We start from the raw sequence: 72089 nt of genomic DNA, 5'->3' as shown, positions 1-72089 counted from the left end.
CAACGGAACGTTCACGGCCGAACCCACTAGGATCGACCTAAATTTGGGTTCCTAGTTGTCAAGGTCTCCTGTTAGCATTCTAGCGTCGGGTATTGGACATCCTACTTTACGCAGAGATATCCAACCCGAAGCAGATCTATGCCACACTTGGTTCAAAGAGAATGGGAAACGAGAGGGATACGTTGCTCAACCTCTCTGCCCATAGGGCATAGTCCCATTCCGGTCCCCTAAAACGGCATGAATCGGGTTCTGACCTATCAATATCTAAAGGTCGAATGACGATAAAAACTTGTGAGAAGCCTCCCAGTTCTCTGGGACCACCCTGCCATAGGACGGACCCGTCGGGGATTCCGCCCACCCGCTTCCCTTAATAGCTTTAGTTTTCTAATTAGGTCCTACCACATTTATGTGTGACACTTAAAATTAGCTTCATTAATTAAGTCTTTTAGGGAACAAGGTTCGTTCGCGTAAATTATAGCACAGACACGAAAACAGAGCAAAGCAATCTATTGACAAACAAGATCAAACAAGTTCCTTAACTTATCTTCAAGTTAATCTTTGTCTCCCGCCCATACAGGAGAAATTATGTTTCCCTTCTGTCCAACAGAAGTATCCCTTCTGCCCTGCAGAAGTAACTGGTCCAATTCACATGGCACCAAAACTCAATCCTTTATCTAGAATAGGATCTCCCAACATGCCCAGATGTTGGGGGCCACGGAGGTCTTCAACTCCATTCTTGACCTAGCAAGGGGTGTCCAGAGCTCCAACTGACCCACAAGCTGTCTAGGAGCGAAACATCATTCCCGTGGTTGGCCTTTTCACCACTCGACCTTCGGCCCATGAATCGAGCAGTGCCCTCTCGGGTTACTACGCAGTGCGACCATGGAGGTGATCCACCCGTACAATATATCCTTCCTTAATTAAATCCTTTAAGAATCAAGCACAAACAAGGAAATCAGCCTAATATCATTTTCCAAGAAAACATTCCTCTAATCCATGGCGACTTGTCATCACAGACCCTTGCCATGCATTTACCATAAATCACAAGCACTTGGAATAATCATCCAAACAATAACTAACAACCAATTGAATGTAAAAACATTTAGGATGTTGTTCGATCAATCAACAAAACCAATTGCATTCTTTTCAAACAATGCAAGAATAGACGATATAACATTTCCATTGTATATTTGCTCTCTCCCTTGGGATCTAAGAGCAATACCATGCAAACATGTTCTTAACACTTCCTTCCTTCGGCTAGGGCATATGTTAAGGGTTCAAACACTATTCATGATGTAAGTTCTATAGGTCACTTACCTTGATTGATAACCCAACCCTGAATTTGGATTGGTAAAAGTCATCCTTATCCAACGGATCTCAAGATATCTTAGTTTTAACCCTTATGATTAATTTCTTGTACTAGCTCTTAGTCAAGTCATGAGGCAAATAGAAATTTATCCTCAAATATCAAACATGTTATAGGCATAACATATAAATACTTGATAAGATAAGTGCGAGATGATCTCAAGTAATTAGACTCCTAGGCTCTTAGGCTAAGTACTTTTGAAGTATCTAAACTTTAAACTAGTACTTCTCTATTCATGATTCTTAACGTCATATTCTTTTAGCAATCAGGCTAGTTATAACCCTTGACTATACTTTAATCTAGCACTTGTATGCCCAATCTTTTAATGTCGTTCTTTTGACGACTATGCCATTCACAACACTTGACTGATTCTTCCTTGTAATTGCTCTACTAGCAAATAAGTCATATGTAACTAGGTGCAATTATCTTCCCTTGATATATGCACTTCACAAACTCCATCTTCCGAGTAGGCGAGATGAAATTTATCCTTTCCCATGACCTATTCTCATGCAATAGTATGGGGCCTAACGTATCTCATATGAGAATCAAAGCAAGCATCTATCAATTTGAAAATACATTACTTACGACCGAAACCGTAGTTGGATTGACAGTGATGCCTTTGCCCGAAGCCTTGTTGCTGGTTGCAGGATTGTCATCCGCACGTGACATTCTTTGCTTGGAGGCCATCGTCCACAGGTAGACTCAAGAGATTAAGAAGGTGGAGTAGATTCAAGATGGGAGAGCGTAAGAGAAGATGGTTAAGTCAAGGATCGAGATAGAGGGAATTGAGCCAATTCTCTTCCTTGCAGCCTCTCGGGGTGACTCTTCTCTTTCTCTCTCTCTCAAGCTCTCTTTCAAGCTCTTCCTCACAATCTCTTGGAGGAGTATCCTCCTCTCTACCTCTCTCTCGCAACCTCTCGGGGTCTCCTTATGCTTCTTATGCCTCTCCCATGCCTCATATTTATAGTGAATTAGAGAAGAGGGCTTGTGGTTGAGAAGTGGAGCGCTTTGTGGAGGGGGATCTTGGAAATATCAGTGATCTGATGCTCAGATCATAAATCTGATGGTTCCATTGGCTCTGAAAGGGGGGTAAAACTCCAAGACACTTGGTTAGAAAGCTCTCAGTTCACTCTTTCTTCTTTTCTCTGTTCGAAGTGCTGTCTACTGCCTGTAAACTGCGATCGCGGCTGCGCGCGATTTCGCCAGTCACTTCTCTTAATTTTTCTTTTTATAAAATCTTCAAACTAACTAAAATATCACTTGTCTTTTCTTTTAAATGACATCCAGTTCAAAAATCTCCATATCTTTTTCTTTTAGGATAATATCTAAAATATCTAAAATACACTAGTTTTGTCCAAATTCTAATGTTTTTGGACCTTCTAAACTATACACATGAACTTAGTGATTAATATAACTCATAAGTCTCGTTCACCTTGTAATTTACGTGAAGGGTAGCTACGGTCTTTGCCAATTCGAGAAAAATATCGAATTTACGACTCTTGATTTTTCTAAATAAAATATTTTAAATTAAATACAAATTATCAATAATTAATGTTAGTTAGTTTTTACCTTAGTTAGTCTTTAGTTAGTAATCTTACTAACTTATTAATTGACTAACTAACTTACGAACCAACCAACTAACTTTTATTGTGCAGAGATATTACAATTTCGGAGACCCCATCATCCACTCAATTCACTCTCGGCCCCCACCACCTCAACTGGTTGATTAGTTTCTTCCCAAGACCAATCCCTACAAAACCACATCATCATCAACTTACACAACCGCTATTGCACGACATGTCACCATCATGCAGCTAAAACAAAGCAGAGGAAGACCAAGGAAGCCCGAGTCAAAAAGTGAATGAAGAAGCTCATTCTGCTCAAGCAAAAAAATGCTTGTCAAGGATGAAGGATTCTCTCTCAAGGATGGAGAAAAGCACCAAATATTCTAGCAAGGCTCTCTCTAGGATGAAGGAGAACCTCTAAGGGCTCTCGCAAGGAAAGTGTGAGGCATAATGTAATTCATTTTATAAGAAGTACCAGGTTTCCTCCTACACAAGTGGTAAAGTCTAAACGGACATAGGTGAAGGGATAATGCAACTTGAAGGGAATAGGAACAAGCCATGCTAAGATCACATTGTAGCAACCTCGGAGGGTGAGAGGAGGAATCCATCCAACACCATTGTCAATTTCAAAGACAAATCCACTCACCCGCCAATGTTCAAGGAGGATTCGTCCAACACCATCTTAAATTTTAAAAGACAGATCTACCCACCCGCCATTCAACAAGAGGGATCCATCCAACACCATTTGGAATTTCAAAGGACCAATCCACCCACCATTAGTGTTAAGGAGGGACCAACCCCAACACCATCTTCAATTTCTAAGGTCAATCCATCCAACACCATCCCCCGCAAGGGCTTGTATACAAACTCAAAAATCCATCTAGCAACACCTATCCCACCTTCCAACTACTACCCATCAGTGCCATGGGACAAGGCACTCAACTAGGAGGGGGGTAATGTTAACCTCAACACAAGAAAAAGTGGAAAAAGTAAAAAAGTGCAAGTCGGGAGAGCTAAAAGAGACAGCCCCCAAAATGAGACACAATGAAAGAAGCAAGAAGGGAAACGACCAAAAGCACAAGGCAAGCCTCAAAATCGAAGTCAAAGGCAAATGTGCATTTTTAAATGCAAGGCGCCCCTGAAACTTTTGTAAAAGAGTGCCAATCCCTCGTGTGCAAATTGTAAGGGTAGACGAGCAGTAGAAAGGAAGCTAAGAAGATAGGAGAACAATGGGAAAGAGGGCCTAGGCTACGACCAGTCATGTAAGAAAGGAGATGACTATCCAAAAGGAATTAGGGTTTTGTATATAAACTCAAAAAGTTAATGAGAAGCTCATTATTTGGTGTATGGAAAAGTGGGCTCATCTTCTTCTCTTCTCCTTCTTTCTTGTGTGTACTTGAGGGACAGAGTATGAGAGTGTGAGGTAGTGAGTGTGTGAGGGTGAGGGATCTTGGAGGTGAAGCTCTCCATCATCTCCTCTCTTCTTCTCTTCTCTTGTCTTGCGCGCGGCTATGGAGGATATAGCTTGGAGGTGGAGGCTTGAGGATGCTTGAGCTTGTATCTCAAATCGTGGAGCTACCGGTGTGCTTGAGGGAGGAGGCAACTCATTTGGGCATCGAGGTAAGCTCATTGCACCCTGGTAGGATCAAAGGTGCATTGGCTATGTGAAAGATACCCATAGGTGTTCGCTTGAAATGCTTGAACAATAAATAGTCCGTGGGTCTTGGCAATTGAGCATGAGCTCACCTCTACAAAGGCAAGGGTGGGCTTTGTTCATCAAGCTATCCCTTAGTGCCATCAAGTTGCTCAAAATTGGGCCCTTCTTCCCTTGGTGGTTCTTCTTGGGCCGTTGTGGTTAGCTGCTCTTGGTGCTCTTACTCTCCAATTCCAAGATGCTTTAACTCTTCCCTCGATAGCCCTACTTGCATTAGAAGTTTCCTTTGTTGTGGGCTATTGTTAGTTCTAGGGGTGTGCTCTTGGAGCCCATACCTTATGGCTCTCCTTGAGATCTCCATCTTCCTCTTTAGTCCTTCCATGGAGTCCTCATCTCTTGTCTGAGTTATATGAAGCATTGTGTTTAGGAAGGTGTGTTGTTGGACTTCTAGCCCTGTCTCCACTGCTTCACCCCTTACTTTCTCTATGATTCTCCCACTTTTTGCTAAGAAAAGGCATTCATCTAAGTCTCTGACCCTTCCAAGATTCTTCTCTTCCTAGGCCTCACCCTTCTCCTCCATATTTCCTTGGCTCTATCTCTCCAGCTCTTATGATAGCATTGTCACCACTTTCTCTTGTTCTCCCTAGATTGCCAACATCTTCACCTTGTCTTGTTTTTGATCATTTAGCTCGTGTTTTAGTCATTCCTACTCTTGGAGGGTCCCAAGGAGTCAATTTTTTCCCACTAGCACCTTTTTGATTGACACCTCATCTTTCTATGCCCTAGCCTCTTGCAATTCCTTTAGCAGTCATTCTTGCCATCTCTCCTTATGAAACTCTACATGGGCCTATGTCTTCACCCTTTTCAACTCCTCTCAATAAGCTCATCTTTGAGGTTCTTTAGTTATTCAAATTGCTCTTGCATGTCCTTTTGGCCCTATATGAGGCTTGAAAAGTCTACTTCCAATCCCATTTCTCTCTTTACCCTTTCCACTTGGAGTTCCTTTGCACTCTATTCTTCCTTCTCCACCTCCATTTTCTTCCTTGCTTTTAGTTCCTTCTTTAGATCATTTACCTACCTCTGATAGATGTTTATCTACTTCGTCTTCTCTAGCTAGTAGGATGCAAATGCATCCTTCTCAACCTCTAGCTCTGTCACATAGTGGATTTTCTATCTTCCTTCATCTTTTCGAGTTGGCTTAGGAGCTCGTACACATATTCATCGTAGTTGGTTGATGCCGGTATGGTTAATGCCATGGACATTGTCGATGCTTTGACCTTGGACTTCTTTGTGTCTTTTCTAGACTTTTTGCCAATAGTACCCTATGTGTCCTAAGAACCATTGAACTCCCTTATAGTTCGTGGGTGGTGATAAATCAACAATGACTCTGAATTTGGAGAAATTGGTGGCAATGCCATTCTTAGATACCACTTTCCCTAGGATACATCTACATTTTACCCAAAACTGGCACTTCAAGGGGTTCAAGGAGAGATTATACAGCCTAACCACTCAAAGATTGCTCAAAGTTTATCCAGGTGTTCCTTCCAACTGGAGTGAATAGATATGCCTCCAATTCTTGCCTAAGCATGTCTTTGAATATGACACACATGCGGCATTGAAAGGTAGCTAGTGCATTTGTCAACCTAAATGGCACAACTATGTAGGCAGACACAACCCATTCCATCACAAATGTTGTATTATACCTATCGTCGGGGTGTACATGTACCTAGTTACAACTTGAGAAGCTGTCTAGGAAACATTAGGTCTCTTTTCCCACTACTCTCTTGAGCATGTGCTCTGTGTATGGTAGTGGATAGTTATCTCTCTTTGTCGCAATATTGACTTTTTAATAGTTTATGCACACTCAAATTCTGCTATTCTTTTTCAAAACAATCACTATGGGCGATACCCAATCCGTGTGCTCAATTTCATAGATGAATCCAACCTTCAAAAACTTATCTATCTCCTCCTTGATGGCATGTGTGTGCTTTGGATTCATTGAGCATGGCTGCTATTTAACTAGTGTTGCACCAAGAGTCATCAAGATGTTATGGGTCATGACCCTCAAATCAAGTCTTTTGAGTTCATCTCAAGTAAATATGTCTATGTACTCTCATAGGAGAGCAATGAGATCAGCCTCCTCTTGCTCACTTAGGTCATCAGCTATGAACACGAATCGAGGCTTTTCCCCTTTCCTTGCCAAGTTGACTTCCTTAACCTTAGTAGGCCCTTCTATTGGTTCATTAGCTTGTCCTTGCCTCTTAGCTCCTAAGAAGATCACTACCCTATTGCCCTTTTTGATCCTCGTGAAGTGCTTAGGTAGGTCTTGGGGCTTCCATTATTCTTTAGCCTCCGACCCCTTTGGCTACTTTCTCTTTTCCTCCTTCAATTGCATGCACCTTTGGTGGATTGGTAGGTCCCCCTTGTTATGTTTGGTCTTAGGTGGTTGAGGTATTTTTGGGTCACTCTTAGAGCTCACTTTCAACTTGGAGTTAAACTCACAATCTTCACTAGAAGAAGGAAATTCCCTTGGTGGTTGCAACTTTGATGTCGATAATGTTCTGGAGTGGTGCGGTACTTGGTTGAACTAATTTAGCTTGCTCGTATTCTATCACTCCTAGGTAGTCTGATTACTCCGATTTGAAAAATCTTCTTTTGATCCTAAAGATATTGGCTTTCCATGGCTTGATTCTACTCATATCTATTCAATCACTTGGTCATCCATGTCATACTCTATTGCCTTGGCCTCTTTTAACTACTCATCATCTGAATCATTACCTTCTTCTAACTACTCATCATCTCCTAGGTTTCTATTCTTAGTGATCTTCTCATTTGTGATTAGTGCCCAATTGTATGCTAGATTTAAGTCGTGCACTTTGGTCCACCACCACTTTGGCTCATTCATGAGATCCTTGAGGGGTTTGAGATGAGCATGTGGGTTATTTGCTTTGGGTTATTTGCTAACTCTCTTGCCCAGTATTCAAGGATCCCCTGGGGCTCAAGTTTATTAGACGGAATGTGGAAAGGAACATGTATTGGTTGTCTACGAGAACTCTTGGCCATCATGCAAAGTGGTACTGATGTGGCAGGGTCTTATCCTTTGACAGATGAGATGTTGTGGCTTTATGGGACTCATTGGCTATCCTTGTAGCCTACTTATAATCATCTTCATCATCTAAGAATGGTAGGTTGATGGTGGATAGCACATGCATCCAATTCCGCTCATCCTTTGAGGCAAGGGATATACTTTATTAGTGGCCCATAAAAATTCCTAACTTGTGAGTCTCCTTTTCGAGATAGCGGAGATGGCATCTAGGTCGATCTGTGTGGTCTTATAGATACCCATCTTGACTCTTAGAGCCTTCAATCTATTGCCTAAGAATATGACACTAATGCCCCAATCTTTTATCACTCGTGTGTTTTGTATCCAAGGTTGACATAGTAGGATGTCATAATCCACTCCCTTCATGACTATGAAGTTCATTGAGAACTGGACTCCCGCTATCTTCAAGGGCTAGTCTTTCAACATCCCAAGTGGCCTAACTTTCATTCCATTGGCCAGCGTGACATTAAACTTTGCAGTCTCCACTAGTGGGTTACCCCAAGCCTATAGGATTGCATGGTTGAATACACTAACTCCTTGTCCTATGGCTATGGCCCCCTTTCTTATGGCATCCCCTAATGCTGTGATAGGTAGGAGTGCATGCATTTCGATGCCTTCCTAGAAAGCATTCACATTTAAGGACTTAGGAATTGAGTTTAGGATCAAGGTAGTTATCTAAATGGTTGCATCATGGTCAGGCAAGTTAGTACCTCCAAGCTCGTTTGGTCTTTCTGCCCACTGCTTCAGCACTTTCCATAAGGTTGGATTTTCCTAAGTAGTTCTCCTAAAGGCAAAGTCACATGGTCTGATAATAACGTCATGAGAAAGTTTCCAATCGCCTACTTTTCATTAGGCTCTACACTCTTTTGCCAATGATCTTGGGTAGTTTGCCTACGTGTGGCGTGTAGGCTCTATCTATGCGATGCTACATGGGGTGTGGATGCATCTCTTGATCTTAATCGAGTAGGCAAGATTGGTGCTAGAGAGCTCATTGATCCTATCTTCAATAATGGGTTTTGCATCCCTTTAGGTGCACTTGGGCTTCTCTCACCCACTCCTTGACCTTATCAACCACTTCTAATTGGTGCCTTGAATTGGAATATTCTCCAATCTTGGCACTTCCCTTTTTTGTTGTCTTAGGAGAAGATGTCTCTGCTTTTGTACCCATGACTTGCTTCCCCTTTGGTAATATGGTGGCACTATTTGTCTTAAGCGTAATATTCACCTCATCCCTCTTTCTCCTTCTTCTATGGCTTTTCTTCCATATTGAAGTTACATCAAAGTTGCTAGGCCTGGGTAATGAAATACCGGCCTACTTTGCCCGTGCTTGGGTCATGATATTCAGCAAAATTGGCATGGCTTCGACATTAAGTGTGTCAACTTTGAATAGCCCTAATGTTACAAATGATAAGACATATAAGTGTGTGTTCCCACACTTAGGGCATCTTAGGTCGGTCTTGTCTTCATTGGCTTTGCTCCCTTTTGAACAATATATTAGAGAATTTGGGAATCTCCCAAGTTCCACTCTCAAATAAGGGGTAAAGATTGGTGGACCATGTGGCTAAATCTTAATTTCTTATTTGAAAGTGGGAATTGGAGGGAAGGCTACCTATGTAGTATTTAGGGTAGACTTCACCTTCAAATAAGGGGACATTATTTGACCATGTGGCTGAATATTAGTCATACTAGGAATTCCCAAACTATATGAAAATCCCCATATTCTCTAGCATAGTGTTTTTGGGGCATTGAGATGAGATATGCCTTGGGTGACCACAAGTCCAGCAAAATGCGATGGGTTCTTGGTTCTGTCCTCCTAGACCTCTATCTCTTTCCCTACTCAACACCATCACCAGTACTGTTTGAAATCCATCAGGTTGGGATTACCCTCTTCATCATACAATATGCAAGGGTTCACATATGCTTCATCCTTGTTCGGCTCCTCTATGTAATGTATCAAAGCATCGCTTGATGGATGGGTCACAATGGGTTCAAGTGGTCTAGGTGTCCCTATGGAGTTGATATCCATCCTAGGGACAGTTTATCTTGAATCATTGGGTGCTAGGAGAGCTAGTGGAGATCTCTTCTTCTTCTTCTTCTTCTTCTTCTTCTTCTTCTTCTTCTTCGTCTCCTTCTTCTTCTCCTCTCACCATCTCTCTCTCTCCTCACCTCTCTCTCTCTCTCCTCCTCCTCCTCCTCCTCCTCCTCCTCTCTCTCTCTCTCTCTCTTCTTCTTCTCTCTCTCTCTCTCTTCTTCTTCCTCCTCTTCTCTCTCCTCTTCCTTTCTCTATGTCCCTCTCTCTCTTGTTCTTCTTCTTCTTCTTCTTCTTCTTCTTCTCTCTCTCTCTCTCTCTCTCTCTCTCTCTCTCTCTCTCTCTCTCTCTCTCTCTCTCTCTCTCTCTCTCTCTCTCTCTCTCTCTCTCTCTCTCTCTCTCTCTCTCTCTCTCTCTCTCTCTCTCTCTCTCTCTCTCTCTCTCTCTCTCTCTCATTTTATGGGTTGGTTAGTTGGGTAGAGAGAGAAAGAGAGAGGGAGAGGGAGAAGTAGGTTAGTTATGTTAGTTAAGTAGGGGAGGAGAGAGAGAGTGGCTTGACTATATTGGTTATGTTACTTACTGAATTAGTTAGTTAGTTAGACATAGAGAAAGAGAGAATGGTTTATATATCTATCAAAGTTAACACCTGCTTTTTATCTAGTATGGAGGCTTCTGTAGAAAGTAAGTAAGAATATGTGCATAGAAAATGTGTACAAAATGTTGTACTCAAGCATATTGGAGGGCATAAGAGTTATAGTGGTTTCTTGAGGATCATTCGTCGCTTGGATAGGATTGACAAGCGAGTGAAGACATTGTCTCGACATCAAAAGACTTCAATTTCTCTTGGTGAGAACATCGATGACCGTCTGTAGAGGATTAAGAGAATATTGGAAGAGAAATATAAAGGAAATATTGTTGATGGAGTAATGATACAAGAGGCGAGTTAGAAGAGATAGGGGTTGACATTTGTGAACACATCCAAAAAAATTGGTGGTTGTGTGCTAGGTCTTTGGATGATCAGGGGGAGAGAAGCTAAAAGACATTATTAACAATGCAGGTCGTATAGAGAGGATGGAGTGTGTGAGTTAATTGCACACAAGAATGAGAGCTCGGCTACATTGGAGAACATTGCTCTTAATGTGCAATTTACTTCTTTGAAAGTTTATTTTAATAGATTTTCGACAATGTTAACGCAAATGAATCACCACGTAGGCTCATTGCCATAGTTTGCTTGGATATATGCAATTTTTGCATGACATATGAAATGAGTTTTTGATGAAATATCCATTTTGAAGCACATTTTCTAACTCTTACGGATTATAATACTATTTTTAAGCCATTTTGATAGTACATTCTTCCCTTTGTCTCACTCTCGATTGCTAATCCTGTGACATGGTCTCAAAGTTCTTTCATGTTACTAATGCCCTATTGTTCCTTTTAACCAATGTACCTTGAAGCTTATGTGGCAGTAAATAGTTTCATTATATCAAACATGGTGGATACAATTGGACTAAAATGCTCCCATTACTTGGTTTAGATACATAAAATAGTTGAACCTTGAAGATGTTGGGACACAAAAATGACTTCATAGCATGTTTTTGTGTGCAAAAGTAAATGTGTTGCTATGTTGCTCATGCTCATTTCTTCTTAAATGAGCAAGTCTCTAGGTGTTCTAAAGGTAGGTAATGATATAGCAATGAGTTTCTGATATTCCCTCTTAGTGCAAGTACTATAAAGGATAGAGTGTGTAGTTGATTGCCCACAAGAATGAGAGCTTAGTTTCACTAAAGAACATTGCTCTTGATGTGTAGCTTACTTCTTTGAAAGTTTATCTTAATAGATTTTTGGCAATGTTAACACAGATGAATCACTATGTAGGCTCATATACAGTCTCTGCACGACATTTGAAATGAGTTTTTGATAAAAATCTTCCTTTTGAAGCACATTGTCTTATGTATTATAATACTATTTTAAGCCATTTTTATAGTGCATCTTCCCATTGTATCGCTCTCGATTGCTGATGTTATTACCTGGCCTCAAAGTTCTTTTTTGTATTGATGCTTTGTTGTTCCTTTTTAACCAATGTACCTTGAAGCTTGTGTGGCAATAAATAGTTTCATTAAATCAAACATGGTGGATACAATTTGATTAAAGTGCTCCCATTACTTGGTTTAGATACATAAAATAGTTGAAGCCTAAGGGTGTTTAGGACACAAAAATGACTTCATAGCATATTTTTTTGTGGAAAAGTGATGTTGCGCTTGAAAAGTGGGGTCAAGATTTGCAATTGAATTTGTTGTTAAGAAGTTGTATGCTTAGGCTCTACCACTACATTCTTCAATAATAATGTATTGCTATATCACTCGTGCTCATTTCTTTTGAAATGAGCAAGTCTCTAGGTGTTTTGGAGGTAGACAACAATACAACCATGGCTTTGTGGTATTCGCGCTTTGAAGTTAATCATGAGCACGTGTCTTTACTGGCTATTATGCCTTCTATTTGTTTTGTTTTGTTACTTGGCTAGGGCTTTTTTGGTAATGATGTTTACTCCTCAAAATGTAGTGTTGTGGGATGTTCTTATTACGGATGTACTCATCAATGATAGGTCACATGAGCCATTGAATTGTTTATCACGTTGTGTTGAATAGTCTTCTTGCAATTTTGAGACTTTGATACCTTCCCATCTATGATATGTTATTTTCCCTCAATAATATATATTTTTATAGGTGCATATGAATGGACATCCATTAGCAAGGCCTTTGGGCAATGCTTGGCTACTGAGCATCATGTGTGCATGGTACTCATGCATGGCCATATATGCATGTATTTATACATTTAAGGTTTGTGGTTATGAGTGTGTCTTATTGAGATGGCAAGCTCAACATGTGTGAAAATTGATGATGGAATACCTTGCTAGATGGATCCGCACGTCTATACTTAGCACATCGATGGTCATTATGATCCTCACATGGCCACTGACTTATCACTTATTATATTAGTTTGTTACATCTACTTATAGTTGGCATAGTTATAGTACCAGTCAATTAGTATAGTCAGTTATGTATTGTTTGAATTAGCAAGCCACTTTCCTTTATGTTATACCTTATCTATACTTTGTGCACATTGTATTATGTGTGAAAAAAGATGAAGAAATCTATAAGAAAACGTTTTGTCCTCCATTTCACTTCTTGTGTTTCTGAGTAAGCTTCCTCTTATGTATATGGTGTGTGTTTGGCGCCCCGGCTCAAGCAAGTCCCTCTACCACGTGATTCTTGATATGATATTAGAGCGGCATCACTGAGAGAGGCTAGTTTTGAAAGTTGAAGTGAAGGAGAAGAAGCAAGGATTCGAGCAAGCAAGCAACAAGTAAGAATCTCTCCCATTCTTCCACTCTCTCTCCCAAAAGTAGGGCAGAGTAAAAATCTCATATTGCTATGAGATTTGGTATGCAAGTAGAGCATTGTATATTCTATAAATGCACGCTTTAGGGCTTTGTCACTACTTTTTTAGGCATCTAAGGCTTTTTCAATCCCTATTTTAAAGCCGCAAGGTTGCATATAATATCAATTTTAGGGTACGCTATGATTTTAGCTATATCGATTGAAAGTGGACGCACAAGTTACAGATTTCAAATTTGTAATTTTTTATGTATTTTCCAAGAAGCAAGCATAAGTTTTATATGTAAACAAGTTGTAGATTACATATACTATTGAGAAATCAATGAAAAAGGTTACTAGGTGTATTATTGTACACTTGTTGTGAAAGGTTGTAAAAGACTTGCTTGCTATTTTGTTTTTTTTAATTTGAGAATGGTAAAAATTTGTGAAAATCCCATCATTGAGAAGCTAGACAAGAAAAAATACTCTTCATGAAAATTCCATATGACGAACTTTCTCATTGGAAAGGGCCTATATAGTTTGTTTCATGTGAAGAAAATGAGCCAAAGTTGAGTATTCATGTGACTGCATATGAATTAAAGGTGTGGAAAGAATGGAATCCAAAAGACAAAAAGGTGATGTACTAGCTATCTATAGTCATTGATAATACTATGCTGGGATATAACAAGAATGGAAAAAAATTGCATGCAGCTTGGATAATTTTTTAGAACATATTTCAGTAAATATAAAGGCACGAAAGATTCAACTCAAGCAAGAGTTGAATACCTTGAAGAAAGGAGAAATGACTGCTGTCAATGAGTATGTCTTGAAGGTGAGGAGCATTGCACATGCTTTTGTAGTGATTGATGCAATGCCTGATGATGATGATTTGGTTTCATCTACTTTGGGCAGCCTTAATAATGAGAAGGCTTGGAAATAATTTGTTACTTCTATATATGTATGAAAGCCATTTCTAGATTTTGATGAATTGGTCTCTCTCATGAATACGGAAGAGATCAATATGTAGGGTGACTCATTTGAAAGAAATAGTGAACAGGTCCAAGCATTCTACTCAAGTTCAAGAAGGGAACATGGTAGATCCTCTTCGAGAGGCTGTGTTATGGGATGTGCTAGTGATAACCAATAAAATAGGTTGAATCAGGAATTTGGTGAAATGCAAGTTTCACCAGGCTATGGAAATTTTAGAGATGGGGGGAGCTCTAGAGGAAGAGGAGGATGGCAAAACAAAGGTTCTAGAAATTTTGCTATTGTTTGTCATTATTGTGGCAAAACATGTCATATTTCCATCCATTATTATGCTAAGAAGGATGATATCCGCAGTGGTAAATTGCAGTAAGAAACTATGCATCATCTTCATGACAAAATGAAAATAAAAATGAGTATCTATTGGTTATGCAGCTTATGATAAATGTTGTTACAAGAAAAGGAACGCATGATGATGTATGGTATGTCGATTCAGGTGCATCTAATCATATGGCTAGTCATGTTGAATGGTTTGGATAGATGTATGACTTACAAAATCCAAGTTATGTGTAGATGAGTGATGATTCGTGCCACCCAATTTCACACATTGGAAAGGTTCCTTTATCTTTGCATGATGGCCAGACAAAGAGTCTGTCTAATGTATTACATGTGTCATCAATCAAAAAGAATTTAGTGTATGTTAGCCAAATGGTAGAGCAAGGATTGCAGGTTTGATTTAATGCAAAATCTTGTTTTGTATAAGACTTTAATGATAATTCTAGGTTTTTCACAAAAGAAAGTGGAGTTGGCCACATATTCACTTTAGATACTTGAATTCCTTCAATGAATTTTGCTATGTATGCTAAAGGAAAAGGAATGGTTGTAGATATTAAAATATGGCATAAACATATTGGATATGCAAATGTGCAAAGCCTGAAATTAATTTAATCCAAAGGATTGGTTATAGGATTGCTTGCTTTTAGAGTTGCAAAAATTCATAGAGTGTATGAAGCATGCCATTTCGATAAGCAAGCAAGACAACCCTTTTCACATGACAGAGATGTGAGCAAAAATATACTCGATGTTGTGCATACATATGTTTGGGAGACTACACAAAATGTATCTCTTAGTGGTAACAAATATTTTATCACATTTATTGATAATTATTCAAGAAAGCTATGGATATATTTTGTGAATAAAAAAAGTGATGTATTTGAGCACTTCAAATCTTTCAAGGTGACTGTTGAAATAGAAACAAGCTTGAAAGTTAAGTGCTTGAGATCAAATGGAGGGGGAGAGTACCTCTCTAATGAGTTTAGTGGCTTATTGAGGCCTCATGGGATAAAGAGATAGTTTACTTGTAGGTATATCCCACAATAAAATGGGGTTGCAAAAAGACAAAATAGGCATATTGCAGAAGTTGCATGGGTATTGATGGCTGAAAATGCTAAAACATTTTTTGTCTAAAGTTATTCATACTATTGTATATATTATGAACATAACTCTCATAGCTACAATTCATGGAATGATCCCCGAAGAATTATTTATATGCAAGAAGCTTGATGTGTCACACCTGAAAGTATTTGGTTATATTGCATATGTTCATGTGCTAGATGAGCTATGAAAGAAGCTTGATCCAAAGGCTAAAAAATGTGTTTTTATTGGACACTCTTTAGAGTAGAAAGGGTATCATCATTATAATCTTGTTCACATGTGAGTTCAGATGAGCTACAAAAGAATCTTGATCCAAAGGCTAAAAAATGTATTTTTATTGGATACTCTTTAGAGCAGAAAGGGTATCATCATTATAATCCTATCACAGGTGAGTTCAGAGTGAGAAATGACATTATTTTTTATGAGACAAGTAGTTGGTATGCATTTACTGGTGATGTATTAGATTATGATAATGATCATGATAGCTATGTACAAAAAGAAAAGAAATAATCACAGAGCCTTAGTGGACCAAAAACATCATCTGGTACTACACCTATAGTTAGCCCTTGATTTAGGAGACTAAAAAGTAGCCCCACATCTTCATGTGGATCTACAAGTTTGCATGTAAAGACAAAGAGAAGAAGAAAGTGTTGGATGGTAATCATGCATCTACCAGCTATTTGGAATTTGTTAGAGATTCTAGTGGTTTAGAGAGTTTGGACGATGAGCTTGGTTTTCCTTCAATCAAGACAGTAGGTGTACAAAGAGCACATAGTAATGTAAAGGCTCCACTGAGTGACCTAGTTGTATGCATGTCTAGTAGGGTCTGATACCCTGTTAAAATATTTGGTTTTAAAGGTTATGCAACTCACCATTATGCTTATACGGTGAAGGTAGTTGAGGATGTTGAGTCCACTTGTTTTGAAGATGTTGTTGGTCATGCTCATTGGGATGCAGCAATGGATGAGAAGATGGTTGCATTAGAAGTCAATAAGACTTGGGATTTGGTACCCTTGCCTAAGGGCAGGAAAGCTATTGGCTGTAAGTGGGTTTACAAAAGCATAATGCATATGGTTTGATTTAGAATGTATAAGACTAGGCTAGTTGCAAAAGGCTATGCTCAAACATATGGCATAGATTATGAAGAGACATTTAGTCTAGTTGCTAGGATGGCAACTCCTAGATGCATGATTGCTTTGGCAGCATCCAAAGGTTGGAGTTTATGGCAAAGCGGATGTCAAGTATGCATTCTTGTGTGGTGAATTGCAAGAAGAGGTGTACATGGAGCAACTATCAGGTCATGAGGATTTAGAGCATCCCCATATGTGTGCATATTAAAGAACGTGCTCTATGGATTGAAGCAAGCACCTAGAGCATGGTTTGACAAGATCGGAGAGTATCTTGTCAATATTGGCTTTAATTTTTCTTACTCACTTTATGTGAGAAAGGTAGATATAGGTTTGATCATTGTAGTCATCTATGTCAATGACTTGATTATTACAGGTGACAATGACAATGGAATTGCTAAAGCTAAGGACTTTTTGAAGATAAAGTTTGAGATGAAGGATTTGGGTAAGTTGAGATACTTTCTTGGTATTGAGATGATCAGATGTGATTATGGTATATGGCTATTCCAAAGGCAATATGGCTTGGATATGTTATCCAAGTATGGCATGATAGCATGTAAGCCTCTTTCCATACCATTGGAGCAAAATGTGAAGTTAACTTTTGATGTTGGGATGATATAGAAGACCCTACTATGTTCAGGATAGTAGGGAGTTTGATTTACATGACTATCACAAGGCCAAACTTGAGCTATGTTGTTGGCCTTGTCAATTAGTTTATGTAGATGTCTAGAAAGCCTCATTTGGATGCAATTAGATGCATATTGAGATATGTGAAGTCCACTTTACATTATGGACTTTTTTATGAGGCAGGCAATGATATACATGTGTTTAGATACACAAATGTAGATTGGGCTGGTAGCATGTCAGAAACAGAAGATTTACTAGTGGATTCCTGTTTTCCCTTGGCAACACAGCAGTTGCATGGAGCAACAAAAAGCAACCTACAGTTGCTTTATCAAGTACAGAGGCTGACTATAGAGGTGTTCCTATGGCAGCATGTGAGGTGATATGGCTATAAAATTTATTGGGTGATTTGGATGTGGAAGGAGATGGTCTAGCTGTCATTCACTGTGACAACATGAGCAACATACATCTACTTAGGAACCCAGTGTTCCATGCTAGGACAAAACACATTGAGATGCACTACCACTTCGTGAGAGAGAAGGTACTTGTAGGAGAGATTCACTTGGTATATGTCAGCACCCATGATCAGATAGCTGACAATTTCACAAAGGCATTGAGTATAGAGAAGCTTTAAAGCTTACTTCGAGTTGCAGAGATACATTTGAGCTTGAGAGGGAGTGTTGAGATGGCAAGCTCAATACATGCCGACATTGATGTGATGGACCGCTTGGCTAGATGGATCCACACATCTACACTTTGCACATCGATAGTCATTATGATCCTCACATAGCCATTGACTTATCACTTATTATATTTAGTTTGTTACATCTACCTACAGCTAGCATAGTTTAGTGCTAGTCAATTAGTATAGTCAGTTATGCACTATTTGACTTACCAAGCCACTTTTCTTTATGTTGTACCTTATCTATATTTTGTATACATTGTATTTTGTGTGAAAAAAGAAGAAAAAACCAGCAAGAAAATTTTTTGGTCTCCAATTCTCTTCTCGTGTTCTTGAGTGAGCTTCCTCTTATGTGTATGGTGTGTGTTTGGCACACCAGCTCAAGCAAGTCCTCCCACCACACGATTCTTGACATGTATGTCGCTCATGTCTTGGATACCTTTGAGATTTTTTTGTTGTGTGACTCTTACATTCAACATCAAGGAAAAAAAAGCAAGTTTCATAACAAATGGAAGATATTAGACAATCTAATTTCATACCGAGATCAATTTCATGCCATCAACATGGAGGAAAGCATTTGAGAGGAAAAATATGGCCATAGAGTATAGGGAAGTGATTGGAATATTCAATAATAAGAAATATTATGGAAGATAATGATAATAATTAGGTTGACATGTGCAACAAAGTTCAGGTTTTGGGATTTTGTTTATTAAAAATTTTAAGATAGGTATTGGTAATTTCGCTTGCATTCTTGGGGGTCCTTGCCAAAGGGGGAGGAATTAGGCAGGGAGACAAGGTTCTCCTAATCTACTACTATATATAAATAGGATCAATTCACAGTTGTAGATATTGGTTGCCACCTTGTTTCATATAGCCATTTATTCTTACATGGTCAAGTTAAACCAAACCTCTTATATGAGCTCCACTCTTCATGCCACCTTGAAATGTCTCAGTGGCCCATGTTGACATGAGCTATGATACAAAAGATACAAAAGAATGATGAGTGCCTATGAGTCACAAGAAGACTTGCATAACAATGAAAATGGCTACTTAAAATGGAAAAACAATAGTTGTTGTTTAAACACGAAGGCAAGAGTAATCAATTTGAAAGCATAGCTATGAAAACACAAGATACAATGACACTTAGAAGGGTTTAACCATGCCACTCAATAGCTATATTCTTACACTCAACCATCTAGACATGAGCAATAGCAAACTAGGGCAAGGTCAAACTTGGCTTCTGGAGCACTCATACAAGGTGGGGAAGATGATACACTTGAAATAGCATATAGAATTACCAAAACCAAGAGAGTTGGACTACTAATACCATGTGAAACAAGTATAAAGTAATGCAAGAAAAGCAATGAAGTTGTTGTATATAGAATGAATTGAAAAGAAGAACAAGAACAAATGAGTTCAAAGATTGAACTAAAGAAATGGATCTCAAGTACTAAAGCATGAGAGTATGTACAAGCCCACATAGGTTGTGGAACTAGTTGAGCACTCATAGACTCCCTCCCTCCCTCCAAACTGATGTAGCATGCCAAGATAATATGGAGGAGAACATGAATGGACTATAATTAGGCTGAAATGGAGCAATAATGAACACAAGTAATGGCTCATGAAATTCATTAATTGTCGATTGTTTACGTACTAGCTTCAAAAGGATCAAGCTCTTGGTGATACAAACTCTACAAGTATGCACCTTGAGATGCCTAATCTTCTTTAAATTTTGGCTTGATATGAAGCTTTTTCAACTCGTCTCTCCTATAAAAAATTTGAGATATTATTTGCACCAAATATATTTGAAGTTAGCTAACTTAGATATGTAATTGGATAGTTAAAAATGGTTGTGATCACGTATTCATCTATGGCATTTGAAGTTGAAAGAGATTTTGAGAGAATGAGAAATGTTGCATTTTGTAGATTTTTTTGTTTATCACACTTTAGCAAACAAAGTGAAAGTCTAATATCTTTGTCCATGGCATTTTGCAACTTGGCCATTTTTCAAGTTACGTATCCAATGTTGAAGGGCATAGTAAGAGAAACTCACTTTTGCAAAGCCTAGCAATAGGTCAACAATCCAACAAAAAACAATTTAATATTATACAAAGTCCAAGTCCACACTACCATTTCCAAGTGAGAGCAACAAAGTTTCTCACGACCAACTACAACATGGTTAATTACAAATTTCGATCTAAGGCACAAATTAGAGAAGGAGGATTTGGTCCTCTTCTCTCTCCCTCCCTCCCTCCCTCCCTCCCTCCCCCCCCCCCCCTCTCTCTCTCTCTCTCTCTCTCTCTCTCTCTCTCTCTCTCTCTCTCTCTCTCTCTCTCTCTCTCTCTCTCTCTCTCTCTCTCTCTCTCTCTCTCTCTCTCTCTCTCTCTCTCTCTCTCTCTCTCTCTCTCTCTCTCTCTCTCTCTCTCTCTCTCTCTCTCTCTCTCTCTCTCTCTCTCTCTCTCTCTCTCTCTCTCTCTCTCTCTCTCTCTCTCTCTCTCTCTCTCTCTCTCAACACATAAGTTTTGGCCAAGGGGGAATCTAAAAGGAGGAGAGGAATAAGAGGGAAACTTTGAGGAGTCGACAAAGAGGACATGGAAGATGCTTGAGATAAACTTCCATCTCTATCATCTACATGAGATTGCAACAATGAAGAATGATTTTATACAAACAAGGAAGCATTGGAAAAGTGAAACTATTGCTAGATTTGGACTGATTTTGCAACATTTGATAGCTATTGGAACATTTCACTAAGTTATAATTGTGATGGTTTAACTTATTTTCTCAAGAAGCAATACACTAGATTGATTTAAAGGAGCATATTCAAATCGAGGAGTCAAGTACTTATTGTTTTTATCCCTCAATATGTGTATTTCACATACAATATAAATGAATTGCATGGAGGCATTTGATGCATTTGATCATCATGTATACCTTGCAATTTATCACAAAGTGAGCTATGTACTAAAGAAGAACATGCTTCAATTTGTTGTCATTGTAGATGTGTATCTCTAAGATGCCCAATGTCCTCAATAGCATTGTCATGCTTACAACTATTTTAAGTCTTGAAGTTAACAACTCTTTGTTGCATTGTATGATAATGTATGTTGTGAGATGCATAGTGTACTTAGTAACAATTGTAAGGTTGAATAGGCTATGCAAGAAGAACATGCCTTCAGTTTTTAAGTTAGTTTTCATTCATTATGATCATGCATATAAATGTGTCTTCTCTTTATGGACCTTGAAATTAGTTAGCATGAAAATTGTGTGGAGTTTTAAGTCAATGAGCTTTTGTTAATTGCAAATTTAGATCTAAGGCACAAATTAGAGAAGGAGGATTTGATCCTCCTCCCTCCCTCCCTCCCTCCCTCCCTCCCTCCCTCCCTCCCTCCCTCCCTCTCTCTCTCTCTCTCTCTCTCTCTCTCTCTCTCTCTCTCTCTCTCTCTCTCTCTCTCTCTCTCTCTCTCTCTCTCTCTCTCTCTCTCTCTCTCTCTCTCTCTCTCTCTCTCTCTCTCTCTCTCTCTCTCTCTCTCTCATATTTTTAAAAAATGTGACCAAGATAGCCATGAATGCTCTAGCATAATTTTCTCATGGTCTTTTTAGGCCACCATTCTAAACACTTTTTCAACCAAAAAGAAAAAGGAAAAAAGAAAAGAAACACAATGTTATTGCGTACAATTGTGCACCCTTGTTTCTTCTCTCTTAAAAGAAAAATACCCCTTTTTTTTACAAATGTAGCTAATGATTACTTTTCCAAATCTTTTTTTTTTGGTTTTTTTTCATTTTTATCTTTCTCATTCATTTTTTAAACTCTTAAAAACTAGAAATCTCAAAAGTAATCTCAAAGAAATGATCTTCAAAGCAAAGCAAGCACTAAAATCATGACAAACAATGGTATACATGTATGTATATGTATGCGCACGCGAGCACGCACATTTGACAAAGATGAGAATATAAAAATATTATCTTATTATTTATTAATTAAACATATTATAAATTACTTAATGGGTGAATTACTAATCAATTATTTGTTAATTAATTGACTAGTTTTTAATTATTCATTCATCAATATATTAATTAGTATTTCATTAATTCATGGATTAGTTATGTTATTTTTAACTAATCAGCAAAGTAATGAGTTTATTAATCTATTGATTTTTTTAATTTTTAATTTTTATTTCATAAATTCAATCGATTTTATATTTTTATTACTATTTCATAAATTATGTATTTATTATGATATTATTTATTTCTTTCTTTAGAAATTAATTATTAATTATTAATTATATTTTACTTAGCAAATCATTAATTGATTACTAATTTCATTTTAATGAAATGATTTTTTTATTTAGTAATTCATTAATGAGTAGTAGTCAATGGTTAATTAGTTAAGTAAATAGTCTATTAATTAGTAATTCATTCGTTAATAAGTTATTTTTAATTACTATTAATTATTAGTCATATTAGTTCTTTAGTTAATTGTAAATTATCATTAATTATTACTAATAATAATTTATTAATTAGTATTAATTATTGTAGTTTCAGTAATTAGCTAGCAATATATTCTTAAATTAGTAATAGTCATTTTCTATTTAATATTAATTAGTATTATTTATTACATTAATTAGTTATTACATAAATACTAGTTAACTATTTACTTGCACTAATTAGTAATATTAGTAATAGTTACGTTAGGATTAGTAATATATTATTAATTAGTAATACTAATTTTCAATTATTATTATTATTAGTTTTATTATATAAATTAGTTGGTTATGCTAATTACTAATTAAGTAAATACTACTTAATTATTTAGCTATATAAATTAGTAATATAAACTATATTGAATTACATTAATTAATATTACTTTAGTATTTTTTCATTAACTAAGTAAGTATCTAAGTGATTGTTAAGTATTTATTACTTTAATTTAAATTAGGGTAGTTTAGTTATTAGTGCATTAAAATATATGATATTATGACATTGAAATTTAACTAGCTATGTTTATATATGATATTATGACATTGAAATTTAAATGGCTATATTTATATATGATATTATGATATTAAAATTTAACTAACTATGTTTATATTAAGGTCTAATAAGTTACTAATTTTAATGTAACTACTTATTTATATTTTTATTAAAATTTAATTATTTTAATATGTATATTAATTTTTAATTTATATCATTTATAATTATTTGTAATTAGTAATTGGTTTATCAAACTTAATATTTAATCGGTAGCTTAGTTATTTTAATTAGTTTAACATTTAGTTAGGTGTTAGGCTTAACGGGTTAGTTTAGTTTTAGTAGTTTGTTTTAGTAGTTAATATTTACTAGTAGTTTTAGTTGTTGTGCTTTTAGTTTTAGTAGTCAATATTTATTAGTAGTTTTAATAGTTATACTTTTGGTTAATTAGTGGTACATGTTAGTTTTAAATGAGGGGGTTAGATGTTAGGCTTTGGGGATTAATTTTAAATAAAAGGCTATTTAGGGATTAAGAGAGTTAGTTTTAATTAAAGTATTTAACTAATTAATCATTACATGTTAGTTTTAATCAAACTAATTAGGTTATAAGTGGGTTAGTTAGGTGTTAGATTTATGGTGTTAGTTTCAAATAAGTAGTTATTTATCATTAAACAAATCACTATTAATTATTCTTATTTTTAGCATGAAACTAAAAATTATTTTACTTAAAATTAATATAGCTTGCTCATTTGCTTATGTCTGATCAGTGTAGGCTTACGGTTAGCAAACATGCTACATCTATACTACTTTAATATTTGAGCTACAAGTTTGGGAGGCGCCAAAGCACTAGAGAGCTCCCGAATCTACAACTCCCAAATCGAAGCAAATTTGAAGTGGTGATGGAAAAGGTGGAAAGGTGAGAGTGACGGGTGGTGAAAATGAGACTCATGATTGCTCTCTCTCTCTCTCTCTCTCTCTCTCTCTCTCTCTCTCTCTCTCTCTCTCTCTCTCTCTCTCTCTCTCTCTCTCTCTCTCTCTCTCTCTCTCTCTCTCTCTCTCTCTCTCTCTCTCTCTCTCTCTCTCTCGCCACCCATGGGCCACAGGCCTAGGAGCGGGGGGTGCCTAGGAGTCGCCACCCAAGAGTGTGCATACAGGAACAAGGTTTTAGGGCCACCATGGGGCTGCCACTAGGCTTCCTTCACGCTATCCTCGCCATCGGGCCCGAGGGCCACTGTGGGGCTACCACTAAGCTTCCTTCAGGCTGTCGCCATCAGGCCCGAGAGTCACATAACAAGAGAGAGAGAGAGAGAGAGAGAGAGAGAGAGAGAGAGAGAGAGAGAGAGAGGAGAGAGAGAGAGGTGTGTAGCACAGAGAGAGAGAGAGAGAAGCTGCCCAAGAGTAGCCCCAATCCCCGTCGAGCCATTGCCATTATCGTCAGGCTGTGCTACATCAGTGACCACCCACGAACTGTGCAATAGAGAGAGAGAGAGAGAGAGAGAGAGAGAGAGAGAGAGAGAGAGAGAGAGAGAGAGTGTGTGTGTGTGTGTGTGTGTGTGTGTGTGTGTGGGAGTGAGAGAGAGAGGGGTGGTGAGAGGTTGGAGAGAGAGAGAGGGATTAGTGAGTGAGTGAGTGTGTGTGTGTGTGTGTGTGTGTGTGTGTGTGTGTGTGTGTGTGTGTGTGTGTGTGTGTGTGTGTGTGTGTGTGTGTGTGTGTGTGTGTGTGTGTGAAGGGGATGGTGAGAGGTTAGAGAGAGAGAGAGTGTGTGTGTGTGTGTGAGGTGGTGAGAGGGCAAGAGGGGGGTGGTGAGAGGATGGAGAGGGAGAGGGAGAGGGAGAGAGGTTGGTTAGAGAGAGGGGGGGTAGGTTAGTTGGAGAGAGAGAGAGAGAGAGAGAGAGAGTGTGTGTGTGTGTGTGTGTGTGTGTGTGTGAGGTGCAGAGAGAGGGGGAGGTTGGTGAGATATAGAGTGTGTGTGTGTGTGTGCATATGTGTGTGTGTATGTGTGTGTGATTAGAGAGAGAAAGGGAGAGAGGTTGGTTAGAGAGAGGGGAGGTAGATTAGTTGGAGAGAGAGAGAGAGGGTTAGTGAGAGTATATTTGTGTGTACGAGGTGGAAAGAGGGAGAGGGGGGTGGTGAGACGGAAATAAGGGGGGTGGAGAGATGTTGGTTAGAGAGAGAGGGGGGGTTGGTTAGGGAGAGAGGAAGAGGGATTAGTTAGAGAGGGGGAGGGAGAATGAGTGTTATAGAATCCGAGATACACACTCGACTTTCTTATATACTTAAAATATATATGGCGAATATTATGTTGGCATAGAGGGAGAATAGATGAGAGAAAAGAAAGATGTAGAGAGAGGTAGAGAAATTGGCAACACACTAGGGACTGGAAGATGGGCCAGTCCCCCCCCTTGTGGAGTTATATTATTGACAAGGAGCAAGCTCATCCGTTGCACATAAGCCAATTCTTACTTGTAGATCTTGGAAACAAGATCACGGTTCCTTGCACGGTATACAACCGGCTAACACTTGCACAACTTGGAAGTTGGCACCTTCTGAAACTTCTTGAGTCTCCTTCTCTCCTACACAATATGTGTAGGGCTCTCCTCTTGGTGCTTGATTTCAGCAGAGCTTCTGTAGAACTTGCACCTTCTCTTCTCCTCTTGGAACTTGATTTCAGTAGAGCTTCTGCAACACTTGATTTCAGCAAGGCTTCCATAGCACTTGCACCTTCTCTTCTCCTCTTGGATGCATGCAAAGTGATGCTTCCTTCCTTACACCCAAGGAGAGCCTCGTCTTTTATAGGCTTTCAAGAGCTTCTCTTCTTGGAGAGAGAGTTGAGTTTATCTTCATGCAAGATGTGGTTGTTCCACTCTGCAGCACTAATTTTGAGATATCTCTTTGTGCATTGTTTGGATAAAAAAACGTCCAACACAAAAGTTGTAGATCTCGTTGTTTTTTATAACTCTCGTGGCCTGTTTTTAGAGATCATCTTTCTATTGCAAGATATTTTAAAATTAGATTTTTCAAAAAAATATCTTTTTAAACTGTACTCTTAACTTGTGGTCCATGCGACCACCTTGAGTCATAGATAAGGAGAGTTTATTAGATTGTCTTGGGCCTCAACCTTAAGATTGAATTCCATACAAAAGCTTGTGTCATTTTAGACCTTAGAAAGAGAAAATCACTTCTCTCCTCACTTCCAAAGGATCAGGTCTCTCGTCTTTCTTAGTGAAAGAATTCCCTCTCTCGCCTTTCTTAATGAAAGAAAAGACCTCAAACCTTGACTTGTAGGGGAGAGGATGACCTCAAATGAATGCAATGCTCATTACACACAAGTAAACATTCCCAGGCGTCCCTGGATGCACACATAAATACATATACACAATGCTAATGCCTTCCTCTTCTTAGAACTCAATCCATCTTCATTTATGTGTAACTCCTTCGTTCTTGTGTACACTCTTACACTTGGAAAAAACTCCTTTCCCCCTTCATAACTTGTACTACTTGTACCAAATATCCGCGTCACAGTGCTCTGATCACCCCATTAAGTGATGCGCTAGGAATACTTGTCTCTAAATGGTCTCATGGCCATTCTAGATCATCAAAAGAAAAGTGAGTCATTAATTTATTGACATGAATTTATTAAATAGAGAATGTGTAATAAGCAATCAATTTAGTGACAACGGGTGAGATTTGTTATTATTTATTTGTATTGGTTTATTTGCTAATCTTTAGTATTGTGGTTGTGTGTCTGTAGGCAAATGGGTTTTGCTTGCAAGGATTTGTATTAAGTATGTACAATGTGGTGTCTCTTTCTTGAGGTTTACATGGAGCAATTTTGATAATCCAGCGATGGTTTTTGTAATCTATATTTAATATTTGACCTTAAATATTTAATTGTTTAAATATTAATGGTGCTTTTAACGTGCGCGTACATATATATTGAGCTATGCCTTTGATAGAGTGTATTGATAACAAATTCTATGGGCATCCAATAAACATGGGGTGTTCGCATCGAGCAATTGGCAAAGACTATGAGTTTCATATTCGTAGGGGTGTGCTTAGCTCCACTAGGTGTGAACGATGGCAAGTTGCCAAGCTCAAGGCTTAGAGAGGGGTTTTAGAGCATGATAGATCCATTTGTAGGGGTGTTGAAAACATGCCTTTTCATCGAGAGATTTCAAATGGTCATCATGAATTGGGCCAATGACAACAAGGCGGTTGCAATGGTTGAAAACATAAGAGTGTGAAAAATCATGTGATTATTGAGTTGCAAGTTAGTAATGTTTCAATGTTTAGCCAAGATGGAGGAAATCATAATGAAGTGGTTTATGGGAATAATGAGTCGGTTGAACAGCATGTTGATGTGGATTTGACTATGGTGCATATTGATCGTGTTGTGCCTAATATTTTAACATCAATCGATGGTTGTGATGTTAGGAATTGCTACAATGTGGAAATTTCCATGGTTAATGAGTCATGTGTTTATAGTATTGCAAATTTTGATTTCTAAAATGGTGGGTTGTGCTCCATCTTGCATACTTTGCCTGCAACTAATGTTCATCCAACAACAATGGTATCATTATTTCAAGAGCTAGATGTGCATTCCATGGGGAGTCTTTCTGAAATGTGAGAGGTGTTTAGCTAAATTCTGGAGATACAAGGCTCAATACAAGGGTCAATTTCGTTTGAAAAGCATTGTTGTCGGAATGGAAAAGTAATGTTGCCACCATTACAATGTCCACTGCAACCATTGCATGATTTGTTGCATGGTATGCACCCTTAGAGTAAGATATTTAAAAATAATATAGAAGCACACAATAGTGCTCTTGCATCTGTATCCATCGGAGCTAATGTTGATGAGTTGTCTATTGTCAGGAATGGTTACACCTTTAGAGTGCATGGCTCTATCTATCACCATATAGGTCATCTACTTCCTATATGCAACATCGAGAAAGGCCAAGGTTTGCACAGCTCTATCTTTATGATAATAAGCACGAGTTGCTTAATCATTTCGGAGTCATGCGTGATTTGTTACCAAATTTTCTTAGGGAGTTGCAATCTATGATGCATCGACACAATGTATATGTAGTACAAGATTTTTGGTCTATGGGTGTGTAACTGCAAAATAATCTCGTGTGAGAGTTAAGAATGAGTATTTTTTGTGTTTAAAGAACCAGTAAACAGTACTCCCAGCTCCTACGGTAAAATCGAGGTTATTGCTATCATATGTGAGGGGGGGCAGGTGATGAGAATACTCTTGATCGTCGAGATATTCATGTTTACATTCAGAGTGGCCGATGGTTGTTATTCCAAACTTGCATAGAGCATATATGCCAATGCTATATGTTCTCCTTTTCCAATGGATGATGATGGCTGGCATATAAAGGGTCCCTATAGTGATGTCAATGTTTCTATTAACATACATGAATTATCCAATAAAAATTGTATACCCAGATGCAATTTTATGCATTTCAACTTTATGTGCATGAAGATACTGAGGTGTGCATATTGCGCGATGGTTGACTATTGCAACAATTTATTGTTTATACTTATTGTAGTATAAGTAGTGCAGGTTGACTTGGTGTTGTCATAATCAGTTTTAGTGTTGCGATCCAAGGCCTATAAAGGCTTGGCAAACATGGTGGGGAAAATGATAATGGGCTAGTCCAGATTGTTGGTGCCTCTGTTGGTAGAAGGATAGTTTTGCAATCGTCGTTTATGAGGGGGCCAAAGCACATGTACCAATTGTATCAAGACATGCCATGGCTATAGTGCGATGCAAGGGGAAACCTAAGCCTTTTATAACAATGAAATGTAATCCAAAGTGGTTGAAGATAACTAATGGTTTTTTGCTTTGTAAGGAGTGCCTATGACTGTCTGGATTTGACTACTCACGTGTTTCACAAAAAACATGTTGATTTTATGCACATGTTATTGCGAAGAGACTTCTTTGGAAAGGTTGTAGGCTATGTTACTATAATTGAATTCCAAAAGAGGAGACTACCACATTCTCATACTTTGCTAATTTTAGAGCAATCTTTCAAACCTTCTGAAGCATGTCACTATACGATAGAATGGTTTATGCTAAGTTGTTTGACAGAGTTAAGTTTCTAGCCTTATTTGAGACAATTTCAAAATGCAACATTCATGGCCCTTGTGGACAATTGCACCCCAAGAGTCCTTACATAGAAAAGGGTAAATGTACTAAAGGCTACCCGCGAAAATTAGTGGGGTCGACAATGGTTGATAGTTCTGGCTATCCCATCTATTAAAGGTGAGATTATGGAAACACAGTGATCATAAACATTAATGTTATTGGTAACCAATGAGTTGTTCCGTATAATCCTTTCTTGAGTAAGAAGTATAATGCACATATCAATGTGTGGAGGTGTGCTCAATAGTGGTGGCTATTAAGTATTTGTATAAGTACGTGTATAAGGGGCATGACCATGCAACCATCAAATGTTCTACTGGTGTTGATTCAATGCAAAATGGTGGCAGTGTTCATGAGGTGGATGATATCCAGAGTTATTTGGATGCATGATATGTTTCTACCTCTGAGGCATATTGGCAGATCTATGATTACTCATTGCATATTGAAAAGACTGGGACATACAACAGATTGCAAGTGCACTTACCTGGTGAGAACTATGTGGTGTTTCAAGATGCAGATAATATATCTAATTTTGTGAAAAATGAAGAGCTCTAGAAGACTACTCTTACTAAATGGTTTGTATGCAATCGCGTTCATCTAAAGGCTAGAAGTTTCTGTTATCAGGACTTCCTAATGTACTAGGTGTGTAATGCATGACATAAGATATGGACAAAGAGAAAGTGTGGGAATACATGTGGTCGGACGTATTTTGTGGCACCTACCTATGGTGAGCTTTACTATTTATGCATGCTTTTAATAGGGTGTCAAGGGTGTACTTTTGAAAATCTGTGTCAAGGGTGTACTTTTGAAAATCTATGTATTGTTGACAATGTGGTCTATGATACTTTTAGGAATGTTTGCATTGCAAGGGGTATGTTGGAGAGTAATAATGAGTATGCTATGTGCTTGGAAGAAGCTGCCTCCATGCTAACCAGTGCTCAACTTCATACGTTGTTTGTTGCAATTTTGGTCTTTTGTGAGCTAGCTCGACTTGCCCAATTATGGGAAAGATTTTTTGTGCCAATGGTAAAGGATATCCTACATAGATTGCAACTATGATACGTGCACGCCTCTCCTGGTGTTCTATAGTAGTATGAGGCATTTGACATGGCTTTGCTACATCTCCATGACCTTTTATGCCATATAGAGTGAAGACTCTATGATTTTGATGGGTTGCCATAACCTCATCAGCCAAACTCTCAACTACATATGCTAACTCCCTTTTGCAAGATGAGTATGCATACAGCACATCTGAATAATGTAGGGTTTATGAATCTATGGAGCAATGTTAAATGATGAATAGAGAATTGCATTTGGTGTAGCTATGGATAATGTTAATGCAAATGTTGGAAATGTATTCTTTTTGGATGGCCCTAGTGGATTTGGAAAGACTTTCTTATATAAGTGTTTTCTTGCAAAGGTGCGCAATGGTGATCATATAGTGTTGGTTGCAACATCGTGCGACATTATTGCCTTACTCCTGTAGGGTGGTCATACAGCTCACTCACGGTTTAAAATCCTAGTAGACTTAAATAGTCGGTACATCTCTAACATTCATGTTCAAAATGACCTTGCTCAATTATTACTGAGACAGTTGAGCCTTATTTTGTGGGGTGAGACTCATATGGCCCATTGATATGCCTTTAAAGCAGTTGATAGAACTCTAAGAGACTGTATGAGCTATGATATGCCATTTGGTGGAAAGGTTATTTTATTTGGAGGGGATTTTAGGTAGCTCTTACTAGTTGTGGTGAAGGAAACACACGAGGATATTGTTAACGCTACACTATGTTACTCTCATTTATGGCATTATGTGGTGCGCAGATCGGATGCTGTACGCTCGCGTAGTGAATGCCAGAAGGTTCCCAAGAACAAAAGAACTCTACTTTTTGCACAAAACTCAAGGTAAAAAGCATGCACGACATGAACAAGAGACCAATTGGGTGCAATCTCCCCCATGCCTTGTGTGAGCGCTTCACAAAGCATGTATTTTATGTATTAATCATCTTCAAGCTCAAATAATAGCCCAAATTACAAAATAGCAAGCTTTTGGCTTTTGAGTTTGCTTTAGAACAAAATAGAAATAAAGCTAATGGGAAGCAAATATAATGTCCAAGTACAATAACATAATCGTGCGCCCATGCGCATACAAAATAATAAACAAATATCCAACGCCTCAATAAATAGGCGCGACAAAATATAGGCGCCATGCCTAAGGTATGCGCCCATCAAAATATAAGTGATAACTCGAATACTCGCTATCCTCCAATGCTTTCCTCCGCCACTACTGCTATCTCTACACATCAACTGAAGCATTCACGATCGTTAGTAAAATAATACAATTAAACCAACAAAAGTGAATACCTAGCAGTCTTCAGCTACATAAATAAATCAACTCGTTAGAAATCAATCCTAACCTTAATTTATTACGAGTGCGCACTCTAAACTCATAAACGTTTATTAATTTAATATGCATTTTGCGGAATCACCCGCTATGGAATCACCCATGTACACACTAAATTAATGAAACGCCCGAAAATGATAGACGTCCCCATCAACTTCTCGCACAAAGAATCCACTTTCTGTATGAGCCCCGGTTAACAAAGTTTACGGAATCCACCGTAAAACCTTACGGAATTTACCATGAAATATGCCTCCTGGCATCATACCCCCGGGGTGGGATAGCAATTGACCTCAATTGCTATTAGCTCAATGTGGAGCTAGCAGAGTGGGGAAAGCATTTAAGTCTCTAGCATACATCCATTGGGCTTCCTCTATAGGATGGTTCTTAAACTTGACTAAATATCTAGAATATCTTCGGCCAGTTCTAGTGGTCATAAAGTCAGTATCTATGATAGCTTCAGATTCAAGTATTTCAGTCTCTTCATCTAACAAAGGTGGGTTTTCATAAACAAGGTGTACAGGTAATTGGCCTCTAAAGGGTCGTAATAAACTAATGTGAAATGTGTTGTGAATTTTCCAGTGAGATGGTAATTCTAACATGAATGCATTGTCATTAATTTTGTGAATGATCTTAAATGGTCCATAGAATCTAGGTGCTAATTTCACAACTGGGTATTTGTCTTTGACAATGAAATGTTTAGTGCATGGAAAAGAAAAGATTATTTTGCATGATGATGGTAGTACTCATGATTTTATTTCTGCAAATTTAGTGAAAGAATTGAAATTACAAACTGTTCCTACGCATCATCACATTAAAGCAGCATTCTTAGGCACAAGGTATAATGGAACACAAGAAGTGCATGACTTAGAAATTCAAATTGGTCAATACACTGAAAGAAGGAATTTTCTAGTTGTACCATTACAGTCCAGTGATATTATTTTAGGTATGCCTTGGCGTCATCAACATAACCCTGATATAGATTAGTCCACACATTCAATTAATATTAAATTTTAAGGAAAACATATTACATTGTATGGTATGCATGCATCTACTGCTTTTCCACTGCTTTCTCATACTCAAGCTAAATGTGCATTACACAAAAGTAGTAAATCTTATCTCATATGGGTGAATGAACTGCAAGTTAAAGAAAATCATATGCACCCTAGACATAAAGAATTTCTTGCACACTTTAAAGATTGTTTTGCAGAAGATCTACTACCTGGTTTACCTCCTTCACGTCCAGAAGACCACAAAATAGATTTGATTCTTGGTACACAACCACCTTGTAAAGCACCATATAGGCATAACCAGATAGAGCAAAAAGAAATTCAAAATCAAGTTGAGGAATTACTAAATAGAGGATTGATTAGACCTAGTAGTTCTCTATTTGGTGCACCTATTTTGTTAGTAAAGAAGAAAAATAATACCTATCGTATGTGCATTGACTATCGTGCTTTAAATAAGATCACTGTAAAGAATAGATATCCAATTCCTAGAGTCGATGACCTTATGGATAAACTGCAAGGTTCTGCCATATTTAGTAAAATAGACCTTAAATCTGGTTATCATCAGGTAAGATTAGATGAGTCTGACATATTCAAGACTGCATTTAGAACACAATTTGGTCATTATGAATTTTTAGTGATGCCTTTCGGATTGACTAATGCACCTGCTACATTTAGTAGAATGATGAATCGTATATTTTTGAAATATCAGCATTGTATTATTGTCTTCTTTGATGATATTTTGGTGTTTAGTCAAAATGAAAAAGAACATTATGAACATTTGTCCTTGGTTTTCAAGTTATTAAAAGATAATCAACTGTATGCTAATCCGAAAAAGAGTGAGTTCTTTAAAACAGAAATTGAATATTTAGGTCATATCGTATCATCAGATGGTATTAAGGTTGACCCTAAGAAAATAGAAGCAATATTGAACTGGCCTATACCTAAAAATGTGCATGAGTTACGATCTTTCCTAAGTCTTGCTAGTTTCTACAGGAAGTTTGTGCGTACTTTTTCATTACTTGCTTTGCCTTTGACTAAACTTTTGAAGAAAGGTATTGTTTATCATTGGTCTGATAATCAACAGAAATCCATTGACTTATTGAAACATGCATTAATCCATGCTCCTGTATTACAACTGCCTGATTTTAATAGACCATTCTTTTTAGTAGTTACTGATGCTAGCGGATCTGGAATAGGAGCCGTACTTATGCAAGACAATCATCCCATAGCCTATTCTAGTTGTAAACTAAAACCCTCCGAACTTAAATATTCCACATATGATAAAGAATTATTAGATGTAGTACAAGCTTTAAGACAATGGAAACATTATTTAATGGGTTCTGAGTTTATGATTAAGACTGACCAACAAAGTATTAGACATTTACTTAGCCAACCTCAAATATCTGACTGACATATCAAATGGGCAGCCTTTATTCAGAGTTTTCATCCTATCATTCAATATCAACCAGGTAAAGAAAATGTAGTGGGGCTGATGCATTAAGTAGAAGACCCACCATTCATAATATTTCTGTTATATCATTTGATTCTTTAACTCCTATGAAAGATACTTATCATCAGGACATTAATGTGGAGTTGGCATACCTGGTAAAGTATCCGAAGGAGTGGTAATGTCGTCTTCATCTTCTATGAAATCAGGCATTTCTTCATGTTCGTCATCTTCCATTGCTCCAAGGTAGTTGATATGGATAGGTGGCTTCTTCGATTGGCAATTGGCCGCTAGATGTCCAGGTTGGTGGCATTTATCACACACTATAGGTTTGGCTTTAGATACATTGTTTGCAATGGCAGGAAGTGTAGGAATATTAGGATTTGGCTGTGGAATTGGCTTAGGGTTGTGATTGGTATTGAATGGTAAAGCAGGTGGTTTTGCCCAAGTCTTACAGAAAGATGATGAAGGAAAATGACCTTGATTAAATCTTCTAAAATTTGAATTGAATTGCTTAGATCCATAGTTACCATTGGTTTGAAATTGTTGTGGACACTTGTCTCTTCCTCGAAGCTTGTCTTCAATGTCATGAGCTAAAGAAATGGCGTCTTCAAGAGTTGCAGGCTTGAACATATTGACTTCAACGTAGTAATGCCCAAGTAATCCAGGCATATACTTGCGCTTGTGAGTCGCTTCAGGTACATCTTCAAGCATGCGTAACTGGAGTAATGCATTCCAAAAGCGTTCGGTGTACTGAGGAATAGGCTCACGATCTTTGCTGAAGAAGGTCCCATTGCTTTATGGCTTTTTCATGAAATTCTGGAGGAAGGAAATTCTGCATAAACTTCTTCTTGAAATTCTCCGAGGTAGTGGGACAATCTATACTCTTACGAACCACGGTCCACCAAAGAGATGCTCTATCCACTAAATGATTAGTGACACACTTGATTTTATCTTTTTCTGCGTATGTTTCCTCATGAAAGTAATCATCAAACTGACTTATGAATGCAAGAACAGTTTTTCCATCTCGAGTGCCATTGAAAGTACGGAATTTGAAATTTCTTTTACTTATCTTTGTTTCCTTGTGGATGGATTGAGCTTCGAGAGTCACGTCGATGGTACGTCGAATAAGATCTTCAGATTGTGGTTCCTCTTTGTCGATAGTCGATCTTTGTAAATTAGCCAATTGAACTTGTAATGCTTGCCGAGCTCATCGTTCTTCAGCCAACTGCATCAATAATTAAATCCAGCTTTTGCTCCATCGTAGGTTCAAGAAGATCGCCTTCAGCTATTAAATCATCCATATGTGGTTCCGTCATCCTGCAAAACTTCAAAAGACCTCACACTCTCAAAATCCAATTAGCGGGATGAGCGTAGCTCAAGATCGGGTATACAAGGCTTATATATTTTTGTGTGTAGCTTTCACAATCTTTGTCTTTGGCTATTGCGGGATTTGTAATCTTTGAAAAATCTGTGTTTTATCCTTCTACGTGTGCTGAAACTGGTTCAGCAAGCCTGCGTATGCGAACAGTACCTTCCAAAGAACAACTTTGCAGTTCGGAGTTTCTGCGCAAGAACAGTCCTTCTATGAGTTTTGAACAGAAGTCAGTTTTGGCTTCAAGTGACTTGTCTAACTTGCAGGGTTGCAGACTTATGTGACTTGCAGAGTACCAGAACTTGCAGAACTTGAGTGACTTGCTGTAATCACAAGACTTGGAAAACTTGAATGATTAGGAGAATTTATGACTTATAGCTTAGATAACTAAGCTTGGTGATAATAGTCGACGATTTTTTAGGGCGAGGGGGGGGGGGGGGGGGGGGGGGGGGGAGGGGGCCGTTTTTCCACGCCGAAAATCACGCTGAGGACATGTCGAGTTACCAGACGTCGAATTTTTGTGGCCTTTAAGCTTTATTATTAAGCTTAATACTAATGAAAGCTTTTAAGCTTTTGAAGATATAGAGCTTATCTCTGTGTAACCACGACTTGTATGAGAGAATATAGAAGTGGTCCTCCGCTGTTGCAGGCTGGTCCTTTGCGATCAGAGGATGGAAACATAGGTTCTTGACCACCAGGAATCCACCCGTATCGACCGTTCGCGATGAGATTGACCGTAGAGCTCGATCATTCCAGGAGATCCACCTTCACACAAGATGGGTAGCAATTGGAAGCTCTTGATCTCAGCTTCGCTCTAATACCACTGGTGCGCAGATCGGATGCTGTACGCTCGCGTAGTGAATGCCGGAAGGTCCCCAAGAACAAAAGAACTCTACTTTTTGCACAAAACTCAAGGTAAAAAGCATGCACGACATGAACAAGAGACCAATTGGGTGCAATCTCCCCCCATGCCTTGTGTGAGCGCTCCACAAAATGTATTTTATGTATTAATCATCTTCAAGCTCAAATAATAGCCCAAATTACAAAATAGCAAGCTTTTGGCTTTTGAGTTTGCTTTAGTACAAAATAGAAATAAAGCTAATGGGCGGTGCCCAAAGAGTCCGGCATACCCAATACAATGTCCAAGTACAATAACATAATCGTGCGCCCATGCGCATACAAAATAATAAAAAAATATCCAACGCCTCAATAAATAGGTGCGACAAAATATAGGCGTCATGCCTAAGGGGGGAGGGGGTCGTTTTTCCAAGCCGAAAATCACGCTGAGGACATGTCGAGTTACCAGACATCGAATTTTTGTGGCCTTTAAGCTTTATTATTAAGCTTAATACTAATGAAAGCTTTTAAGCTTTTGAAGATATAGAGCTTATCTCTGTGTAACCACGACTTGTATGAGAGAATGTAGAAGTGGTCCTCCGTTGTTGCAGGCCGGTCCTTTGCGATCAGAGGATGGAAACATAGGTTCTTAACCGCCAGGAATCCACCCGTATCGACCGTTCGCGATGAGATTGACCGTAGAGCTCGATCGTTCCAGGAGATCCACCTTCGCACAAGATGGGTAGCAATTGGAAGCTCTTGATCTCAGCTTCGCTCTAATACCACTGGTGCACAGATCGGATGTTGTACGCTCGCGTAGTGAATGCCGGAAGGTCCCCAAGAACAAAAGAACTCTACTTTTTGCACAAAACTCAAGGTAAAAAGCATGCACGACATGAACAAGAGACCAATTGGGTGCAATCTCCCCCCATGCCTTGTGTGAGCGCTCCACAAAATGTATTTTATGTATTAATCATCTTCAAGCTCAAATAATAGCCCAAATTACAAAATAGCAAGCTTTTGGCTTTTGAGTTTGCTTTAGTACAAAATAGAAATAAAGCTAATGGGCAGTGCCCAAAGAGTCTGGCATACCCAATACAATGTCCAAGTACAATAACATAATCGTGCGCCCATGCACATACAAAATAATAAAAAAATATCCAACGCTTCAATAAATAGGCGCGACAAAATATAGGCGTCATGCCTAAGGTATGCGCCCATCAAAATATAAGTGATAACTCGAATACTCGCTATCATCCAATGCTTTCCTCTGCCACTGCTGCTATCTCTACACATCAACCGAAGCATTCACGATCGTTAGTAAAATAATACAATTAAACCGACAAAAGTGAATACCTAGCAGTATTTAGCTATATAAATAAATCAACTGGTTAGAAATCAATCCTAACCTTAATTTATTACGAGTGCGCACTCTAAATTCATAAACGTTTATTAATTTAATATGCATTTTGCAGAATCACCCGCTATGGAATCACCCATGTACACACTAAATTAATGAAACGCCCAAAAAGGATAGGCGTCCCCATCAACTTCTCGCACAAAGAATCCACTTTGTGTATGAGCCCCGGTTAACAAAGTTTACGGAATCCACCGTAAAACCTCACGAAATCCACCGTGGCACGGAAATCCACCATGAAATATGCCTCCTGGCATCATTATGTGAGGGTGTTAAGGATATTTGGGAATATGCAAGTGTCAGCGGCTAGTAATGCGGTGAAAAATGGGCTTATTTGTTGGATTCAAGGGATAGGGGATGGAGTGGGCATTACCAAAAACTATGATAAGTTGTGTGTTCTACCTAGCATGGTGTTAAGTGGACACTCTATTGAAACCTTAATCAATCGTGTCTACGGTGACATGTCCAATGTGTGGGTGACTATACAACGTATTTCAATGAGTGAGATATACTTGCATCGCAAATTACGGAGGTGAATACTTTGAATGAGCATGCATTGCAGTTGATGCCAGGGGAGATTATGCAGTATTATAGTGCAAACTCGATTGTAGAGACAGATGACTCGTTTTTGTACTCTATTGAGTATTTAAACACGTTGTTGGATCTTGGAGATGGATTTTCTCCTTATTTATTGTTGCTAAAGGTAAATACATGAGTTATTCTTCTTAGAAACCTAAACCCAAGAAGGGGTTTGTGTAATGGTACACGGTTGATCTATAAGGCCTTCAATAGAAAGGTGATAGATGCTAAGATAATAACAGGGGAAAATGTGGGTGAACGAGTTTTTATTCCTATGATTACTTTTGTTTCCAATGATACACAACTACCATTTACTATGAAATGGAGGGAGTTTTCCATCCAATTGGCATTCACTATGACGATCAACAAGTCACAAGGGCAGACTCTATCTATTGTTGGGTTTTATCTAAAAGCCCTAGTATTTACGCATGGTCAATTGTATGTTGCATTTTCAAGGGTGAGATCGCATGGTGTGAAAGTCCTATTAGGTGACAAGGATGGGGACATAACCACAAACATTGTATACAAGGATGTACTTCGAAAGGTGCAGTAATGTGCATTGTTATCGACTGTGTAGGGTCATTGGTTTGGCATATATGTGAATTGCTCTTTATAACATGTTTCGTTAGCATGTACTCTTTTGAAAGTGGATTATTTTTCATGTTTCACTATCTATTCGACTTTTGCATATACCTATCCTAGAGAGGGGCTATTACCCAGCTTCTAGCTATCAAAAGGAGCTACACTACACATTGTATGTGGTAGCAAGCAATGGTATCATAAGAAGGACACTTGCAAGAGTTGTTTGTGCATTTACATGATGATGTCAAATTGACATTAAGCTCCCGTTTTTTATTAAAGTTGTACATTATTGATACGCACAATGTTTTCAAGTGCATATGTATGAGGTTGACCACGGGAAGAGATTTCGATGCTCTCACACTAACAAGATACCAAGGTATTGGCTTAAGTATGGGTTCAAGGATTTGGGTTGTTTTGTTACACTACATCAATATATGTCGCGGGACCTATTGAATGGTTCACAAGTGTTCAAACATGTATTATTATTTTGGAAATGATATGGTCTTTGTTAGTTTTTTCGCGCACTTATGTTGAGATTTTATTCAAATGCAAGTGCTATAAAGAGAGGTAGCACTATCACATCCCTTGTGAGATTACCAACAGAAACTATGGAATCAACTTGTGCTTCACATTCGCATGTTTTGCTCGAGGATGGTGATTTTGCTCATGATCCCTTGAAGAAGAGGAAGCTCTATTTCTATTAGACATATCTGAAGCGGCGCATGTTTTTGTTGGCATCGACCATTTACATATAGTACTTGGAAACAATCGAGCATGTGTGAACAAAAGATAGAATGTCTTAAACTTGGCCTTTGTTGCTTGCTAATGGAAAGTAGAATGTATTATACTTTCCCTTCATGGCATGATCAGTAGAAAGAGGCAAAAAATAATGGTGTCGAGCTCTACTTCACCTATGAATCCCCTGCTTGGAGCTAAAAAAGATTCACACTTAGAGAAAGTCCTTTTTTTATGCTTGGTCTTTGTTTCAATTGTGATCCATTTTTCAATATAGCATGCATGGAAGAGATTGTTTTGTGGTGCTATTTCTAAGTATCATGCGAAGCAAGCAGGTGATTTCTTGCCTTTGTGTAATGGTAAACGTTTTAAGTACAATGCATGGAAAATATTGTTTGTATTTCTAACATTCTATAGCATTCTATGTTATAAATTTTATAAAGTGCTTTTAGTTTTAAGTTTGGTGTGTGTGTGTGTGTGTGTGTGTGTGTGTGTGTGTGTGTGTGTGTGTGAGGGGGGGAAGGAGGAAGCCGTTTCTAAATATTACGCAAAACAAGCAAGTGTTTTCTCATGGTCATGTATAGGTGAGATTGTATGTATATTTGGCATTCTCTATTGGAGATTTTAGAGATTTTAGAGAGAGAGAGAGAGAGAATAGAATCAAACAAAAGGTGGAGGGAGAGAAATAAGATCTATAGAGAAAATTAGCCAAGGGGGTATCTAGACATAGGGAGTTCGGGGCTTCGCGGCAGCTCCGCGCAACTATCGCAAAATCGTCTAGTGTTGCGTGCATGTGAAGCGCACATGAAATGCTAATACAATCTTTAACAATGTTAAAATCTATCTTTTTTCCTTTTTGTCATCATCAATAGTAAAGGACAATAAAGAAAGCAAAGAAAAGTGTATATATTTTCAAAAGACGAGGGAATGGTATATTTCTTTATAGTTTAAAACAACAAAGAGATTTATACTAGCTCTTCAAAATTTTGCTTGTGAAGCATATTTCACCAAATCTTAAACTTCGACCAAGCAACTTTCCGATTTCCCATCGTATGTTTTGCAAGGTTTTATTTATTAACACAACGTAGGCAACAAGTTTCTAACCAAATTTGATTAGCACCAAAAACTTGTAAGTATCATTCATCTAATCTATAGTTTAGAAGAGACATTTCATTTTACTTAAGTGTGGTTAAAGACATATTGTGTTTTTCTCAAACATAGAACTTAAGATGTAAAACTATATTTGATAATAAGTAGTACTTTTGTGATGAATAGATACACATTATTATGCTATTACTATACACAATAGCAACACACTCTATGAAATGCCAAATCAAAAAACCTCATTAAGATCTTCTAAGAAAAGAAAAAGCTATGGTTTCTTTTAAAAACATCACTAAAACTAATTAAAAATGAAGCTCACTCCTCCAAATCATTCAAAAACAAGCACTTAACTCCATGTGTCAACTTAGTTTTTCTCTCTTCAAAACTTTTCACTTAACTCCACGTGTCAACTTAGTTTTTCTCTCCCCAAAACTTTTTCCATTCTTTACTGAAACTAATTAAAATATGAAGCTCACTCCTCCAAACCATTCAAAAACGAGAAACTTAACTCCACGTGTCAACTTAGTTTTTCTATCTTCAAAACTTTTCCATTCTTTTCCTTAGTGGGTCCGAAAACAGGATGCAAAGATGCTTCCACTGAGAGTTGAACTCAGGACCTCCCGCTTACTAAACGGGTGCTCTAGCCAACTGAGCTATAGAAGCTGAGCTGACAACCACAAACCCTATTTCAATTATTATACGCAATAATCTACCCCTCAAATGTTCCTAGCGATGATACATTTTGGGAATGCTGTTGTGTTAGTTACCCCTACAGACTTGGAAGGCCCTCATATGCTCAACGCATTTTTTTCTTCCTCACCTTAGATAAGTCGTGCGTTAACGATCACACATTACGTTGCACCGCCCACATTACTTTGACTGGAACCCGAGAGCTGTTCAAATTAGGGATGGATAGTGATCGCCTCCTTATGCTTTCTAGTAATGGTCGGGACAATGGAAAAGATCTACAACACAGCACGAAATATAAGTTAACTTAAGGAGACTCAGACTCCCCAGGATGCTAATAACACTACATGAAATATAACCCTATCTGCTTATTAATTGTTGTAACTTGCCGTGCATCATAAGCTTATAAGCCTAGAAGCCCATTTAGGTGTTTGTTAGCAGAAGGAAATCGATTCCTGCAACCACATGAGAGTTGAAGAGGCCCATCTCCCCTACACTCAAAGCCTAGTCATTATCTTTTGTTTATGCCAATTGCACATACATATACTTATACATATTCACATGCACAAAAAGATTACATGCATATATTGATTCCTCCTCCCCATCCTTCCAAGCTACGACGTATGGCCACTTCACATTGCAGCCCATGTAGCCTCCTTTGTATAATATAAGTGTTAGTCACACATTCACATGATAATTCTTGACTTGTTTCTTAAGAGTGATGGGGCATCAAACAGGAGATACAATTATTGCTTAGGGCAATGGACCACGAGATGCGAGAGGCCATCTAAGGGTTGCAATTGTTAGGGATTCTATGTTTGGAAACTAGGCAATTGATGTGGGATGCTCAAAAGTGGGGCCCTGCCCTAGACCAATATTTTTCTTTACTATAACATTAATGTTAAGGTTGTAATCAGTGCTAGGGATGTTTTTCTTTGCATGGCTAGGCTCATGCTCATCTACAGTGAGTCACTTTCTATAGGACCTTCTTTCGATAAGGTTTTAGTTCTTACCATGTAAACCGGACTGTCAATCAACCTTGCACTAGCTACTTTGATATATGGCTATCCTAAATTTAATATCCAACTAGAACAAAAACTTGCCTTAAGCAACTACATTCTGAGCAAACGCTTACGTTGACACATGGCTATCCCAAATTTAACATCCCATCATAAGACAAATTCTCCAAAGAGCTTGAAAGTGTGAAAGTAACTAGCTGAACCGTTATTCCACTACCATGGGACGCAGTAAGCACCTCCTTGGAGCCCTTCACTTCTAATGCAGGCCCTTGTGATTACATCACCTTGTTTCCTTAATACTAATACTTCAGTAATATTGCCACTGTTTTTATCCCATGGATGTACATGCAGTTATCATTAGATGATGCTGTCGTGTCAATTTGGTAACATCGTGCAGGGGGTCAATCATAGCTAGGACAATCGTGCAGGGGGTCAACCATAGCTAGGACACAATGTTAGCACGAAAAGAATCAGTTGAAAGAAGATCAAGAGCCTGTGACCTGCAAAAAATCAGCATGTCAGAATCCATGGATAGGAGCCCTGGTGGATGGAGCATGCTGCTCCAATCTAGCAGAGTATGTATCATTGACCATATAGCCTCATCAACTAATTAATATTCAGCTAGAGTTACCACACATTAGAAAAGTATAGGTATGACCTGATCATTAATATCGTTGGAAACTAACAGGGCAACCTAACAGAAAGGGTTTAGTACCACCTCTTAGCAATCTCTGCATAGAGGAGGATGGTCTTTAACAGCCGATTGCAACCACGTCATCAACCATTATTAACTAACGGCCAAACTTCCAACCAGCCATTGGCAATGCCACGAGCTTTATTGAGGTGGCAGACTTCAGGTGGTTCAAAGCAGGTATCCAAGCATTGTCCAGCAGTGCCACAGGTCTGCATCATCCACACCAGGTTGGGGCTATAGCAGTAGGCTCAGGACCATGGAAAGAAGAAGAGGATTATAGATAGAGATGGGAGGAAGATTGAATGTTACATGACTCTGAAAGACATTGAGGAGATGGGCGAGGAACAGTGGAGAGGAATATGCAAGATAAAGGCGAGAGGGAGATTGGGCAAGGGATTAAGGCAAGTTGCAGGACACATCATATACCACCTTTTTCTGCAAGGGTACATTATCAAGCTGTAGGCCAAGAGCTCGAGCTTATCCTTCTTCCTTACATTTTGCCCTAAGACCATAGGGGGAGGTGATGCAGGCCAGCAAGGGGATATATATATGAAAACTTAGAAGACTGGAAGTAGAGTCAATTGAACTGAGGTAGTGCAAAGAGACAAGGGACTAAGAGCAAAGAATCAATGTAGAGCAAAAAATAAGGGGCTAGTTAAAAAGGAGTTGAATAGGTATGTCAAAGATAGGAGCGATGGGATGAAAGAACGCCCACCCACCCCATGCACACACATCATGTATGAGTCATTAATGTGTTGTAAAAAACGTCACATATACTACTGACATGAATATACATAAAACCTGCCTTTGTGATTTTATGTTGTTATATACCTTAAATGTCTTGAATCAATATTAGTGGGCTCACACTGCACACACCTCTCTCTCTCTCTCTCTCTCTCTCTCTCTCTCTCATATCATTTATCTATCCATCTATATCTATTGACCTACCTACCTACCTATATCTATCTACCCACCTAACTAGCTCTATACACACACACAGATACACATGTATTATTTATATAGATATCTGCACATACAACCACACGTTACAGTAGCAGCATAACGCAAAGTCCCATGTGCACTCTCTACTGTGAGCCTGTGTATCATATAAAGTCATAAATGCTTCAGCACATAAATGCCATTGGTGACACAAAAATGACATAATAGTTTGGACTGGAGTGTGAGGATTGTTTAATTCCGGACCCAACATCTCAGAACTAGTTGAGGGAGCAACTGTAAACCTGTCTACCATATGAAGTCATTAATACTTCAACACAGTAAAAATAACATGGTGATTTGAACTTCGCGAGAGACTAAACATCCCAGAACCAGTTGACAGAACAATTCCCTACAAACTACAGCCCATAAAGGCAGGTCACACGTACACTTCTGCATATATGTAGGTATGCATGTACATATATGTATGTGGGTATGCATGTATGTATGTATATCTGCACATGCAACCACACACACAGTTGCAGCATAACAAAATAGATGAGAGAAAAGTCTGTGTTCTCTAATATGAACCTGCATATGTCATGTAGTCATCAATACTTCAACTCTGCACAGAAATGACATGGGGGTAATTTGAACTCGAGTGCAAGGGCTGCTTAATTCCACACTAAGCATCTCAGAATCAGTTGAGGGAGCAATTGCCTACGAACTGCTATGGCAGGTCAAGTTTTAAATAACATTTTGGAAAGTAGAATATGACCTGTACCAGCAGGCAAGTAGCAAGACAAGGGAGCCATCATTGGCTAATGCCAACACACTGACAACAGCTCGGTTCCTTTTAAGGTACTTTGTGTGACATTATTGGCAAACATTGCGACTGGTTTCTTTGCCTTTAATGTGAATCTTTGATGGAGTGGGATAAAAATATTCAACCTACAAGATGTTTGACATGACTGACTTCTTCATTTTAAAACTCTAAAGAGTGAAGTGCTCAAACACAGGGAAAACCCTATGGATATAAAAATAATCAATAACTTTACACCAAAAATTACAGCCTCATCATCTTCAGATGTTGATAAACTACAAGATGTTTGACAAAAGCATGGCCCTTACTTTTGCACGTATATCATCAGGCACATCCACTGCAGTAACAGTATGAGCTGATTCATGTATAGAGTTTGCAGAACCTACTTCAGCCTTTGCATCATCAGGACTCCCAAATACTTTTTCTTGTTTCACCAGAGCTGGTGTCTGGAGTTCCTCGGTGGAATTTTTAGTACTTGAAGGTCGTCCTCCAGGACTTGAACTTGACAATCTCTGCTGTCGATGTTGGTGGTGTCTTTGCTTCTCATCATCTTCTTCTTCAGAGTCAGAATGGTCATCATTATGGTGCTTGTGCTTGTGGTGTCTGTGGTGTGACTTCTTTTTATGATGGGATTTTTTATCATCAGCTTCACTTCTATGACGCTTTGACCTATGATGCTCCTTTCTCTCACTTCTGTGATGTCTCTCTCTGTCATGTTTTCTCGACTTACTGTGGCTCATGTCCCCCTCATTAGAATCTCTCTCCTTGACATCCAAGCTTGGGCTTTCCTGAGATGCCTTCTTTTTGTCATAATCTCTAGCCTCATTATCCTTGGCACTCAGCTTCTTACTTTTGCCATAATCTTTTCCAGCACCTACCTCAATACTTAAGGGCATCCTCCTCTTGTTTGGATGATGCTTATAGGAAGTACCCTCTCCACTATCCTCTTCCTTACTATTCAGGAGCTCATTTTGAACACCTTTGGCCTTCAGTGCCACTAATTCAAACTGGTCTCTATATGGAACATGTTTATCTGCACGCGGTACATCTGACAGTACCAGATTACTGCCACTACCAACTGCTTCATTATCCAATGAATGCCTACATGTTGACTGCATAGCTGGCTCTCGCATAAACTGAGATGCATTTTCTCCATTTTTTATCATTGCTGCAAAGATTTTAGCTCTTCTAAGTCTCTCAGCTTTCAGCTTCTCTGCTGGGCTCAGATGGGCATCAGCCGAATCTGCCTCATGAGCAGCTGCAAGAGCGGCCGCTTGGGCCACTGCTGTGGCAGCACTAACTTCACTTAGTGCTGTCCTTGCAGCTTTCTCACTTGCTTGTACACCTTCATTGCTTGCCTCTTTTGACAGATTGGACACTTTCTGAGATGGCCCCGAAGAGGACGACCTATTTGAAGAACCTTGCTTAGCCCATCTTACTCCTCGTGTAGCTGCCAATACAACTGCAGCTGCTGCATCTGCTGTCATTCCATATTCTCCAGTAGAGCTGCTCTGCACTGGCAGCTTATTGCGCCTCTGTGCATCTGTTGAAGTGTTGGATGAAGTTCGCACAAGTGAGGTCTTTGATTCAGACACAGTATGGAATTTGCTAGTAGGAGTGACAAAAGGGTCTTCACTGGAACCACCAGTACCATGATTAGCCTGAACATTCATAAGATGACTAACGTTATTCTTATTAGGCTGGATAAATTCCTTCTTCTCGACAAAAATCTTCTTCTTCCCTGGCTGCGACAGATTCTTCGAAGGACCTTTAGCGTCACCCAAGGTACCTTTTCCTTGCTCTGGTGATAAAGAGTCCACGTTACCACCTTGTGTTGTGCTCTGGACTCCAATCTTCTCGTTTCTAAGATTCAATGACACCTTCGCATTCTTCTTCACTTGCACATCCTACACAGGAGGAAAAAACAAGCCAAGCTAAGCAAAAGATTGCAGAACACTGGCTTAACTGAGAAACTGTCAGAAAGGAGGCTTACAGAATTGGAAGAAAGCTTGATAGAGGCTCCAACCAGCTCTGAAGCCTTGGACGTACTAGAAAGCTTGATAGAGGCTCCAACCAGCTCTGAAGCCTTGGACGTACTCAACTCTGTCTCTTTGGGTGGAAGACGCGATTCACTTGAAACAGCACCTTCACTAACAGAGGTTTTCCCCGTGTCTCGCCAATCTTCATTGTCATCATCTTCATCACCAGTACCATACACAGATCCAAGTAAAGATAAACCCTCACCAGGGTGATGTCCATCATCAGCAGATCCAGGCCTCTCCTTAGCAACCCCTCCAGTGAGTTCCTTATTGTTCACAAGATATCTGTAGTACTCATGAAGATAATGATCGGGATTGAGAAACCCAAACATAGGATTCTTGCCTTGCTTCACTTTCAAAACAATTTCAGACTGGCCCCCATGCTCAGAGACAAACTTTGCTGTGCCCGAAATAATTTGATGCATCTTCTGAGAGGATGGCTGCAAGAACATAACAAAATGGGTATCAATCCTAAGACAAGTCATTATATTAGACCCCTTACGCCAACCTGCACGATCCCATTTCATCAGTCTGAAACAAACAGCAAAGGAATATGCCTCACAGCACATCGGGTACCCGTCCTCATTAAGCAGATACACTGAACTTCTGCACATTGAACTTCTCCAATTCGTCAACACTGCTAGGTCAATATGTCATCAAACAGCTTAGAAAGCCTTCCAATTGTGGGTCCACCAAGTGAAGCGTGTAATAATTACCAGCTTTGTGAGGAGGAAATCGGGAACAGGAAATGGTGGATAAAAACTCAGGCTTCCATTTCCACTTTCCGCAGGAGTACCATTTTCCACCCGCCTTTCAGAATAAGAAAATTGGACCGCTCCATACCCATTTGCAACAGGCTTCGACAAGTCTGTTGAGAAAACAAAAACAAAACAAGAACAAATAAACCTGATTAAAGAATGTCCTAACATCCTCCTTACACGGAGAAGTATAATGATCATGTAGTGCCAAGAATGTCGAAGAACCAGTGTGTAATCATCATGTTTAGCGTCTCATGTTGACTTGTAGTGTTACATGAGAAAAAGACAAGTCAGTGTGTTTCAATGCAAACATCAGCACATCAGAAAAGGGGAAAAAAATGGAAAGAAGCCGCTTACTCTTGCTCGATGAAGAAAGAGAATGAAGTCAAGAATATCCTGCCTGCACCTTGACACATGAATTAGAAATAAGCACCTTGTCTCGCCTGTTGCGCAGCCCTTGGCTCCAACATCTCCACCAGGGCCCATTCCATAAAAACTTTGCTTTAAACTTACAGAAATTTCCTGACACTTTCAAGGTTTTCCCAATTTTTAACAGTATATTTGTATGTTGATGAGTATCAAACCATTCCCAAGTGCGGGGGAACCAAAAAAAAAAAAAAATAGAAGAGGAAACAAAGCATCCCAAAAGTGTAGCTTAAAGGGAGGAAAATACTTGGGTTGTACAGGAGGACATAGGACAATCTACTGCTCGGGATCTACTGCTTGGGCAAGATGTCTACCACACAGCAGGCCCTAAGAAAGGTCTTGTATGGTCTGGTCGTTCCGGTTAGTATAAAAGAAACAAAAGCTGTCATCGCAGTACAAACGATCTTCATTGATAGTATGTCACGAGTGGCTTGCTTTAATCCGCAGAAAAAAAGGCAACTAAGGCAGAACTAAGCTTTGCAAGGATACTAGAGACACAGAAGCAAGTACAATGAAGAGCATCCACATTACGAGGTCGAATAGTCTGCATACAGATGAACAGTAAGATTCCTGTACCTTTAACCTGTGCTGAATCGTCCAAAGCCTGCCCAGCCTCATCCAAATCCCTAAACCGCTCATGGTTAAGTTCTTCCTCCGTAACATCGACCAAAGGAGGGGCAGGCCTACGCTTGCGGACGCCACTGAGATCCTGCAGCAGGTGCCGCACGTCATAGCGGTCGATCAAAAGGGACTGGTCGCCGTTCCAGGGCAAGAGCGCGGCAGGCGAGTTGATGAAGGCGGCGTTGGCGTCGTCATCGAACAGCAGCGCATGGACACCGGAGACGGCGAGGTCGCCGCCGGCTGGGGCAGGGTTATCGTGGAGATGGTGGCCGCCTCGCTGGTACAGGCTGGGGCCTGCGGAGGCGAAGGGATCATCCATGGCAGCCGCAGAGAGGAGAGGCAGACAGGCAGACTGACTGAGTTCGCAAAGCCGACCCTAATTCGATTGTGACTAAGGATGAGCCTTTGCAGAAAATAATAGAACAGAGAGAGCGAGCAACAGAGAGAGAGATATCGAGAGGAGAGAATCCCAGAAAGACAAGGACTATGACCGACTCCTCACTATGAGATTCCACAATTTTAACCATCATGCATACGAGAGAGTGTTGTGTGCCTTGTGCGTAGAGTGAAACTTCGCACTTTGGTGGTACGAGGGAGGTCAAGCACACAAAATATTGTAACCAAGTTTTCATCTCGCATACGCCTAGGTGTTCCTCCCTCCACCCGGGCCTTGCGCCTACATAATACAAGTACCATTTCTTTCATTCGCAAAGCTATCTTGCTCTCTACTTTCTTTCTAAGCAAAGTGCCTTCTTGTAAGCAAAGGTGGGGAAAGACCACGGGGGATCACGGTGACAACCATGGGTGATGAACGCAAAGTGGGAAGTTTCACTCTACGCATGCCTTGTGCATCACTGTGTGTGTGTGTGTGTGTGTGTGTGTGTGTGTGTGTGTGTGTGTGTGTGCGCGCGCGTCAATGTTTTGGTAAAGAGAGTCCATGGATCTTTGTTTTCCTATCAACTTAAACTAGAAGGGAAAGTAGGGTAAGGACACTCCATGATACGAGCATCAGATCATTCGCCACATAGCAAATAGTTCCGATGAAGAATTCTCAACATGATGTTCTGAAATCAGTGCATCTGATGTCACAAATCCATGTGCCTTTTAGACTCTACTAAATTTTTATTTACAACATCATAGCACATGCTCTCCACACGTCCTGCTCAAGACACATCATAAGAAATTTTGGTGTGCTTGATGCTTTCAACAACAAGGTCAATAGCCGACCCCTTTACCCTAGATGTAGTTGTGCTTTAGTCAATGGTAAGCATCCCTAAATCTTAATGAGCTTTTTACATTCATGAACTAATACAAAAGAATGTAACAGTAACCTATATTGCTTTGTTTTTTATTGCTAGCAAAATAGCAACAATACCACCTTCCTAATCTTCAACACTACTCACTCTTTTTGGTCTTTGTCTTGCATTTGTTGCATCCTGATAACATCAACTTCTACATGCCATAAAACATCAATTTCAAACTCATGTGAAGGATGATCAATCAAAACACTCTCAAATACTACTTTATTTTTGCAAGCCCAAATATTCCAAACAAATAAACTTCTTAGCCATTTCCAAAGAGTGGGGAATTCCATGTATTTCCCCAAATAATACTTATTTCCAGGGCAACCTAGAAGGATGACATGGAAATGTCATTTCCACAACGAAAGAATGTTAGAATTATGTCTACAATCGATAAATAGATTTGGGATAGATGCTACCCGATTTTTACACTTTTGACACAACCCATTATCCACTTATGTCTTTGAAGCTCTTTCAATAGTCTATAATGCTTCAAGGGTGATCAATCACATCAAACATGACATTTTATGTTGAATTATTTGATTCCACAGGTTGTCGAATCTTCCATTGTTCCTAATTCCAATTTGGCTACTGTCTTTTATCAAGTTTACTAGAGAGACTAGCATTTTCTTTGAAGGCCAGGGGGAGGCAACAAGGGTTTGTCATCCATCAGACATACTGCCTTATGGTTAAAACTATGACTAATGTGTATGATAATAGAGAGAGACCCCCCCCCCCCCCCAAGCAAAAAATTTTAGTTATGTTCCTAATCGTCTGTATTTTCGAGTGTTTAAGATCATAGCCTATTCTTAACTACTATTTTGTGAATCAATCATTTCTGTTATAGTTCCATGTGTCCATCCACACTCTTACTCCTTTCTTGAAAAATTTATAGTCTTTATTTAACTCCTGATTACTAACGTTGTCATGAAAGAAGCAAAATCGTAGAGCCTTTAGCACACCACCGAAGAGTTAGATTTGCGTAAGGGAAGAGAATAAAGAAATGTTTGAAATTGAACTAGACCTCCATATTCATGTAGCTAGTGTTCCACTTGAAAAGATTTGGTTACTTCCAATGGTAGATAAGTCCAATCTTCCACTTCACTATTTAAACATATGGCTACCCACTTTACTACCATTTTGGTAGCTAAGACCATTAAGTTTGTTAGCCTAAGGCCTCCCCTATTTTTGCGAGTAGGCACTCTGCCCATGAGACCTTAGGGATTTTAAATTTGACCCCATCTCCACTCTATAGAAATTTCCTACCTAGGAATTCCAAAAAATGTAGACTTGCATTAGCTGGTTTCCAAGATGTTAGAAAGTATGTAGTGGAGGGTATGACTATATGTTCCAACACTAAGTCCTACCTACCGAATTGAGTTGCACACCTTTCTACTAATCTAATTCTTTCAGGTGATATTGAAGCCCATTGGGATTCCCATAAGTCTAAAGGCTTGTACATTTCGAACTTGTTTTCACCTTGCTTTTAGTAATCGTTTAGGGGGTCACTTATTAGTGTCTTAATCCCTATATGGGTTGATTACTAACCCTCGTGCTTTGCAAAAAGTCCAACTTGTCTCATTGATCTCTCTGAATGAGTCAATCAATTCCCCATTAACTACAACGATGGTTGAGGCATCCCTAAATGATGTGCTTGAATGTTTAATAGTTTTCCCACCCCACTCCATATCATGTAAAGACTAAAGTACAAAATCCCATTCTAGTCTATCAATCTTTGTCAAAGTCAATTTTGAAGAAAACTAAACCTTGGTTTTTTTTTTGTGCATGTTCAATGCCCTTCCCTAAATGTATAATAGAGTCAAGTATAAGTCTCCCTTAATAAAACATCTATGCTTTTCCTTATGCAATTCCCTAGATGAGGAGAGAGTTTGCTTGTGCCCAACACATAATAGTAGTTGAAAAAAATATATAAGGGTTCAAAACATGCTAGGAAGTGTATATTTCTGTGTCCATGCAAGCTTAGGTGAGGTATATGATTGACATCCAATTGGTTAGATGTCCCTTTTTTCTCTCCTTTGTGGATCAACTTAATCACACTCTCATTGATATCATTGGGAAGGACCCCAAACCTTATTGACTCTTTCTAAATTTCATCATCGGTAGAATGAAGAACTCTTTGAATTCTTTAAAGAATTCATTAGATAGTCCAACTTGATGTGGACTCTTCCCCTTTGCCAAGGTGTAAATGGTGTCACTTATTTCTATTTCAATTATTTCATCATCTAAGATGTTGGCCAAAGCTCAACGGACTACTTTTTGTCTTGTCCTAGCAAGTTTGACCTTGCCTAGGGTTTCCTCACATTTGTTAGTTCTAGGGGACCTCAAGATTTTTGCAAATATGTATTTTGCATTGGAATGATTCCTAGCTCTAAAGATATCCTCTCTAGTGAGCAAGGGGTGGAGCCTTTTTCTTGTTTTTCCTTAAGGATGCTAAACATTTCTTTATGGGGTTTATATACTCTCGCCCGCCATTTTCATGTAAATAGCTTAAGATTGTCACCTTCTAGCTTTATTCTAACTTAAAGATGGATTTCACTTATATCTATTCTATGCTATAAAATGTGCATAATGAGTGTTTCTTTAGTCTCATCTCCCCTATTGGTTTCACCACGTTGGATTTAATTGTTTTGAGGAACTCTTATGTTTCTCTAATTTCCCTAGTTCACCCTTGGGAGAAAATGTTATCAAATTGCAAGGCCCAAATTTTCTTAGTTCCCTTTCTTACATGTTAAAGTTAAAATAGGATTGGGCCAATATGAAACCACCATCCTTTGACCACATTATTGTCATTAGGCAGAGCTAGCCAGAGAAAATAGTGGTAAGATAGAACTACCTTTTATTAGTTTTACACTTAAAACCAAAAAGGTAGAGAGCAACCTAAATGAAACATGAAATCTATCTATCCTATGTTTCTTAATGATATTTTGTTTGCCTATCAAACCATGTAAAACCATTGTCTTGACTAACATTAGTAAAATAATGAAATGCCTCAATATTATACTACACTTCCCTTTCTTTAGCTAAGATTACCTACCCTTTACTTTAATACCTATGTTATAAAGCTGCAAACACATTAGAATCACTTGTAAGAATGATTAGGCAAATTATCTTCTACAAAGATTCCAAACTTTGCTCCTTTTTTCAGAGTTGTTAGGGGCATATTACTACAAATCCCATAAATATTTATGACAAAATGGCATCACAAAAAAAAAAAAAAACATTAGCCTTGCTTTTTCATCGCTCGAATCGATGATTGGAAGCAAGACTAGAATCACAAGGCAAGTAATCCAATCATATTAGAAAGATATTGTGACCGATTAGGGCTGCACTTTCCTGTTGTCAAATGAGGAGATTTGATGCAAAAATTTTGCCTAATAATTTCGCCATATAGACAAGCAAACTAGACTAGTGATTTAGTTCACATCTTGAATTCTTTATATTTTTGCAACTTTGTTAACACATTACCAAATAGGGCACATGCTTATAAAATGGTACAATGTCGATGGCCTCGGCCCTCATTTCTGACACAGCTTCTATTTCTCTCTCCAGCCTTCCTTGCTCTTCTCTTCAATATGCCGCATGGCCGAAGGCACCAAAGTGATTGACACTTCTAAGCGGGGTATCTTAGGCCTTTGGTGTGACTCTGCATTGGCTCTACCAGTCTTTTGGTTCTTGTAAGAGGGGCTCCTTTGCTAGGTGCAGGTGCAATTTCTTGTACTTTACTAACTAGGTACTACACCCATGCCATGAGATTGCTTTCATTGACCGCCCCTTCTACGGTACCCTCCTGTGTTGGGGTGATTGTTGGTGTGGCCAATACGGGTGGGGTTGGTTGTAACAGGGCTTTACCCTTGCCTTCCACCACCAGCCTTGGTCTTGCTTCTTCCATTGTTATGCTTGTGCTTGGCACGTCCTCCCTTGCTAGGCTCATCATTGCCAATTCCTGAGATCGGGAGGGTTGCTCCATTGATCTCTGAATGGCAAGGGCAATCTTCTCCTCTTCATGTTGTCTCAACCTTTCTTCCTCCTCTTCTTACCTCTTTTTGCACTCTTCTTCTAGCCTTTTTGACTCCTCCTCCACCCTTTGCAGCTCTCTGTTTTCCTCAAGGGTGGAGCAGGCCTTCCATATGGGGATTTTGAGAGTAATCTTCCTTATTCCCCCTTGGCTTAAGAGTTTTGAGCCGCCTTGTTGCTCACTAATTGTCCTCTTGCTCGAGGCTTCTTATAGTTGAGGTGGTTGGTTATTCTCCTTTTCATTAATGATTATTGACATGTTGTCCTGCTCCACTCTTCGTGGGTTTCTTCTCCCTCTTGTTCTCCTCTTGAAATCGAGATGGTTAAGCATACTGAGGTGGGAGAGCAATGCTCCTCATGGATTGGTGATGGCTCCTCATGACTTGGTGATGGCTCCAAGTTTTCCTCTACCACTTCTCTCTCTACCTCCTCTAGAGCTTCCTAGATAATGGATGTTAACACTCCTCCAAAACCTATGCTTGAAGCCTTGGAGGAGGTTTTTTTTCTTTCGGACTCTACAGTGGTAGCTGGGGACTCTCCTCTTGCCACCCTTGGTGCTATGGTGGCTAGTACCTTTGCCAAGGCATGTATTGTTTTTTGGACGTAGGCATTCCAATTCACCTCATCCACCAGGGCATTGGCTGTGCAAGGCTTTCCAACAAGGGTACACTAATTCTACTCATAAGGGCATTGTATCTCTGGCTTGAAAAAATTTGTGGATCATTTTAGCCTACAGCCAAATGGTGGGGTTTGGAATATCAGCTAGGCTAATTCCATCATTGGTGTAGACCCTTCTTTTGTCCATCCCTAGCATTCCATACACATCCCTCTTGGGTCTCTTTTCTAGCTTCTCTGCTAGCCCTAGTGCCTTCTATATGATCTCTGGACTAAGGGGCGCCACCATACTTCTAGAGGTCTCGCCTTCCTTAACAGTCATTGTGCCAATGTTCCTTTGGATGTCAAAAGTCCTCAGGAATTCAGTTCATTTATTGTGGGCTATGTCTTGTCCCATCTTTTCTAAGTACTTGGTAAGGTTATATCACTCTAGCATCTAAACCATCTCCTCTTCAGTTGTTTGTCACCACTCCTTCCAATTTGTGGATGTTGCGATCCTTCAATTGGTTGAATGCCCGGATCTCCATGGCTAATCCATACCTTCTATATTCCTCCTCCGAGAATGGAAGCCTGTTGGCTTTATACTATTGTCCAACCATTTTAGGTTCATGTTGCCACATAGCATCCCATAGCTAGTTTTCTTTAAATGGTGCCTCTTGCACGGAAAGCAAGACAACTAGAAAAATCAATGTTTGAAAATAAGAATTCTCATACAATGAGGAATATAACCCACAAAAACCCACAAATTAAGAATTCTCATACCGATCAATCTACACCTTCATTCTTTTCTTTTAAAATTCAATTCCTATTTTGAGTTTTCATCCATTACTCCCCTTCCCCCTAGAAAGGATGAAAATCCTTCCAAGGATTGTGGAAATCAAAGTATATGGGCATTCAACGCATTCTTGATGTGCCTTAATTTCTCAAGAGTCTATTGTAAAAATTGGGGTTATATTCAAGAGTCACACAACAATCCAAATCCCGTGGAGAAATGCTCACTTGTGTGATGTAAGTCAATACATTAGTCAAGAGGTCACTTGAGTTGAGTCGACTTGCAATGTGGAGTTCCTCCTTTGTTAGAATCTTATCCAAGCATGGGTGAACCATGACATTGTCTTTTAATGGTGGTTGATTCTTGGTCATGGCCAACACTCTAATGAGGTGGGGGCCACATAGGTCAGGTTGTACTTAGAAGTCTTGATGGTGCATCTTTGCTCCACGCATTGATCATGATTTGTTGTCCCCCTTAAGGCCATGAAAGGTGCAAATTATACCACTTGCATATAAAATTGGACTCAAATTCAACGAGTCATTGAAGTTCAGAAAGTTCTTGGGGTGGCATGGATTTTAACTTTTTGATAAGATGTGATCAAGCATTGGCTTACAACCTTTTCGTGTGAGATTTCATTGCCAATCATCTTGTTTGCAATAGTGGAAGTTTTAATAAAGATGAATTTGTATTCTTCCCAAGAACATGGTAAGGAACATACCTTGTTTGCTATAGGTTCAGTCAAGTAGACCTAGGTCTAAACATTCATAACTTCTAACAAACTGTGTGAAAGTTGAATCAAGCCGTCGGATGCATGCAACCAAGTCATCCCATGTGTCCGTGGCCATATTGGATTCAAGAATGGATCATTGTGGTGGCAGCGGCTCAAGGTGTTCTAGTGGCTTGGGTTTAGTTGAACATGACAAGTTGACTTGAGGCACTTCCATTGAAAGGTTCTTATTGGGTGTGGCACGCTTGGGTTGTAAGGTTTGCAATTCAATTGACACTTTGTTGTCGGGTCTCTTGGTGGTTACCTTAGAGTCTTTAGGAAGGGCCTTTCTTGGTTGCTCATGGACTATTGGTTGAACTTTGGGTTGATAGACCATTTGAGCACTCAAGGATTGAGCACCCTTTGTTTTAGTTCTTCTCCTCCCTTGTTTCGATTGGCATTGAGTAAGCTTGGGTTTGGGGGCCTGAGATTGAGGGTTCGACTTAGCATACATGAGTTTAGGCAACCATAGAGAGGTGTTACCCTCATAGTATCCTTAGGCTCACAACATGGCTTTCTAAACTCAGTGCTTCTTTGTCACATGTGCACTACAGGAGTTCCAACTCCGTTTAGGCCTAGAACATGAGGTATGGAAACTATGTACGCTTGGTGTTTGAAGTTTGTGAAATTGTGGTTTATGCTTTGGAACCCACTTGAGTGTTTGTGCCATGGTTCATTGATGCGATAGGGTAGGTACCCTAGAAGCATGTTGGGATGTACTACTGCCCTCCTCCTTAGGAGAGTGGATACTAGGTTTAGCTACCTGTAGCATTACAAGTTTTGGGACAAGTGTTGTGCTCTTGTTTTGCTGAAAGCTGTTACAATTCTAATGTGCCCAATTGGCAAGGTGGATGCACTACAAATCATAGTCTACATTGCAATGAGCTTGTTTTTCGAAATGCTCATCGCAGTAGGCTCTCCTTACCAACACTTTGCTTGTTGGTAGCATGTAGAAAATGACAGGTAGACTCTCAACCTTAATAGAAACCATTAGTTTGAATTTCCCTAAGAGTGGATAGGATTGCCCCTTAAATGGGCTTAGTTTCACATTGTTTGGTTGCAATTGGGGTTGACCCAAGGCAGTCCATTGTTCATGTGTTACTATATTGGTGTCGGCTCCCTCATCGATTAATGCATCAAGGGTGCATACCATTTGGGAGGTTATGGTGATCCACAAGTAGGCCTAGTGCTATTGCTTCCTCATATGATCCTCAAGCTCTATGATGATCACAACCCTCACATTCAATGGTGGGCCCATTATCAGAGGTTCATGAAGTGGATGGAAGGTAGTACTTTTTGATGCAACTTCCATTGAAGAAACCTATACCCTATCCTTCTAGGGTTTCTAGTTCCACATTCCCCGTTCTACTAATAGTAGTATGAACCTTGAAGGGTCCCAATCCCCTAAACTTCATTTTCTACTTGTGTCCTTTGATAGAGTATATCAAGACTAAATCTCCCTACCCAAAGTCTCGTTGCTTGACATATTTGTCAAACCAACTCTTGCGACATGCCTTTTCATATATTAGAGTGTAGGTTGTAATGAGACATATCTCAAAGAGGCGTTCTAGCTCCACTAAGCAAATTGTCCATGCTTCTTGGCCCTCCCATCGCTCTTGGGCTGCTATTCTCACGCTAGGAACAAAGAATTCCACTAGCAAAGTAGCTTCAGTCCCGTAGGTCAACCTAAATGGAGTTTGTCCTCTTGTGGTTGTTTTGTAGGCAGTTTGGTATGCCCATAAAGCTCCCATAAGTTTGTTGTCCCGATCACTGCATGAGGTTGAGATGACTTTTGTTAGAATACCCATCAAGATCTTGTTTGTGGATTTGTCTTGACCATTGGCCTGCAAATAGTATGGAGAGGACTTCCAATGGATTATTAGGAAGGTGGATAATGAGTGAGTGACCACTTTGTTGATAAAGTGTGTACCTTAGTCGAACTATGAGACAGTCGAACTATGAGCTTACTTGCTCCCAAAGAAACTTGGCTATGGTCCTTGCATCATTTTTGCGAGTTGCTCGAGCTTTTGTCCACTTGGTGAGGTAATCTATGCCAACAATGATGTATTTGGCTTGGGAGTATTGAGCTGTAGGGCTAATTGGGCCAATGAAATCGATTCCCCACTTCTCGAATGGTTAGTGTGCGATCATTAGGGTCAACTCCATTTTGTCCTTACGAGTAGGGACTTTAATCCCTTGTTTGGCACTCATCGCAATGCTTTACAAACTTAACTGCATTGCAAAATAACATTGGCCACCGCAATTGGGACTGGAGCACCTTGCGTGGTAGCTATTCCACCATGTGCTTCCTTGAGTACATCATACATTTTGTGTTTGAAGATACATATCCTTAAAAGTCGTTCCGATAGTCCATTCTTGAGTATGTGGAATATTTCATCCGCCCAATACGACGTGAAGTCTACTCTATACAACTCTCGTTTGCTGGATATTTTAAAAAGGTGTGCATTTGGTAGGCTGTCTCACTGAGTCCTTGTCTAACAGCCTCTCCTTTGGGTATGTGGGACATATGATCTACCATATAATGTTGTTTGCCCTTGTGTACGACCATAGAGAAGTCAAATTCCAAGAGTAGAAGTAACCATCGAGCAATACGTCTTGTTGCGCAAGGTTTATTCACAAGATAAAGAAATGCTTGATGGTCCACAAAGAAGGCGAAGGGTGTTACTAAAGATAGTGCTTGAACTTCTTTACGATGAATACCATGACTAACCCTTCCTCTCTGTTGTGGAGTAGTTCATTTCTGTCTTTGTGAGCTATTTGCTAGCAAAACTCACTGGATAGTCTAAGTTATATTCACCAGGTTGGCACAACACTGCTCCCACGACAAATCTTGATGCATCAATGTGCATGTGAAACATGATGGACCAATCTAGGGCTCTTAAGATAGGAGCTGAAGTTAAATCCTGTTTAAGCCTTTCATAGGCCTATCGACATTCTTGGGTCCACTTGAATACTATCAGTAGCTTGCACAATGGTCAAGCAATCAATGCATAGTTCAATACAAACCATCGGTAGTATCCTGTGCAGCCTTAAAAACAATGAACTCTCTTGAAGTTGGTCAGAAGGGGGAGGTCTGTAATCACCTTGACTTTAGAAAAGTCTATGGCTATCCCATTCTTTGACATGACGTGCCCTAAGATGCAACCATGCCTTACCCAAAACTGGCACTTTAAAGGGTTCAATGAGAGACCGTATTGTCGACGCCTTTCAAAGACTATTCATAGATTTTCCAAGTACTCTTCCCAGTTGGTGTGGACGTATATGTCATCGACAAAGACTTTCAACCATTTCTTAAGCATGTCCTAAAAAATGACATATATGAGGGGCTAAAAGGTAGCAATAGCATTAGCCAATCCAAATGGCATGACTATGTAGGCAAACACCTCCCATTAGATGGCAAATGTTGTCTTGTGCCTATCATTTTGATGGACTTGAACTTGGTTATAGAGCCTAAGAAGCCGTCCAAAAAGCTGTAGGCTTCCTTTTCTACCACTTTCTCTAGCATATGTTCTGTGTATGGTAGCGGATAATTGTCTCGCTTGGTGGATGCATTCACCTTCTTATAATTTACGCACACTCAAATTTTCCCATTCTTTTTCATGACTATGACTATGGGTGATACCCAGTCCGTATGCTCTATCTCGTAAATGAATCTTGCCTTCAATAGCTTATCGATCTTCTCCTTTACCACACATGCATGCTTAGGACTCATTGCATATGGTTGTTGCTTGACTGGTATTGCATTGATGGTCATGGGAATGTTATGAGTCACGATACTCGGATCTATTTCCTTTAGCTCATCTAAAGACCATGCAAACACATTAGTGAACTCCCTTAGGAGATTTATGAGATCATGCTCTTCCTTCTTGGTTAGGCCATCTCCTATGTACATGGGGCGAGGCTTATCCTCCCCTCTCGCCAAGTTGACCTCCTTAACCTTAGCTTCGTCCTTTGATAGGCTCACTTACTTGCCCTTTCCATTTGGATCCTACCAACATCACTATTCTATCACTCTTTTTATACCTTGTGAAGTGCTTGGGCAGGTCTTGGGGTTTCTTATGCCATTCAGCTTCTATCAACTTTGACTGTTTCCTTTTTCCTCCTTTAGCTTCCTGCGCCTTAGGTGGACTAGAAGGTCCCCCTTGGTGCAATGGGTCCTAAGTGGTTGAGTTATCTTAGGGTCACTGTTAGTGCTTGCCTCTAACTCGGAATTGTACTCACCCTCCTTAATGGAAGAAGCTATCTCCCTTGGTGCTTGCAACTCTGAAGCTGTCCCAACTCCAAATAGTGGTGGGATGCAAGGATGAGATAGTCCTGCTTGCTTGTGATTTACCACCTTGAGACATTCTAGCTAAGCTCAATCTCAATCTACCCTTGGCAACTCCTTTGCTCACTCGAAACATGTTTATCTCTCAGGGTTTTGTATCATATTCTATGGTCTATACTTCCTCCTTACTCTTCTCACTGGTGGAACAATAGTCCTCATACTCATTGTTAGAATTTCCAAACTGGGACTATAGGTCACTTATAGGGTTCCTACTTTCGGATGCGTCCTCACTTTAGTTGGCCCCTAGGACTTCCAACCATCATGCACACAAGTACTATAAGCAACTTAGAAGTGATGGCACTCTTAGGGTTGCTATAGCAGAGTTTACAGCTTGCTTGTATTCATCCTCTTCCTCTAAGAATGGGAGATCAATGGTTGCCAATACGTGCATCCAATCTTGCTCATCATTAGGGCAAGGAATGTACCTTATTAGAGACCCATAATCGCTTCTTGATTTCAAGTCATCCTTTAGCAGGTTAGAGATAGCATCTAAATCCACTAGTGAGGTCTTCCAAGTGTCCATCTTTACTTGGACTGCTTTTGATCTATTTCCCAAGAATATTAGGCAATTACCCCAATCCTCTATTACTCTCGCATTTCTCATCCATGGCCTCCCTAGCAGGATGTCATAATCTACTCCCTTTATAACTATGAAGTTCACTAAGAATTAGAATGAATCAAGGGGGAAATGATTCAGAGGGAGTATGCCAAAGTGCACAGTTAATGGTGCAAGAGTGTGTTCCAACCCGTCTCGCATAGGTGCAAGAAGGCAGGCCAGGGAGCCTGATAGTGCAGTGCACAGAACAGAGTGATGTGCACTGTGGTGATGGCAGAAACCCATCCCGTGTGTGTATAGGAAAACGGGAATGTACTTGACTCCAAGTGTTGTAACGTCCCTCAATCCTCACCTCTTGATAATTGATTGAGGAAATACCATTCACACTCAGCCCCCCCTCTATCTCACACTTTGTTGATAAATACAAGAGGACAGCCCATTCTTGAAACCCATTGATGTAATCCTCACCATCACTTGTGCAGAGGGTGTATGCCTTGTGCGCCATTGATGGTGCAACTGTGCATCCCACCAAGTGTCGACATACGGTGCAAGAAGGAAGGCCAAGGAGCCTTATAGTGCCGTGCATAGGAACAATTTTGCGATGTGTGCATTGAGAGGCCCATCCCGTGCGTGCAACTCTCCATTCACACATCTCACCTCTTTGTTGAATATCAAGGACAAGGACTGGTCACTCACCCCACCCTCTGTCTCACACTGTTGATGAATACAGAGGGCATCCCATTCTCACACCCCCATCCAGTTAGGATGAAAACTCATGACGCTCAAGATTTGTCATTGAAGATCCACTTCGTCTGGTTGATGGTATCAACATGGATCAGTTGATGAAGAGGCATACCTAGGGAGGTAGTCAACAAGTTCGGTGTTGGTATTACATGTTGGAAACGATGTTCGTTGTAGGAACTAGAAGCATTGGAGAGGTTGCAAGATTCAGCACACTAAGGGAGGCGTCTTGAAAACTTTGTCTGCAGGAGTTCGGCTAGAGATTCGGCAATCTTAGACTGTGGGGTGTTAACACCTTTTCCACAACCAGCTTCCTGTCCAAGGGTGTGTGCCACCTTGTCGTGGAACGAGACTTGTTATGACAGGGAATTTCTTCCTTTTCTCCCATAACTGTTTTATTTTATTTTATTGTTTTTTTTTTCTTTTCTTTTAACCTACTCCTGAGGGTGTTTCCACCTTTTCTCAAAGAATAGGTTGGTATGACAGGGACCGAAGTCCTTTTCTCCCATGACCGATATATTTGTATTTGGAAGCCAAGGAGGAGGAGAAGGTGGTGGCGAGAGGCTATTAGGATGAAACCATAGCATCATGATCAACAAGAGGGTTATCAGGAACATTAGGTAAAGGCATATCGACCTTCGTACAAGGAATGAGGAAGCTCTCTACGATGATTGTCAGGATCCCCAGGGGGTAATACTTCTTGAGGCGATAGCCATTAATAAGGAAGGGATCATCCAAAGCGTCGATCATCCCAATCACGATGATGTGCGGCTATTGTTTTGGTCAAAATCAAACAGAGGATGAGATTGGTAACTTTGACTTGGCCATTGGTTATGGGGTAATAGGATGTGATCTTACGATGACGAATCTTGTACAGTTCTGTAAACTCTTCCATGATCTTGTTAAGGAAGTGGATACCTCGGTCTCACTGATGAGCTCTAGGGGATTGCCAAAATGGGTGATGATGTTTTCGTACAGGAACAAGGCCACACTATTACCATCGTCCCACTTCAGAGCTTTAGCTTCACACCACTTTGTTATGTAGTCAGTACATATCAAGTTGTATCTATTTTGTTTTCTTCTAGTTGGTGGATCAATGGGGCTCACAAAATCAATTCTCCACTTCTCAAATGGCTTTAGGGAAAGAATAGGTTGCAAGGGCATGGCACTAGATTTGGTAGGCTTTCCCATTTGTTGACAGGAATCACATCGTTTGCAGTAATTATAGGCATCCTTGTGGAGGGTTGGCCACCAATATCCTGTAAGTAAGGCCTTTCTAGCTGTCGCTTCTCTTGCAAAGTGTCCACCACAAGGCTCGTCATGGCATGCTTTAAGAATAATTCCAATCTCTTCTCTTACCACACATCTCCGCAAGACTTCATCCTTGTCGTTCTTGTGTAGTGCTCCTCCTACAGGGTATAGGGGACTGATTCCAATAGCAGCTTCTTCCTCTCACGGCTCAAGATACCAGAGGGATACTGTTGGGTTGCCAAGAGGTTGGTTATGTCTGCGTACCATGGGGTAACTGTTTCGACTAGAAATAAGGAAGCATCAAGAAGGTCTCGATCATCTTGCTCTTCTTCATTATCACTTTGAGGGATTTGCGACAGGTGATCAACCAGGACATGAGAGCGACTAGGTTTGGTAACCACTTCAAAGTCAAACTCTTGAAATAAAAGGAGCCATCTCATCATTCTTCCCTTCATGTCGGCCTTGTTCATTAGGAAGGACAGGGCTTCATGGTCCACGTAGAATTTGAAATGCATTGATAACAGATAATGTCGAAACTTCTCTCAAGCAAACACCATTGCTAGGCACTCAAGCTTCGTCACTGTGTAGTTCCGCTCTTTGTTGGTTACTTTCTTGCTTGCATAATAGATTGGTTGATCTAACTTAGAGGGGTCCTTTTGGCATAAGATGGCACTAAAAGTGTGCAATGAATCTTCTGTAATAGCCTAATGGATGATCACCAATATAGCTCAACAATTGAGTTTGCAATGGTTGGATAGCAGACTTATAAAAGACACTTTGTAAATGGCAAGGTTCCAAAGCATCATCCTCCAAAGGCGGATGCCAAGCATGACCTCTACACCAGGATGTCTGATAATGATAAGTCTTTAAGCTTTCTGCTAATAATAGCTCCATTGAATGAACATACATGACTGCTTGCAAAATGACATCCTTCACATAAACATTCAGATCCTCCTTACATCAGGAATTTGTAGATGTCCTGTGAGATACATAAAAGATAATAACTGGGTTTCATATAAAACTAACTCATCCACAAATCTATCAAAGACATCTCTCAACAAATCCTGACTCCTTCAAGGGAGTGGTCTCATCTTCTGATGATGCACTGGAACTATTGTTTTCTTTTAATGGAGGCTTAGCTCACTCTTTGGGAGGCTGAAAGGGTATCACTGAGGTTTTGAGTTTGGGTTGGGAATGAGTTACTTCTTGGATCGGGGATTCGTCTTCTAAAGATGCATTCAAGAACATCACATAACACGAACTTTATGTGTTCTGTTTGAGATGCAGGGCTAAGGATTGTTGGCAAGGTGCATCCTCGTCATCTTCTATAAGGAAGGGTAACTTTGGATGAGAAGAGCCACTATCGAAGGAAGGTCTATTCTTCTTAATCCATTTCTCATAAAGGCTTTGCTCATGACATGACTCATTAATCAGTCCAAAGTGCACCACAATCATTCTATCGAACAAAAAGGGATCTTTTGCTTTTGAGGCTTTAGAAACTTCATATACTTTTTCCTCATCTCTGCCTTTTGTGAGTAGGATAGATCCTTCTAGCTCACTTTCGTAATCTTCTTCTGCATTATCACCTTCGTCCTCTTCAGATTCTATTTCTATGTCTGCGGGTGCTCCGTAAGAGAAGAATAAGCTGTTTGTTCTGTCTTCTACTTTTGCTTCTACATCTATCTTTATCTCTGTCTCTAGCGCTGTCACTGACTCTGTCTCTGCTATTGCCATGTAACACAGAGAACAATGGATCCATGCTTCTATCTCACTATCAGTGGTGATTTTAAAAGTCAATTCTTATTCAGGCAGGAGGTATTCACTCATAGACAAAGACTTTACTTCCTTCAATAATTGGCTTACAGTGCCCACTTTTAGGGATTGTGCCTCTGTTTTCTTGGGAAATATATATTTGAGAGCCTCTTCGTCTCCTGATGTACCATCTGTTACTTCATTAGAGGAGTCAATTGTTACGACTTCGATGGATGTGGATCCATTGCCTTTTTGCAATCCATACAACTTCAACATCACTTTGTTGGGTCCTCTGTCGAGGGTTACGGTTCCTTTGAACTAGTCCATCCTTGCTCTTGCTTCAAAAAGCCCAATAGTCTCTTCCTGCGAGGGTTGCCTTTACGTATGGAAGGATGCCCAACAGTTTGATTCTGCTCTGGTCTGCCAATCTGATAAGCCATTGTGTAGGTTGCATTCCTTACAATCCTAGATCCTTCATTGTCACATATGTCATTATGTTTACTGATGAGCCTCTGTCAATCAATGCATTTGCAATAAAGCACCCTTCAATCCATTCACCAATCTCTAGGGTTCCAAGATCCACGAAGGCGTTAACCACATCTACTTCCTTTATGGGTTCTGAGGATCTGTTGGACTTGGTCGCTATGGAGGGAACAATTCTTAAGCCTCTTTTTCTAGTCAATATGCTTTCGAATTTCTTTTGACAGTTGGCAGACAACATCAACAACTATCAAAATATTAAGTTTGGTTTAAAAGTGTCTAGATCTTTGACCAAATCATACTATTTGATAGGATCCACAAGCTTTTCCAATCAGCTCGAAAATGGGGCCATGCCCACTTTTTTTTCTTCTAGGAGCGGCAACATTTGCACTTCTTCTTCATCAGGAGGTCCTTCCACATCCTCTATTTCCTAGACCTCCAGTCCTATCTCTGCAATTGTCTATGTAGCTCTCTGTGGCTCTGTAGTACTCTGTACTTCATTGTTTTGGATTGCATTGTTCTGCTTTTCCAGAGGAAGATTGAAATTCACAGTCTTTGTAGAAGGAACGTTCTCTTTTGGAATTATAGATTCTCCTTTCTTTGCATGCATTATGGCGGCCACATCCAATTCCACCAAACTGGAAGCGGGTTCTTGGGTCTTCTGTTGGGTATCATAAGTAGATTTCACAGGGGCTAGACTTTATTTTGCAATGTGGCCTTCTTCTTTGCATTGATTGTATAAGGGGTTGTAATCCATTGACCTTCTATTTGACACTTTTCCCCGCATCTGTAACACTCCATCGCCAGATTGTCATCCTCTGTAACTTTGAGAGGGAAATTTCCTTGGACTGTGACTCCCTAGGATTTGGTCCAATGTCCCATGTTGTCATTTTGGATTCCAACAAGTTGAATCTTGTGTCTTCATCTTTTTTTCTTCGTTCGTGCATCTCTTTTAGAGAGCAAATATCCTTTGTATGGTTCTTCCTCAAATAGTACGAATAGAAGGCTCCAAGAATGGTTGGTTTTCGGGTACATTCAATGGCTAGATGTCCCGCTTGATGGCACTTTCTGCACCATGTATTAGAACACATCACATCTCTCCCACAACCTGCACGAGTGGATATATTGGTGGTATTCATCTTCAGCGTTTATAGCTGCTCTGTAATCACATCCATAAGCTCTTTTTTTATACTTGCCACTGAATTGGATAGGTAGTCCTTCAAATTTTCACCTCTTGAAGTACTTGTAGTAGGGTTTTGGGAAGCTTTTGTAATTACTATATACAATATTTGGGTTGATCTAGGAGGTTCTCTATTTTGGTTCTGATTCAGAGCTCCTGTTGAGACTTAGAGTTGTTGATTCCAGTGGGTAGGATTCCACTTTTGTTGAGTCGCCATTGGAGGAATTGTTTGAGACCATTGTTGTTGTGGTTGAACTACCATTTGAGGCATTGTCATTTGCGGCACTATGGATTAGGTGCATTGTATTGCGACACTATTTGCATCTGAGGGTAGGGGTAGGGAGTTGTCCTTGGGATTGCATTTGGTGGGTATACCATTCCTGGCATGGGAGGAGGCAAGACTCCTCTTCTTGAGGTCATTGATAACCTTGCTTCAATTTCATCATACAGTCTTGCACCTTCCATTACAGCTTACAGACTAATTGGTCTTCTCAATTCCACAAACTTGTGAACTTTTGGTTGTAGGCCTCTGAGGAACACTCCTTTCTAGATGCCTTTATCCAAATGATGATTGGTCCATCTCTTCAGAATGGATTCCATTCGCAAGACATAAGCTTCTACTCTTTCTCCGTAGGACTTAGGTTCATGAACTCCTCTCGCATCCGCTCTTCAAAACCTTCATGCCTGAATTTAGTGAGGAAGGACCATGTGCCAAAAGTTCTTACTTCTTGTGTTTCATACCACTAAAATGCCACACCCTTGAAAGTGGCAGAGAATATCGCTAACCAATGCTCAGGGGTTCTGGCATTGTTAGCCACACATGCAAACATAAACTCTGCTACATGAAGATCAGAGTCTTCATTGTACTCTCCCTTAAAAATGGGCAATGGGACTACATTTGCTGGCTTGTCATAAATATTTTGAGGACAAATTTGACTAGCAAGGGGACCTTGAGTCGCCATGGGGACTTTTGTAAAGAGTGCTTTTAAGGTGTCAAAGGAGACTTTTACTGCAAGCTCATTCTTGGCCTTGATTTTTGCATTCTCTCTTCTCACATACCTCTGAACTCATTCTAGTGCTTGCCTCTTGATTGCGTCATTCATCAGGGGGTTGGGTCCAACTAGTTAATATGTACTCAACTAAATAGAATCAAAGGGGCTTCAGTCTCTGGAGGACTCTCTGGCCAACATCTCTTTTACTTCCTTCTTTTTTACGTCTTTGAATTCAGCTTTCAAACCACTACAGAGGGGGAGATATTCTATTCTGTAGGTATGAAAACTCATTCTTTTGAGGATCGTTGTTGTGCCATCATCATAATAATGCCAACTTTTGATGTTTTCACTAGTGTATGTTGTAAAGAACACTCTATCTACCAACTTCCAATGGGTTGCTAATTAAACAAACAGGAGATTGACTGGGCACCAGGCATCCCATTTGTCCTGTTGTTGAGCATCTATGAACAAATTCCAACTTCTTTCTTTCTTTCTTGTTTTGTGAACCTCCACTGACCATGACTCCTGAAGCTTCTTCACGATCTCCCACTTAATTATGTTTGGAAACTTCTCAATGATCAAATATTCCATGGATGGTCATTCTTTTTGTTTCTACTCTTCTGTTTGTTCCCAAACAATTTGCTATCAAGATGCAAGTTTTTGCTGCTTCAATAGGAAGAGGAAATAGTCCACCACATAGAGCTTGCATCATGATGGTAATATGTTTCCACCATTGTGGAATGAACTTCTTGTGGAAAGTGGCTTTGGAAATGATAATATCCAATTCTTCAATGGTAGAAGGAACTTTGCAAACATCCATTGAATTCTTCTCTTCTTAGCAATGCAATTTCCCTCATTTTTCAGCCTTTTGTAATGCTTATTGATGGCAAGTTTCCTCAACTGCCTCCAAAAACATAGAGCCCAAAGAGAGACACCAAGGAAATGGATTTCTACTACAATAAGATCTATCTTCTAACATCAAAAAGCTTTTATTTCATTCTTTAGAGAACCACGACAAGGAAAAGAACACCACTAGTAATAAATCTTCACACAACATCATAAAAACAAATTCCCATGGTTTTATCTTCAACAAAATTGATCATTCTCTTCATATTCTTCATAGAATTCATCAACCAACAAAGATAACACAAGAGAAACACCATTTTGAATGGAAAATATCACATAGTATTCATCTTAATTTTCTTCTTAGTTTTCTCTCACAGTCTTTCATAGAAAGATACATTGTTGGCATAGAATTGGCTATCTTTGACTCTCTTTCTCTCTCAATCAATAATACATCATCTCCTCACTACAATGCTCAATAATCAATCATAATACTCATTCTTTGGTCATGGATGCCCCTACCAAAAGGTGTGTCTAATATGAAAGGTCACCAGAGCCACCACAATGACTTCTCATAGTTCACTACTGTCACTTCACTCCAGTCTTATCTTGAGTCTTCAGCAGAGCTACTTCTTCCACTTCCTTGAACTCCTTTGAACTTATATTCACCTCTTTCCAAGGCTAGAAGACTTTCCCAAAGTCACACATACGTTCCACAAAACACTTACAGAAGCATACAAAACAGAACAAAAACAGAAACAGAGTAGGAACAGAGGTTCTACCAAAAGCTCAATAGAAGATTTATAGAAGGTCAACAGAACATTTACAAAAGGTCAACAGAAAGCATCAGAACCACATAATTCATACTAAAACCATTCCAAACTATCAAAAACCATTCAATGAGCTTTCAAAAGACCTAAAATTCCATCAATCATCAATCCATGCTTCATATAGAAGAAAAACAGAACAAAACAGAAGCTAAACTGAAGGTATCAAAACCTATTAGAACATCACAAAGCCTCATATTTCTACTGAGAATCATCATGAGCTTCCAAAACATAATCAATAGCATCCAAAACACTTTCAAAAACTTCCAAAACAACTAATCATTATTCAAAATCCATCAAAAATCAATCATTTAGGCCTCAAAAACAACAAAAATCAGCTAAAAAATCTAGTCATTTCAGCATTCAACAGGTCCACCAAAGGAGTTAGTGTCGAATCACGGAACCCATTTTTTGAATAAGGTGATTAAGAGCCTGACTGAAGCATGGTAGATTAAACACAATAAAATGATACCTTATAATCCACAAGTGAATGGGCAGGTTGAAAGTACCAACAAACAACGTGTGGCTATTCTATTGAAGATAGTATTAGAGAAGAAACGAGATTGGGATAAGAAGCTATTTGTGGCTGTGTGGGCGTATGATATGACCTTTAAGCGAGATACTGGCCACAACCCATTCAAGTTAGTTTATGGCGAGGAGTGCGTACTACCCCCTTAGAGATCAAGGTATCGACTATGAGATTTGCAATTAACCATTCTTTGGAGAACAAAGATGCACTCTTTGAGCACTTTACAACTTTAGCACACCTCAATGAGCTCGAATTGTAGAGTTTGTTACATCAGGAGGTAGCTAAGTTTCAAATGAAGTAGCTTCATGATTTAAAAGCAAAGAAGTATACATTCAAGAAAGGGTAGTTAGTTTTATACTATGATGCATGCAGGGAGCTATTTCCTGGGAAACTAGAGCCTAAGTGGGATGGTCCCTACAAAATAGTTAGAATCAGGAAAAATAAGTCCACAGCATTACTAGCAGATTTGTAGGGGGAGTGGAGTTTAAAAGTAAGATTAATCTAAATAACATTAAATCTTATTATCTTTAGGCATACTAATGAGAACTCTATCTTGCAAGTCCAAGGTGGACTCATTTTGAAACCTACAAGAGAGGCTAAAAGTTGGTTGATGGGTCAACTAATTCCCTACTTAGAACACCCATACTTGGAATAAAGATACCATCAAGAAAGACTTACCTTTACCACTTACTTATTTCCCATGTAAGATTTTTTATCGTCTCACTCAAAATTATGTATGCTCTTACTAAAATTCTCTAATGGAACTAAATGCTTAATTTTTCTCATGTAACCACTCTTGTGTAAGCCAAATCTTTGTTCATGTTTACATCTTTATGCTTGCCATGTTTTTTGACACCCATCTATTGTAATGATTTGATGATGCATAACAAACTGTGATCTTATTGACGTAAACATTGGCACAAAGACTTGCCTAAAATGATGATATGCCAAACAAGCTCGCCCAAGTAAGCTCACCAAAAAATTTACCCCTTCACAAAAGATGTTTCACAACAATTTATGCAAAAGATGATTTAGAATATACTATTGAAGGTGAAGATACTATTCCCATCCAAATTTACTCAAGGAAGGAAAAATATTTATCTAATGTTCTCTTAGCTATCCTAGCATTTTGAGAATTGGCTTTCAATTGATTATATTATAAGGCAAGGACATGAAGCTATATTCAATGTAAATGGATGCTTTTTACAAGAGTTTAAAGAGAATAGTAAATTAGTTTCATAAGAAGAGAAGATTGGAAAAGCTTTCAAAATAAAGACATTAGCACCTCATCAATTAGAATACTCCACCAAGACCCCCTCTACTACCTCAAAGACATTATGACACATAGAAGATTGACACATGAACAACAAAAGCATTGTGGATTTAAATAGGGAAAAGCTAGTTTAGTGTAATCAAGACAACCATACATATCCTCATGCTAATTTGCTAAGCAACAAAGAACAAGGTTCAAGAAGAGTACTGATAGAGCAAAGCAAAGAGTTGAAGTCATCAAGGCAACCATACATATCCTCATGCTAATTTGCTAAGCAACAAAGAACAAGGTTCAAGAAGAGCACTGATAGAGCAAAGCAAAGACTTGAAGTCATCCATGCAAAAATATGGGGCCTAGCCTAGAAAACATATTTATGTGGTTATAAGTACATTAGTTTTCTAGTTACATGGACATGGAAGGTATGGATTCATTCATCAAGAAAACATCTAAAGCACTCTAAGTTTCAAAAGTTTAAACAAATAGTACAAAAGGAATGTAATGCACATATCAAAGCTTTAGGTCAGATGGATGGGAGGAGATTATCACAAATTAATTTGATGAGTTTTATTGGTAAAATGGCATAAGAACGCAATAGACTTATATAGGTACATTGCTTACAAAATGTGGTTACAAAGAGAAAGAATAGAGCCATTGTTTAGCATTTTAGGCCTATATATATATATATATATATGTATATATACATATATATGTATATATATGTATATATGTATATATATGTATATATATGTATATATATGTATATATATGTATATATGTATATATGTATATATATGTATATATATGTATATACATATATATACATATATATACATATATATACATATATACATATATATACATATATATACATATATACATATATACATATATACATATATATGTATATATACATATATACATATATACATATATACATATATATGTATATATACATATATATATATATATATATATATATATATATATATATATGTATATATATATATATATACATATATACATATATATATATACATATATACATATATATATATACATATATACATATATATATATACATATATACATATATATATATACATATATATATATATATATATATATATATATAGAGAGAGAGAGAGAGAGAGAGAGAGAGAGAGAGAGAGACCAAAAAGGTGAAGCCTCCATCTTTTCTTGTGCTCTCTCATGCATTACCATGCACTCCTGTAGCATGACAAAGGTTGTAGAGGGTTTGAGAACCTAAGATCCTG

At 39.2% G+C, this 72089-nt stretch overlaps 1 protein-coding gene, 1 long non-coding RNA gene and 1 other non-coding gene across 4 annotated transcripts; all 3 read right to left on the bottom strand.

The window, feature by feature from the left end:
- Positions 1-37217: 37217 nt before the first annotated feature.
- Positions 37218-43435, bottom strand: LOC148040687 (uncharacterized). Its single transcript, XR_015688685.1, has 3 exons — positions 42976-43435; positions 41372-41516; positions 37218-37422 (listed from the first exon to the last, which is right to left on the bottom strand). It is a non-coding gene; the product is annotated as an uncharacterized LOC148040687 (long non-coding RNA).
- On the bottom strand, positions 41141-41214 carry TRNAT-AGU (transfer RNA threonine (anticodon AGU)). The gene has a single exon. It is a non-coding gene; the product is annotated as a tRNA-Thr (tRNA).
- Positions 43436-44919: 1484 nt separating the features above from the next.
- LOC148040686 (SWAP (Suppressor-of-White-APricot)/surp domain-containing protein) lies at positions 44920-49039 on the bottom strand. 2 transcript variants are annotated; one of them, XM_087661105.1, is made up of 4 exons: positions 48510-49039; positions 47466-47617; positions 46704-47189; positions 44920-46617 (listed from the first exon to the last, which is right to left on the bottom strand). In XM_087661105.1, the coding sequence occupies exons 1-4, from the start codon at positions 48871-48873 to the stop codon at positions 44986-44988; spliced, it is 2634 nt and encodes an 877-aa protein (XP_087517231.1). In that variant the 5' UTR covers positions 48874-49039; the 3' UTR covers positions 44920-44985. The 2 variants fall into 2 exon arrangements, with proteins under 2 accessions (XP_087517231.1, XP_087517233.1); XM_087661107.1 differs by lacking the exon at positions 48510-49039 and adding an exon at positions 47312-47386 and having other exon boundaries at positions 47466-47481.
- Positions 49040-72089: the final 23050 nt, after the last annotated feature.

The sequence above is a fragment of the Lygodium microphyllum genome, chromosome 2 (genome assembly GCF_053477565.2).
Source record: "Lygodium microphyllum isolate KBCC chromosome 2, Lygodium_microphyllum_v1.1.10, whole genome shotgun sequence".
Lineage (NCBI taxonomy): Eukaryota > Viridiplantae > Streptophyta > Polypodiopsida > Schizaeales > Lygodiaceae > Lygodium > Lygodium microphyllum.
Note: the sequence above shows the minus strand (reverse complement) of the source record. Positions and strands in the feature narration are given on the sequence as shown.

Bases quoted from the DNA above. Each gene is read 5' to 3' on its own strand.
- LOC148040686 (XM_087661105.1), bottom strand. From the start codon at position 48,873: ATGGATGATCCCTTCGCCTCCGCAGGCCCCAGCCTGTACCAGCGAGGC. The intron at 47,190-47,465 runs GTAATTATTACA...ATGTTCTTGCAG, and splicing joins ATTTCCTCCTCACAAAGCTG to CCATCCTCTCAGAAGATGCA. The intron at 46,618-46,703 runs GTAAGCCTCCTT...CCTCCTGTGTAG, and splicing joins TCAAGCTTTCTTCCAATTCT to GATGTGCAAGTGAAGAAGAA.